The sequence below is a fragment of the Vigna unguiculata genome, unplaced genomic scaffold (assembly GCF_004118075.2).
Source record: "Vigna unguiculata cultivar IT97K-499-35 unplaced genomic scaffold, ASM411807v1 contig_5, whole genome shotgun sequence".
Lineage (NCBI taxonomy): Eukaryota > Viridiplantae > Streptophyta > Magnoliopsida > Fabales > Fabaceae > Vigna > Vigna unguiculata.
In genome coordinates, this window is record NW_021011213.1 from 1,988,626 (window position 1) to 2,060,714 (window position 72,089).

Consider the following 72,089-nt stretch of genomic DNA (forward strand, 5'->3'; position numbering starts at 1 on the left):
GTCCTTGCCGGGTGCGAATGGGCCTAGGATGTCCATTCCCCACTTAGCGAAAGGCCAGGGGGATAATATGTGGTGTAGCTGTTCTTGCTTTTGATGTATAAGGTTGCCATGTTTCTGGCATGGCTTGCACTTTTTGACGTAGTCGTTGCAGTCGGCCTCTATTGTAGGCCAGAAGTACCCGGCTCTGAGAATTCTTGTGGCCATGGTGCGCGTGCCTGAATGATACCCGCATATTCCTTCGTGTAGTTCCTTAATGATGTAATGGGCTTGTTCTGGCGTGACACATTTAAGCAAGGGCTGGCCGTATCCGCGTTTGTAGAGATCGTCGCCTACCATAGTGTACCTGGCGGCTTTGGCCATCCAAGACTTGTCCGCGTCGGCCGGGGGGTTGCCAGTTTTGAGGTACTGAATGTAGGGGGTGGTCCAGTTTGGGTTTTGGGTAGGGGTGATATTGTCTGATGGGGTGTGAGTTAACGTTTGGCAAGTGTGTGTGACGGAGGGTGCGGATAATGTTTGTTGTAGCAAGGACCGGTTGCGGTTTTTGAGTTTGGTACTGGCTAATTTGGAAAGGATGTCGGCTCTGACATTGTCGGTTCTGGGTATGTGTTCGACGCGGACTAGTTCGAAAGCAGATTGGATGATTGCGCGGACCAAGTGATAGTATTGTTGGAGGACGGGTCTTTGATTTGGAATTCGTCATTCAGATGGCCTACTGTGAGTTTGGAGTCGGTTTTACATGTTAGCTTTTTGACGCCTACTTCACGGGCTAGGGAGAGACCGGCCAGGATAGCTTCGTACTCAGCTTGATTGTTCGATGTTTTGAAAGCAAAATGAAGAGATTTTTCAATGAGGATGTCGTTGGGGCCTTCCAGTACAATGCCGGCACCTGCACCCCTTGGGTTCGAGGAGCCGTCTACATGAAGCGTCCATTGGTCCTCGATAGGTGTTGTTGTAGGTCGTTGACGAAGTCCAAGAGACATTGGGCTTTGATGGGGCCGTGTGGTTCATAGCGAATGTTAAATTCGGAGAGCTCCACGGCCCATGACGACATGCGCCCGGCTAAGTCTGGTTTTTGCAATATTTTCTGGATTGGGTAATCGTCTTGACGGTTATGGTGTGGTTTTGGAAATATGGACGTAAGCGGCGTGCAGCGTGGACCAAGGACAGGGCTAGTTTCTCTACCATTTGGTATCTGGTTTCAGGGTCTTGGAGTGTTCTGCTTACGAAGTAGACGGGGTGTTGGGTGCCTTCTGCCTCTTGGACAAGGGCAGCGCTGACGGTGTGATTGGTGGCCGTGATGTATACCAGCAGGGGTTGGCTGGCGTCGGGTTTGCGAAGGATGGGGGGTGAGGTTAGGGATGTTTTGAGTTTGAGGAATATTTGCTCACAGTCATCAGTCCACGTGAACCGGGCGGATTTCTTTAGGAGCTGAATTATGGGTTGAGTTTGTTCTGCTAGTTTAGGTAGGAAGCGGGATATGGCCGTGAGGCGGCCAATTAGTCGTTGTACTTCCTTGGTGGTGGTGGGGCTGCGCATCTCGATGATGGCTTTGCATTTTTCGGGGTTAACCTCTATGCCGCGCTGTGTCAACATGAAACCGAGGAATTTACCCCGGTCCACGCCGAATACGCACTTTTCTGGGTTCAAGCGGAGGTTGTACTGGCGTAATGCGGAGAAGACTGCCTCTAAATCTATAGCGTGTTGATAGTGGCTTGGGGATTTGACGACCATGTCATCGACGTAGACTTCGACACAGTGTCCTGTGAGGTGGCTGAATACTTTGTCCATTAGACGCTGGTAGGTTGCCCCAGCGTTCTTGAGGCCGAAGGGCATGACTCTATAGAAGTAGTTGGCATCGTCTGTGATGAAGGCGGTTTTGTGCATGTCTGCTGTGGCCATGGGTATTTGGTTATATCCGGAGTATGCGTCCAAAAAGCTGAGTACCTTATTTCCTGCCGCGCCGTCTACAAGGCGGTCAATGTTGGGTAGGGGGTAGGCGTCGCGAGGGCATGCCTTGTTTAGATCTGTGTAATCGACGCACATCCGCCATTTACCATTGGCTTTCTTCACCAAGACAACGTTAGAAAGCCAGGTTGTGTAATGCGCTTCGTCTATGAATCCTGCGCTCAGCAACTTGTCGGCCTCTATTTTGGCTGCTTGTCTGCGTTCTTCGCCGAGTTTGCGTTTTTTCTGAGACACGTAGCGGGCTTCTTTGTATACCGAAAGCTTGTGGGATGCGACGTTAGGGTCTACCCCTGGGAGGTCTGCGGCTGACCAAGCGAAGAGATCCGTGTTGTTTGTGAGGATGGGTGTAATTGTGGCACGCTCGTCAGGACTTAAACCAGTGCCTAAGTTGATGGAATGGCCATTGGGGAGTTCCATGGGGGTTTTTCCTCGACTGGTTCGAGGCGGGCATCTCGGCCTATTCTGGGGTCAAGGTCTTCGCCGGATAAGGCTATGCGGGAATTAGGTGGTCGCGCGATGTGGTTTGTCTGTTGGATTGGGAGTTGGGGTCTTAAACTCGCCATGTAGCATTCGCGTGCCAAGCGTTGGTCACAGTGGATGGTTAAAATGTCACCGGATGGTGCCGGGAACTTCATGGCCAAATGCGGGGTGGAGACGACTGCTCCGAGGGTGTTGAGGGAAGGACGGCCCAAGAGTATGTTGTAGGATGTGGGTGCGTCGACTATTAGGAAGCGGATTGGGATTGTTTTTGTTTGGGTTCCCTCCCGAAAGACGGTATGGAGGTCTATGTAGCCACGGGTAGATACCTGCTCGCCGGAGAAGCCGTATATGGGCTCGTCATAGGGGATCATAGCGGTATCAGGTAGTTGTAATTTTTGGTAGGTGGCCCAGTAGAGGATGTCGACGGAGCTGCCTTGATCAACTAATACCTTCTTAACGGCATAGTTTTCTATTTCAACTGTGATGACCATGGGGTCGTCTTGTTGGTGGTCGAGGCCGTGAAAATCATCATCAGTGAACACGATAGGGGGCATACGTCGTCTGTGATGGGATTGGGTGATGTGGTTGATAGATTGTATGTGGCGGAGGTGTCTCTTTCTGGCGGATGAGGTGGAGCCGCCGCTTGCGAAGCCACCAGAGATGGTGTTAATAGTACCTCGCAAGGGGGGGTCAGCAGGGGTGATGTTGGTGTGGGCGGGTTGTGAGTGTTGATCATTGGGTTGGGTGGGTTGGTTATTGTGGTTGGCGGTGGTTGGTTGTCGTCTGTGGTCGTGGCGTGGGGGGTGGTGGGTGCGGGAGGAGGTGTGGTCATCTCTGCGGATGAAGCGGCGAAAGTGGCCGGCGCGTACCAGTTCTTCAATCTTATCCTGTAGCGCTCTGCACTCTTCTGTAGTATGACCGTGATTGCGGTGGTATCGACAATATTTGGTCATATCAGCGTTAGGAGGGGTGGTTGTTTTGCGTGGTGGGGGGAGGAGGTCAGCCTGGAGGGCTTCGTCAAGGATGCGGGAGCGGGCTACTGTGAGTGGGGCGTATCTGGTGAAACGTGGTTGGCGGGGTTCACGTGGACGGGTATCGGGGCGTGGGTGAGGCTGTGGGGTGGGATTGGGTACGGGGTTGGGATTGGGGTTGGAGGTGTTGGCGGCATAATCGTTGCAGAATTTGGTGTGAAGGGTTTGCATTTCTTCCATGCGCACATAGTCAGCGGCACGCAGCTTGAGTTCGTGCATGGAGGTGGGCGGGTGAAGGTAGACGTTGTTAGCGAAGGGTCCAGGTTGCAGGGTGAGGGTCATGCATTGGAGTATCATTTCCTGGTTAAGGTGTGGTGTGCGGAGGGCTGCTTTACTGAAGCGGTCGATGAATGTTCTGAGTGGTTCGTTGGGCTCTTGTCTGATGCCCAGTAGGGACATGGTGGTGGTTTGGTGAGGGCGGCTGCCGGCGAAATGTGTGGAGAACATGTGGGAAAGGGTGTCGAAGTTATCAATGGAGTAGGGTGGGAGGGTGGTGAACCACTCTAGGGCGGGGCCTTTGAGTGTTGTGGGGAAAGCTTTGCAGAAGACTGCGTCCTGGGACGTGTATAGGGCGACGTGTGTGATGTAAACTTTGAGGTGTTCATCGGGGTCAGTTTCGCCAGTGTAGCGATCGAGGTTGAATGGTTCCCACTGGGTTGGGAGAGGGGTGTTGGAGATAAAGTCTGTGAACGGGTGGCGGCGTCTGGGCTGGTGGGGATGGGGAATGTGGGGTGGGGGTGGGTGGTTGATCATGGTAGGGAAGGTGGAGGTGATGTTATGAGGAGGGATGTGGGTTGTGGGGAGATATGGGGGGTTGTAGGGTGGGACGTATGTGGTGTGGAGAGTGGTGGGTAGGTTGTGGGGAATGTGGGTTGTTGAGGGTGCTGTAAGCCCTGGGTGACCGGGTGGGAGGTGTTGGGGGTGTGTGGTCGTGAGAGGGGTTTGTTGGGTAGAGGTGAAGGTGTGAGGGGTGGGGTTGTATTCACTCTCTTCTTCTGTAGGTTGGAAAGCCGGAGACTTCACGGCTTCAGAGGTCTCTTTGGCTTTTCCCTTCAGGTCGGCATCTGCCTCGATTCTCCTCCTGAGGCGGGAGTTCTCTTGTTTGAGCGCTTCCATCTCTTCAGCGTTGCGCTTCTTCAGGTCTGTGAGTTCCTGTTGCATCTTCATCTGGCCGTCTAGGATGGCGGCCAAGTCAGGGGTGACGCCAGGAGGTCCAGAGGGACCAGCGTCAACTTGCTTGCTAGCTCCAGCTTTGCTGCGGGTAGAAACCATCTTCAGAGAAAAGCGGGTACTAAGGATGTTTGTCTCGTGCCCCACGGTGGGCGCCAATTGTTCCTGCAGAGAACAAAAAGAGTCAGGCACAAGAGTCACCTTACCATGTAGTCCGCTATCTCCTCAGTTGGCCTCTTCCCATTCGATACATGTCGGCTTGAACCCAGGAGGGGTTACCTGCAGAAGAATCTCCGAAGCTCAAGTAAGTCAAAGCTCTCAAGAGTCAAATCAGCATTAATGAATGCGTACCTTTAAATGATGGGGTCCACGTGTATTTATAGACATTAATGACGTTTGACCATCTCATGGGCTGGGCCTTGACTTGGGCTCTGGCTTGGGCCCCAGCTTGGGCCATGAGTGGGCCTGGTCCTAAATCAGGTTCCATGGGTGTATTGAAGCGAGTTAGCCTTCTAGGCAAGTAGTCGGTTTTGGCCGGCTACCTGCCTAGATGGCTAGTGCTGGTGGTGTCCGGGTACTAGATGGTATGTGGTTTTGACGTGTGTACTATTCACTTGGTTGAGTTTGGCTAGGTACAGTACAACTTGAATTCATCCTATCCCTCTCCCTCCAATGAACGATGAGGGAGAGAGAGGGGAAGCAAGAGGAAAATTCCTCTATTTTTCTATCATGTCTGTTATGCAATGGTTTGAGTGATATCAAGATTACAATTATGTCCACAATTTATTTTTTAGCATAATTAAGAAAACGATGTAAAAATAACAAAAATTTGAAAATTGTTATAAAACAACGATATAAAATTTTTTGTTACATTATCTTTTAAATATTTTTTTATTAAAATATGTTACTTTCATTTATACATTTTCATATTTTTTTCTACGATAAATCAAACTTATATAATAATATTTTTTAATTATTTTTAAAATAAAGTACAATTTAGTAATCTTGTTTTTGTTATGATTTAAATATAATTTTTAATCTATCACATCCATCAAATCACTCACAAACTTTAACAAACTTTACTATTAATCCACCCACTTTCATCTTTAATACACTTAAAGTGAACAACACAAACTTCACACTGTAATCTATTTAATGTTATCCTGTCCCTCTCCATCCAATCAACCTTGAGGGAGAGAGAGTGGAAGGAAGAGGAAATTCTTCTATTTTTAAATAATCTCTGTTATGTCATGGTTTGAGGGTGATATCAAGATTACAATTATGTCCGCAATTTATTTCTCAGCTTAATTATGAAAATGATGTAAAAATATGGCTTTTGAAATCATTTTTACAAATATAATTAATAACGAAAATTTGAAAATTGTTCTAAAATAAGGTTTAAAAAGTAATTATTAATTATAAAATCTTTTATTACATTATTTTATAAATATTTTTTTAATAAAATATTTTATTTTCATTTATACAAATTAATATTTTTTCTACACAAATCAAACTTATAGAATGATAATTTTTAATCATTTTTAAAATAAAGTACAATTTGGTAATCTTGTTTTTCCTTGATTTAAATATAATGTTTAATCTATCACATCCATCAAATTACTCACAAACTTTAACAAACTTTACTCTAAATCCATCCACTTTCACCTTTAATCCACTTAAAGTGAGCAACACAAACTTAACACCTTAATCCACTTGAATTCATCATGTCCCTCTCCATCCAATCAATTTTGGCGGAGAGAGAGGGGAAAAAAGATGGATATTTCTCTATTTTTCAATTATCTCTGTTATGCAATGGTTTGAGGGTGATATCAAGATTACAATTATGTCCGCAATTTATTTTTCGGCTTAATTATGAAAATGATGTAAAAATATGGCTTTTCCATTTCTGTTTTCTCTGTCCTCTCTCTAAACAAGTGAATTAATCCATTCTCCAATTCTGCAGCAGTAAACAAACCTGAAACAAGGGCAGAAGCTTCTCCCATAATTGAATCTCCTCCTTGATCCATGTAAGTTAACTCCAGTTTCCCGAATTCCCTTCAATTTCGAATTCTGGAACCCTATCCATGCTAAGTCAAACTAGGATTATATTCTCACCTTCTAAACCTGTATTTCAGCTCCCTAGGTGTTGAAATGATGTTTGAATTGCATGAATCGGTGAGTGTTAATTTGTGTGTGAAGAATCTAGGCTTCTGCATGTGGGAACAGGTTCGTAATCTGGTATTTTCGCCTAGGCGAGTGACTCTCGCTTGAGCAAAAATACTAGAAAACCCACCCATGTTCCTACGCGAAGCCTCGCCTAGGCGAGCTGAGGTCGCTTGAGCGAGAGACACTCTCGTCTAAGCGAACCAGCTTAGCCTGAGCGAGAGTTCGCTCAAGCGAGACTGACTCGCCTAAGCGAGATGGCCTCTCGCCTGGGCTAGATTGTCTAGCTTGAGTGGGAATCACTAAAGTGGGAGGTTTGTTGTTCTATTGTAAAGAATGAAGTTATATGTCTAAATGAAACTTTGCACCATTAGTCTCTTATATGCTTGAAATGTTATGTTAATATTTTGTGTGGTGAAATTTGATGAACATGAATTAAGAGGGGCTGTGGTTGAATGGAATTTCAAGGGAAATTCAGATGAGTATGTTAGTGTGTGTAAGGATGTGAGGAATCCATATTGGTTGGTATCTTGAAACTCCAATAATCATTCACTCTCAGATAGAGCATAATGGATTATGTCATGAGGAGTAGCAGGAGGTCCTAATCTTTGAACTTGATCAAGTCTTAGACGCGAAGCAGACTTACCTTGGGAGTGGTTGGGTGATAACCCCTTGTGCCCAAACTCTGTAGAGTTTAGAAACCTTCACAGGTGCAAGCCACCAAGAGCTCCAATGTCGCTTATACAATCCGGATATCGAGTCTAAAATTATATATAATTGAGCTATGTTTTATGAATGATATGTATGATGTGGACTGTATGATTTCTCTGAATTCAATTAGCTTACGCTTCTTGTTTATGTTGTTTTCCTTGTGTGTTGTCCTTTGCAATGATCACCTATGGTTGGTGTGAGCAAAACTGAATCCAGATGAAGACACCCCTCCCTTGGACAAGAGTTGATCTTGGGCTTGGAAGTTCAGTAGTGACTCTTTGAGTTAGGTTCCTTGGAGTATAAGTTGTATGAATTGACATTTCCTTGTATAGATCATCTCCCCCTCCTTCCAATCAACCTTGACGGAGAGAGAGGGAAAGGAAGATGAGAATTCCTCTATTTTTCAATCATCTTTGTTATGCAATGATTTGAGGGTGATATAAAGATTACTATTATGTCCGCAATTTATTTTCAGCTTAATTATGAAAATGATGTAAAATTATGCCTTTTGAAATTATTTAAAAAAAATAATTAATAACGAAAATTTTAAAATTGTAATAAAATAAGGTTTAAAAAGTATTTAGTAATTATAAAATTTTTTATTACATTATTTTATAAATATTTTTTAATGAAATATGTTATTTTCATTTACACATATTTATATTTTTTCTACAACAAATCAAACTTATATAATGATAATTTTTAATCATATTTAAAATAAAGGACAATTTGGCAATCTTGTTTTTTCTTTATTTAATTATATTTTTAATCTATCACATCCATCAAATCATTCACAAACTTCAACTAAATCCTCTCACTTTCACCTTTAATCCCCTTAAAGTGAACAAGATAAGCTTCATACTCTAATCCACTTGAATTCATCATCTCCCTCTCCCTCCAATCAACCTTGACGGAGAGAGGTGAAGAAAGATGAAAATTCCTCTATTTTTCAACCATAACTGTTATGCAATGGTTTGAGGGTGATTTGAAGATTACAGTTATGTCCATAATTTATTTTTCAATTTAATTATGAAAATGATGTAAAAATATGGCTTTTGAAATTATTTTTACAAAAATAATTAATAACAAAAAATTTAAAATTGTTATAAAATAAGGTTTAAAAGTAATTATTAATTATAAATTTTTTATTACATTATTTTATAAATATTATTTTAATAAACTATTTTATTTTCATTTATACATATTAATATTTTTTCTACCACAAATCACACTTATAAAATGATAATTTTAAATAATTTTTAAAATAAAGCAAATTTGGGTAATCTTGTTTTTCCTTGATTTAAATATAATTTTTAATCTATCACCATTAAATGACTCACAAACTTTAACAAACTTTACTCTAAAACCACCCTCTTTCACCTTTAATTTATTGAAAGTGAGTAACACAAACTTCACACTCTAATCCACTTGAATTGATCATCTCCCCCTCCTTCCAATCAACCTTGAAGGAGAGAGGGGAAGGAAGATGAGAATTCCTCTATTTTTCAATCATCTTTGTTATGCAATGATTTGAGGGTGATATAAAGATTACTATTATGTCCGCAATTTATTTTTCAGCTTAATTATGAAAATGATGTAAAATATGCCTTTAGAAATTATTTAAAAAAAATAATTAATAACGAAAAGTTTACTGTAAGGCCCCCTTTCTTTTCTGCCTAGAGTTGGTGGGCTGCCCTTGTAAGTGGGCCTAAGGGTTGGCCCAATGTATATAAACCCTTCTTTGTTGCCCTAATCCCATCTCACACTCACTCTTTCAGAAACCAGCCGCCATCCCTTACTACCTCTCACGAAAAGCTCTGTTAGGGTTTACCCTAAGGTCCTCCTTCATCCAAGCTCAAACTCAGTTCTACTCACGTAAGTCGCCCTTGGCTCATGCTTTTTTTTTCATGGTCTAGGTTTGCTGTTACTGTTAGGGTTAGTAATAAACCGCCTACTTCTTCTGTTTTACCGTTCGTTCCAGCTGCTGACCATCCTAAGGACAGTTTGGTTTCCTGTGTGCGTGTCGGAGCATCCCGCTAACTTGAATTCCAGGTAAGGGAAGCTAGAACCCTCATGTTTGCTTGGTCTGAGTTGTTGTTCTATGTGGTTGGTGATTTCTTTGTGGTTGCTTGTTAATATGGACGTATAATACGATGGGGTTGTTGCTTGTGGTATGTTTTCGCATCTGTTGCAGGGAAAAACAGTGGCGGGCTCTGATAAACTCGCCCAAGCGAGCTAGTCTCGCCTAGGCGAGATTAACAGAGGCTCGCCTAAGCCTCTTCTCCACGAATGGTCGCCCAGGCAACCCACTGTGGTTTTGGGCGAGCGAGCATCTCGCCTAGGCTAGAGGGGTCTCGCCTAAGCGAGATCCCGCATATGCTCCTGCTTCCTTTTTGAGCCCTCGCCTAGGCGAGGGGGAGGCTCGTCTGAGCGAGACTGCCTCGCCTAAGCGAGACCCTTCAGCCTAAGCGAGGTGCTGGGCGAAGCAGTGTAATGTGGGATGTTTTCTTGGTTTTGTATGGATGATGTTGGCTTGGTTTTGAGTATCTGTGCTAAAGGCTTGGTATGTGTGAGTGTGATAGAGTAATGCAAGTTGTGGATTATGTATAAAGGGTGACATGAGTTTTGCATGAGATTGTATTGAAAGGGTTGGTATGAAAGAGGCATGATAACGATATGAATTGGAAGTCCTTGGTACATGAATGGTTCATGATGAGATGAAATGTGTTGAGCCTGGAACATGAAAGGCGTTGACTTAAAGGTCGGTACCATTAACATATAAATGCGTGGTGAACATCATTTTGGTTATGCGGTAGTGTCCTGTATGTGTCAGTGCATAAGTCCTTGGGGTCTCTAGGTGAGACTTTTGGGGTTGGGCTTCAGTGGTCGGGACGTAATCCCATGGCCCTGTTAGTGGGTGTCCATGGTGGTGCCCCATCTGTATAACTAAGTAAGGATTCAAGGTAAGGACTGTATCCTGACACTCTAAGGGGCCAGTTAGTCTCACTTAGAGCGGACTGACTCCTGTGGTGAGACTAGCAGGAGGCCTGAAATTCATTAAGGGCTAACCTTGTGGTGAGGGAGAATTGATTCATCGTAACATTTGTAACACATAGCTCGGGGGTGAGCAGCTCAGGTTCGAGCAGAGGTATCCACCACAAGTGCAAGCATCCGCTGAATCCGACTAAGTTATACGTATCCGGATGAGTTGAGTCGAGTCGTAGTGTATTGGATGAAGAGTCATAACATGTTTGGTTGCTGTGTGGATATGAGATGAGGAAAATATATTTGACTACATGATGAATATGTTGTTGGCTCTAGCTTACCCGTTTTGTTGCATGGTTGTGATGTATGTGGCTGTTCTTTCTCGCTATGATCATCGACTTGGTTGATGGGAGCAGACGGGCGAGGTTCTCATGGTCAACGAGCGAATGGTGATTCCGCTGCTTAGCCATCTGGGCTGGAGTTTTCTTTGTGTTTTATTTAGGGCTATGGCCCATGTATCTCTTTCTGTATTTCTGCGCTACACTCTATGTTGTATTCGTATTCAGCTTTCCTTATTCGCTACCGTACTTATATTGTGTGACATTTTCCTTTAATTTCGCTTAATAATTAAATGGGACGTTACATTTATGGTATCAGAGCGGTCATTCCTTAGGTCTGTGGACTTGGTTGTCCGCTTAGCTTTCTCTGTGTGTCTCTGAGTGTTTAGTTAAAATTCTTGCCTTTATCGAGCCTAACCAAGTGATTTTCTGTGTGCCAGTGGACTATGGCACCTCCTCGTAGGACTTCCCAATCATCCCAGGGGACGCACCGGATATCGCCAGAGCCATAGAGGCGATGGTAGCAGCTATGGCGCAGCAGAGTGCTGCGATGATGCAGCAACATGAGGCATCCATGCAGCGACAGGCGGCGTCGTTTGAGCAGCAGCAGGCTGTGATGTAGCAGATGGAGGCTGCGAGAGTAGCTGTTGAGGATGCTCATCGGTAGCACATGGAGGCCCTCCGTCAGTTGGAGGAGAACAGGGCGGCTGCCCCTGTGTTTGGTCCTGAACCACGACCTACAGTCAGGGAGTGGAGCCTGGAGGACTTTCTGAAGCACCACCCGGCGAAGTTTGACGGGAAGACTAGTCCTGACGCCGCAGACCAATGGCTGAAGGACCTGGAGCGCATCTACGACGCCAAGATGTGCCCTGCGGAGAACAGGTTGGCGTTCTCAGTTTATATGCTCACGGGAGAGGCGGAGCATTGGTGGAGCAGCACCAGATCCATCCTGGAGGAGAGGGATGAGCCAGTGATGTGGGAGGCTTTCAGGGAGAGATTCCTCTCCGAGTACTTTCCCGACAGCATCCGGTACGCCAAGGAGGTGGAGTTCCTCCAGTTGACCCAGGGAGGGAAGACTGTTACAGAGTATGCTGAGAGGTTCAAACACCTCAGCCGTTTCTACACCCTGCCACTCGATGAGGAGTGGCGATGCAGGAAGTTTGAGAACGGGCTCCGCGGTGACATCCGCTTGATGGTGGCTCCTTTGTCCATCAAGGACTTTGCCGCTCTGGTAGAGAAGGCCAGGGTGATGGAGAAGATGAAGCGCGAGGTGGAAGGCCAGCGCCCGCAGCAGCCACAGCCGCCTCAGAGGATCGGTGGACCATCTGGGTCCAGGCCCAGACACGAGGAGCGGAGGAGACCGTACGATAGGCCTCACCATCAGTCTCAGGGGTCTAGGGGTCTTCCTCCTCAGCAGGGTCGAGTGCAGTGTTACACATGTGGAGGACCCCACCCGAGGTATGCTTGTCCACGTAGGGAGGGTTACCACAGGTGCAACAACTGTGGCAAGGAAGGCCACTTTGGGAGAGATTGCCCCAACCTTTCTAAGGCAGCGACACGCCCTCCAGTTCAGGCACCCCAGCAGCATCAGGGGAGGGACAGAGGCAACAGGTCTTAGGCGACAGGCAGAGTGTACGCGATGTCAGGGGCTGAGGCATCAGGCTCAGGTAACTTGGTTATGGGTTGTTGCATGATAGCTGGTTCTTCTTGCTGTGTGTTATATGATTCTGGAGCGACACACTCTTTTGTGTCAAATGCATGTGTGGAACGGTTAGGTTTGCCGGTGCGCGAGCTGCAGTGCGAGCTTGCGGTGTCTACCCCGGCGTCGGGTTTGGTCAGGACGTCGTCCTTGTGTGCTAGGCTTCCAGTGGAGGTAGAGGGGCACAGGTACAGGGTGAACTTAATCTGCCTACCTCTACAGGAGTTGGAGGTGATCTTAGGGATGGATTGGCTCTCTGATAATCGCATTCTGATAGATTGTCGAGGGAAGAAGCTGTTGTTTCCCGACTCAGAGGAGCCTGAGTTGATGTCTTCCCAGGGTGTCATGAGGGAACTACAAGACGGTGCGTAGTGTTACATGATCTTCACACATATGGAGGTGGAGAGAGGAGAGACAACGTCAGTGATACCGGTTGTTCAGGATTTTGTGGATGTGTTTCCGGAGGAGGTACCGGATTGCCTCCCAGTAGAGAAGTGGAGTTCTCCATCGATCTAGTCCCAGGCACAGGTCCGGTATCGATGGCTCCATATCGTATGGCTCTAGCGGAGTTGGTAGAGCTCAAGAAATAGATAGAAGACCTGATGGAGAAACAGTTCATACGACCCAACACTTCGCCTTGGGGAGCACCAGTATGGTTGGTGAAGAAGAAGGACGGGAGTTCACGTCTGTGTGTGGATTACAGGCAACTGAACAAGATGACTATCAAGAACAAGTATCCGCTCCCGAGGATTGACGACTTGATGGATCAGTTACATGGGTCATCAGTGTTCTCGAAGATAGATCTGCGATCAGGTTACCACCAGATTTTGGTAAAGGTTGATGATGTACAGAAGACAGCCTTCAGATCCAGGTATGGCCACTACGAGTATGTGGTTATGCCTTTTGGCGTGACCAACGCCCCAGCGGTGTTCATGGACTACATGAACAAGATCTTCCGACCCTTCCTAGATAAATTTGTCGTGGTCTTCACAGACGACATCCTTATCTACTCCCGGACGCAGGAGGAACATGCAGAACACCTTAGGTTGGTGCTTGGTGTTTTGAGGGAGAAACAGCTGTATGCCAAGCTGTCCAAGTGCGAGTTCTGGATGGATGAGGTTCAGTTTTTGGGGCATGTGATATCCGCCCAGGGGATTGCAGTGGATCCGGCAAAGGTTGAAGCAGTGGTAAAGTGGGAAAGTCCTAAATCGGCCACGAAGATCAGGAGCTTTGTGGGACTAGCAGGCTACTACCGGAGGTTCATAGAGGGATTCTCCAACATAGTGGCACCTTTGACCTTGCTTACTCGGAAGGACCAACCTTTCACTTGGACGGATAAGTGTGAGGAAAGTTTCCAGGAGCTGAAGAGAAGATTGACTAGCGCTCCGATACTAGTGATCCCAGATGTCGGGAAGCCGTTTGAAGTCTATTGTGACGCCTCTCACCTCGGACTTGGGTGTGTTTTGATGCAAGAGACGAAGGCAGTGGCATATGCTTCGAGGCAGCTTAAGATACATGAGCGTAACTATCCCACTCATGACTTGGAATTGGCGGCTATAGTTTTTGCCTTGAAGATCTGGAGGCACTATCTGTATGGTGCTCAGTTTCGGGTGTTCAGCGACCACAAAAGCTTAAAGTACTTGTTTGATCAGAAGGAGCTGAACATGAGGCAGAGGAGATGGATGGAATTCCTCAAGGATTATGACTTCGAGCTCCTATACAACCTGGGGAAGGCAAATGTAGTGGCAGATGCTCTGAGCAAGAAGACGGTACATACGGCACATCTCATAATAAAAGAGGTAGAGCTACTAGAGAAATTCAGAGACATGAGGATACATGTGGAGTTGGGGTCCGAGTCCATTAGGTGTAGTACCCTTGCTATATCTAGTGACTTCTTGGGCTCAATCAGAGAGAGGCAGTTATTGGATGCCAGTCTGAACAGGGTTAGAGAACAGTTTGGGTCAGATGAGGCTAGGGATTTTGTTGTGGGTGATGATGGCATACTGAGGTTTCGAGGCAGAGTATGTATACCAGATGACGCTGAGGTGAGAAAGTTGATCCTTGAGGAGGGACACAAGAGTCGTCTTAGCTTGCATCTTGGCATGACTAAGATGTACGAGGACCTCAAGGAAACTTTCTGGTGGCAGGGAATGAAGAAAGATGTAGCTCAGTTTGTATCAGCTTGTTTAACATGTCAGAAGGCAAAGGTGGAGCATTAGAGGCCCGGTGGCATTCTACAGTCGTTGGACGTACCGGTGTGGAAATGGGACAGTATCTCCATGGACTTCGTGACACATCTTCCACGGACTTTTAGAGGACATGACACTATCTGGGTGATAGTGGATCGGTTGACCAAGAGTGCTCACTTTTTGGCGATGAACTTGAGGATGTCTTTGGCCAAGCTAGCCCAGTTGTACATTAAGGAAATAGTAAGACTTTATGGAGTGCCCTCGAGCATAGTTTCCGACAGAGACCCGCGATTCACGTCCCGGTTTTGGCAGACGCTACAAGGTGCTATGGGTAGCAAGCTCACCATGAGTTCAGCTTATCACCCTCAGACCGATGGTCAGTCTGAGAGGACGATCTAGTCATTAGAGGATTTGTTGAGGACATGCATATTGGACCACCTGGGAGCTTGGGATGAGGTATTGCCTTTGATAGAGTTCACCCACAACAACAGTTTCCACGTGAGCATTGGCATGGCGCAATACGAGGCTCTTTATGGCAGGAGGTGTAGGACTCCTCTTTGCTGGTATCAGGATGGAGAAGCAATGTTGGTCGGACCAGAGTTGTTAGAGCAGACCACCGAGAAGGTGAGGTTGGTGAGAGATAGGATGCTGGCTTCTCAGAGTAGGCAGAAGGCCTATGCTGATCGCAGGAGGAGGCCTTTGGAGTTTGCAGCAGGAGATCATGTGTTCTTGAGGGTGACCCGAACCACGGGTGTGGGAAGGGCTCTCCGCTCAAGGAAGCTTTCACCCAAATTCCTTGGCCCGTATCAGATCACGAGGAGGATTGGGCCAGTGGCCTACGAGATAGCTTTACCTCCACAGTTGGCAAACCTTCATCCAGTGTTTCATGTCTCGCAGCTGAGGAAGTATGTATTCGATCCGGCCCACGTGTTGGAAGCTGAGGATATACAGATCAGGGAGGATCTCACAGTGGAAGTACCACTCATAGCTCTTGAGGATAGCAAGGTTGAGGAACGCCGTGGAAAGACCGTTAGTCTTGTTAAAGTCATCTGGGATCAGAGGACGGGTGACTCGACTTGGGAGTTAGAGGAGGACATGAGAAAATCACACCCACATCTGTTTACCTGGTGAGTCTTTATTTTCGAGGTCGAAAATTTTGTTGTTGGGGAGAATGTAAGGCCCCCTTTCTTTTCTGCCTAGAGTTGGTGGGCTGCCCTTGTAAGTGGGCCTAAGGGTTGGCCCAATGTATATAAACCCTGCTTTGTTGCCCTAATCCCATCTCACACTCACTCTTTCAGAAACCAGCCGCCATCCCTTACTACCTCTCACGAAAAGCTCTGTTAGGGTTTACCCTAAGGTCCTCCTTCATCCAAGCTCAAACTCAGTTCTACTCACGTAAGTCGCCCTTGGCTCATGCTTCTTTTTTTTTCATGGTCTAGGTTTGCTGTTATTGTTAGGGTTAGTAATAAACCGCCTCCTTCTTCTGTTTTACCGTTCGTTCCAGCTGCTGACCATCCTAAGGACAGTTTGGTTTCCTGTGTGCGTGTCGGAGCATCCCGCTAACTTGAATTCCAGGTAAGGGAAGCTAGAACCCTCCTGTTTGCTTGGTCTGAGTTGTTGTTCTATGTGGTTGGTGATTTCTTTGTGGTTGCTTGTTAATATGGACGTATGATACGATGGGGTTGTTGCTTGTGGTATGTTTTCGCATCTGTTGCAGGGAAAAACAGTGGCGGGCTCTGATAAACTCGCCCAAGCGAGCTAGTCTCGCCTAGGCGAGATTAACAGAGGCTCACCTAAGCCTCTTCTCCACGAATGGTCGCCCAGGCGTCCCACTGTGGTTTTGGGCGAGCGAGCATCCGCCCAGGCGAGAGGGGTCTCGCCTAAGCGAGATCCCGCATATGCTCCTGCTTCCTTTTTGAGCCCTCGCCTAGGCGAGGGGGAGGCTCGCCTGAGCGAGACTGCCTCGCCTAAGCGAGACCCTCCAGCCTAAGCGAGGTGCTGGGCGAAGCAATGTAATGTGGGATGTTTTCTTGGTTTTGTATGGATGATGTTGGCTTGGTTTTGAGTATCTGTGCTAAAGGCTTGGTATGTGTGAGTGTGATAGAGTAATGCAAGTTGTGGATTATGTATAAAGGGTGACATGAGTTTTGCATGAGATTGTATTGAAAGGGTTGGTATGAAAGAGGCATGATAACGATATGAATTGGAAGTCCTTGGTACATGAATGGTTCATGATGAGATGAAATGTGTTGAGCCTGGAACATGAAAGGCGTTGACTTAAAGGTCGGTACCATTAACATATAAATGCGTGGTGAATATCATTTTGGTTGTGCGGTAGTGTCCTGTATGTGTCAGTGCATAAGTCCTTGGGGTCTCTAGGTGAGACTTTCGGGGTTGCGCTTCAGTGGTCGGGACGTAATCCCATGGCCCTGTTAGTGGGTGTCCATGGTGGTGCCCCATCTGTATAACTAAGTAAGGATTCAAGGTAAGGACTGTATCCTGACACTCTAAGGGGCTAGTTAGTCTCACTTAGAGCGGACTGACTCCTGTGGTGAGACTAGCAGGAGGCCTAAAATTCATTAAGGGCTAACCTTGTGGTGAGGGAGAATTGATTCATCGTAACATTTGTTACACATAGCTCGGGGGTGAGCAGCTCAGGTTCGAGCAGAGGTATCCACCACAAGTGCAAGCATCCACTGAATCCGACTAAGTTATACGTATCCGGATGAGTCGAGTCGAGTCGTAGTGTATTGGATGAAGAGTCATAACATGTTTGGTTGCTATGTGGATATGAGATGAGGAAAATATATTTGACTACATGATGAATATGTTGTTGGCTCTAGCTTACCCGTTTTGTTGCATGGTTGTGATGTATGTGGCTGTTCTTTCTCGCTATAATCATCGACTTGGTTGATGGGAGCAGATGGGCGAGGTTATCATGGTCAACGAGCGAATGGTGATTCCGCTGCTTAGCCATCTGGGCTGGAGTTTTCTTTGTGTTTTATTTAGGGCTATGGCCCATGTATCTCTTTCTGTATTTCTGCGCTACACTCTATGTTGTATTCGTATTCAGCTTTCCTTAGGCATCGTGGTGTGCCCCGTGTTTTGTCGGGGTTGTGTTAAAGACCCCAGGACTTCGCTACCGTGCTTATATTGTGTGACGTTTTCCTTTAATTTCGCTTAATAATTAAATGGGACGTTACATTTACAATTGTAATAAAATAAGGTTTAAAAAGTAACTAGTAATTATAAATTTTTTTATTACATTATTTTATAAATATTTTTTTAATGAAATATGTTATTTTCAATTATACATATTAATATTTTTTTCTACAACAAATCAAACTTATATAATGATAATTTTTAATCATATTTGAAATAAAGGACAATTTGGTAATCTTGTTTTTTCTTGATTTAAATATAATTTTTAATCTATCACATTCATCAAATCACTCACAAACTTCAACAAAATTTACTGGAGGCGGATTATGATGAACTGAAGGAAAAATATGAAGGCGTAGAAGTGGAGCTTGATGACTTGAAAGGTTGTATTATCCAAGAGCACATCAATGGGTTCCAGAAAGGATTGAGGCAAACGACCTTTTCTTATCATGATATTGATGTAGCTGATACTAGATTTGATGTTAACAAGGATGTGGTGGATGGCCAACTTGTTAATGAGGCTGAGAGTAGTCCCGAGGAGGAGGTAGAGAAGGAAGGAGCGGGGAAGGAAAAGGATGCAAAAGCTGTCATGGAGGGTGATGATAACAAGGCGGTGTAGGACTTTTATTGTTTATGATTTGAAACTGGTCACGAGTTCTACGTTTGTAATAATCCGTACACTATTTTACTTTGCTTTTAATATGATTAATGCTTTGTGTATGCTATGTTATTTATTTGATGCCGATAACTTATGTGATAGTGGTGCGTTAGTGGTATTGTATAATTGTGAGTGGGTATTGTGATGCATGTGATGTTTTGCAAATTCGATTTTTTATTGAGTGTATTCAACCCCGACCATTTACTTGTGGTAAGTGTGGGAAACAAATTAACATCAAGTTTAGGGTGTTCAACCTAGGCCGCCTACTTGTGGTAAGGGTGGGCAACTTAAACGAATTAACATAAAATTAAGGGTGTTCGACCCAGGCCGCTTACTTGTGGTAAGGGTGGGGAGCTTAAACGAATTAAAATCAAGTTAAGGGTGTTCGACCCAGGCCGCTTACTTGTGGTAAGGGTAGGGAACTTAAACGAATTAACATAAAATTAAGGGTGTTCGACCCAGGTCGCTTACTTGTATAAGGGTGGGGAACTTAAACGAATTAACATAAAGTTAAGGGTGTTCGACCCAGGCCGCTTACTTGTGGTAAGGGTGGGGAACTTAAACGAATTATCATCAAGTTACAGGTGTTCGACCTAGGTCGTCAACTTGTGGTAAAGGTGGGGAACTTAAACGAATTAACATCAAGTTAAGGATGTTCGACCAAGGCTGCCTACTTGTGGTAAGGGTGGGGAATTTAAACGAATTAACATAAAATTAAGGGTGTTCGACCCAGGCGGCTTACTTGTGGTAAAGGTGGGGAACTTAAACGAATTAACATCAAGTTAAGGGTGTTCGACCCAGGCCGCCTACTTGTGGTAAGGGTGGGGAACTTAAACGAATTAACATCAAGTTAAGGGCATTCGACCCAGGCCGCCTACTTGTGGTAATGGTGGGGAACTTAAACGAATTAACATAAAATTAAGGGTGTTCGACGCATGCCGCTTACTTGTGGTAAGGGTGGGAACTTAAATGAATGCGAGAAGTGAAGTGAAGAATAGTCATGAAGTTGGGAACCCTTTGTTTATTCATGAAATCTGGGGTGCCTTGTTAAAACCTCCCCGGCCAAAACCCTCCTTAGGGAAAAAAGACTAGGTGAGGAAAAAGAGTACACCCAGGGTTAGAAGTGTTTGGTACAAAACATGTTCTTAACTAAAGTAAAACATAGATGGGATACATTCCATGTATTGCGTATTTCTTCCCCAGACAACTACTCTAGTCGATATGCTCCTCCCCCAGCGTCTTCACGTATTCGGTATGGGCCGTCCCAATTTGCGGAGAACTTGCCGTTCTTCTTTCTTGCATTGCTGGCCATTCTCCAAACTAAGTCTCCTTTTGCGAACGATCTTGGGCATAAGTTGGCATTATATTTCCTGGTGGCTCTTTGATTGAGGGGTACACTTGTAGGCCCACAACACTTCTACTAGTTCTTCTGGCCATCGGCCTTTGGCGTTGTTTAACCGCTTGCGTAGCTCCAATAGTATAACCTTATTTGCCGCCTCGGCCTATCCGTTGGTCTGTGGGTGTTCAACAGAGCTGGTTACGTGTTTGATGCCCAGATCGGTGTAGAACTTAACGAGTTCTTTATCTATAAACTGCCGGCCATTGTCGGTGATGATTGTATGTGGGACGCCATATCAGCATATGATATCCTTCCAAACGAATTGTTGTACTTGTTGGGCTGTAATGGTGGCAAGCGGTTTGGCTTCTATCCACTAGGTGAAGTAGTCGACGGCTACTATCAGGAATTTTACTTGGCCTTTGTCGGGGGAGAAGGGGCCGAGGATGTCCATTCCCCACTTTGTGAAGGGCCACAGGGATAGTATAGAATGAAGATGTTCTAGTTTCTGGTGAATGAGGTTGCCATGCTTTTGGCACGGTATGCATTTCCTAACGAAGTCTTAGCAGTCGGCCTCCATGGTTAGCTAGAAGTAACCAGCGAGAAGGATTCGGGTAGTCATGGTGTGCGCTTGAATGGTAGCCGCATATGCCCTCATGTAATTCTTTAATTATGTACTGAGCTTGTTCTGCCATGACGCATTTGAGAAGTGGCTGGCTGTATCCGCGTTTGTAAAGGTCGTTGTTTATCATCGTATACCTAGCGGCTTTAGTTATCCAAACTCTATCGGCGTTAGGTGGAGGGTTACCGGTTTTGAGGTACTGGATGTAAGGGGTTGTCCAATTGTCGGCTTGGTCTTGGGTTAGGTTATGGCAAGTACTTGTGATGGAAGGGGTGAGCAGTGTTTGCTATAATAGGGATCGGTGTCGGCTTTTTAACTTGGAGCTGACTAGTTTGGAAAATATGTCGGCTCTGACTTTTTCGGATCTGGGAATGTGTTGTATGCGGACTTGTTCGAAGGTGGACTGAACGACTTTCCGGACTAGATGGTAATATTGTAGAAGGGTAGAGTCTTTGATTTGGAACTCGTCATTTAGATGGCTTACAGTGAGCCTGGAGTCGGTTTTGCATGTTAGCGACTTGATACCAACCTCGCGGGCCAAGGATAAGCCGGCGAGGATGGCTTCGTATTCAGCTTGGTTGTTAGAGGTCTTGAAGGCGAAGTGTAGGGATTTTTTGATGAGGATGTCGTTGGGGCCTTCTAGTACGATGTCAGCACTTGTTCCCTTCGGGTTGGATGAACCATCAACATTAAGTGTCCATTGGTCCGCTTCAGGAGTTGGAGATTGTTGACAAAGTCGAGAAGGCATTGAGCTTTGATGGGGTTGTAAGGTTCGTAACGGATGTTAAATTCGGATAACTCAACGACCCAGGATGACATCCGCCCTGCAAGGTCTGGTTTCTGCAATATTTTCTAAATTGGGTAGTCGGTTTTGATGATTATGTTATAATTTTGGAAGTATGGGCGTAGGCGGCGGGTTGCATATACGAGGGATAGGACAAACTTTTCCACCATCTGGTATCTGGTTTCGGGGTCTTATAGGGTTCTACTAACGAAGTAAATAGGATGTTGGTTGCCGCCGACATCTTGGACCAGCGCGGCGCTAGCGGTGTGATCAGTGGCAATTATATAGACCAATAAGGGTTGATGAGTATCCGGTTTATGAAGGATAAGTGGTGAGGTGAGGGTGGTTTTAAGCTTTTGGAATATTTGTTCACAATCATCATTCTACGTGAACTTGGCGGATTTTTTGAGCAACTGTATGATGGGTTGGATTTGTTCGGCTAGTTTGGAAAGGAAGCAAGAAATGACTGTGAGGCTGCCTATGAGGCGTTGTACCTCTTTGACGCTGGTGGGGCTTCGCATTTCAATGATCACATTGCATTTTTCAGGGTTGGCCTCTATACCACATTGGGTTAGCATGAATCCAAGGAATTTACCGCGGTCGACACCGAATATGCACTTGTCGGGGTTGAGGTGAAGGTTGTACTATCGTAATGCGGAGAAGACTATTGATACTGTCGTCTATGATGAAAGCGGTTTTGCTCATGTCGGATGTGGCCATGGGGATTTGATTGTAACAAGAGTATGCATCAAGAAAGCTCAAGACCTTGTTACCGGCCACACCGTCAATAAGTCGGTCAATATTGGGTAAGGGATAGGCATCTCTGGGACAAGCTTTATTAAGATTCGTGTAATCAACACACATCCACCACTTGTCGTTGACTTTCTTAACCAGGACCACATTAGAGAGCCAAGTGGTATAGTGAGCTTCTTCGATGAACCCTGCGCTCAGTAATTTATCAGCCTCAGCCTTGGCCGCTAGGCATCGCTCCTCGCCGAGTTTGTAGATAGATAACTTGTGAGATGCTACATGAGGGTCAACTCCAAGCAAGTCGGCAGCTGACCAAGCAAAGAGGTCCGTGTTGCCGACTTAGATGGGTGTGATGATGTCACGCTCTTCAGATTCTAGACCGGTGCCAAGTTTGATGAAGTGGCCATTTGGGAGCTCTAGGGGCTGGTCTCTTCAACAGGTTCGAGACGAACATCCCAGCCCACTCTGGGGTCTAGATCGTCACCCGACAGATCGATCCCAGAGCCGGGTGGCCGCTTGATGTGATTGGTTTATTGGATGGGGAGTTGTGGGCGTAGGCTGGCCATGTAGCATTTGCGTGCAAGGCGTTGATCGCAATGAATGGTGAGGATGTCGCCAGATGGGGAGGGAAACTTCATGGCCAAATGAGGGGTGGAAACGACAGCGCCAAGGGTGTTGAGTGAGGGGCGGCCGAGGAGGACATTATAAGATGTAGGTGCGTCGACGATGACGAAGCGGATAGGAATGGTCTTGGTTTGGGCTCCGTCACGAAAGACTGTATGGAGGTCAATGTAGCCACAAGTGGAAACTTTTTCTCCAGAAAAGCCATAAATTGGTTCATTGTGTGGGACCATAGCGGTGTCTAGGAGTTGAAGTTTCTGGTATGTTGCCCAATAAAGGATGTCGACGAAACTGCCTTGCTCGACAATGACTTTTTTTGACTACGTAATTTTCTATTTCAACAGTGATGACCATAGGGTCGAATTGTTGGTGGTCGAGGCCATGGAAGTCGTCGTCCATTAAGGTTATGGGAAGCATGCGGTGTCTGTGATGGGAATGGGTAATGTGGTTGATTGATTGGATATGGCGGAGGGGTCTCTTTCTGGCAGAAGAGGTAGAGCCTCCTCTAGCGAAACTGTAACATCCCGTCTGGATATTACAGATTTAAATAATTAAAGTAATTAAAATGAATAACAAAAACATCGCATTTATGAATAAACCTCATTTCTGAAAAGCGCGGGACATTTAAAACTTTATTATCATATAATAAACACTGCTCCATAGTTTATAAAGCGAAAGAATATTCAAATATCTCTCAAAAGTTTACATATCATTTCCAAAACTAAAATCTATAAAACATAGTAATAAATCCCATGCTATCCCTCGCTCCACGTCTAAGCATCACCAGCACCACCTTCATCAACATCCTCTGCTCACGTGTACCGCGTACACGGTCATCGCCAAACACAAGAAGATAGGGTGAGCTTATGAAATCAACATACCTCATAGTAATATACATATAAACAACCATAAGGGGTGTAGGCATCGTGCTACGTGTAGTGGTGATGGGTGTGTAGTGGTCGTGGGCGTTGACGATGATGTTGTGGTTTTGGAAATAGGGGCGTAGGCGTCGTGCTGCGTGTACTAGGGATAGGGCTAATTTCTCCACCATCTGGTATACAAGGTGTTGGGTGGCATCGACATCCTGAACTAGCACGGCGCTTACGGTTTGATTTGTGGTGGTGATGTAGATAAGGAGGGATTGATGAGTGTCCGACTTATGGAGGATGGGTGGGGAAGTTAGAGTGTTTTTGTGTTTTTGAAAAACTTGTTCACATTCGTCGTTGCACGAGAACTTTTCGGTTGAATGATGGGTTGGGTTTGCTCGAACAATTTGGGAAGGAAGCGGGAAATGGCGGTTAGATGGCCAATGAGGCGTTGTAGTTCTTTGACACTGTTGGGGCTTCGCATCTCAATGATTGCATTGCATTTCTCGGGGTTAGCCTCTATGCCCATTATGTGGCTAAAGACCTTATCCATTAGCTGTTGATAAGTTGCTCTTGCGTTTTTGTGGCCGAATGGCATAACTTTGTAAAAGTAGTTGGCGTCGTCTGTAATGAAGGCGGTTTTGTTCATATCGGTTGTGGCCATGGGAATCTGGTTGTAACAAAAATATGCATCAAGGAAACCGAGGACTTTGTTACCTGTGCCACCGTCACCTAGCATGTCAATATTGGGTAAAAGGTAGGCGTCCCTAGGACAGGTTTTATTGAGATCCGTGTAATCGACGCACATTCGCCACTTGCTGTTAGCTTTTTTGACAAAGACTACATTGGAGAGTAAGGTGGTGTAGTAGGCTGCTTCGATGAACCCTGCGTTAAGTAACTTGTCGGCTTCGATCTTGGCCGCTAGTCGATGTTCTTCACCAAGCTTCTGTTTCTTCTGGGAGACATATTTGGCATCCTTGTAAATGGAGAGTTTGTGGGCTACGACTTGAGCGTCAACGTCGGGTAAGTCAGCGACGAACCAGGCAAAGAGGTAAGTGTTGCTGATGAGGGTAGATGTAAGGATCTCGCATTGTTTGTGTTGTAAGGTAGCGCCTAGTTTGATGGTGCGTTCATTAGGGAGTTCCAGTGGTATAGTTTCATCGATCGGCTCGAGGTGGGCATCACGGCCTACTCTGGGGACCAAATCGTCTCCAGATAAGGCTATGTCAAAGTCGGGTGGACGTTCAATATGGTTGGTTTGAAGGATGGGAAGTTGTGGGCGTAGGCTGGCCATGTAGCATTCTCGCGCGAGTCGTTGGTCGCCATGGATGTGAAGGATGTCTGATGAGTTTAAATTTTTGACCTCATTTAATGTTTAAATTTGGGGATTTAATTGAGTTTTCTGTGCTTAAGGATTGATTTAATTAAGATTTGTGATTATTGGATTTATTGAGTACGTAAGGTAAAAATGGCGTAAAAATTGATTTTAGTTGCATAAAATATTATTGGATATTCTAACGTTTGTTAATGCAGCTGATGTTTAATTTGGGTCATTAAAAGGGTGGATTTGAAACATTCAAAGTTACAAAATAAGTCCAAAATCAACAAATTCTGAAAAGAAATTGTTAGGAGCTAAATGCACCCCCTATTTTATTTACACACTCCTTCTAAAGTGGACCACCAAAAACCTGTTTTGCACCCTAGTTTCTACTAAGTTGCATGCCTCCTACCACTTAAACTCCACTCAACTAGATGCCGCCATGTGGCAATCCCCACCTTTCGAATCAGGCCAACCAAATGCTAACATGTGTCATTATCCTTGCAAACTTATCTGCACCAATTAAACACTGCCACGTCATCATCTCCTTCCATCTCCAAAACAGAAACCCTAATTTTCCTCAAACCCTAGCCACCACCTCCATGCCGTCCACCTTGCCAGAAAACGTAGCAGCACCTCGCCGTCAACCGCTCCACCAACACGTGACCGCTGGCAGCCACTATTTTCGCACCGCAAACCTCCACGCATTTGCGCGATTCACCATCTCTGCAGCAACCATTGATGCCTTCTCCGTCGCACACTGTGCATCAGTACAACAACTCTACCACTACACTGTAACACCTCTCTGTCTCCACACGAACCTATAACACACCTTCATCATTTCACTAACGCACACTACAACAGCGCACCATTTGCGCCTCCATCTTCTCCATTGCCGAAGCGAACCAGCATTTGCGCATCACCGTTCGTAGAAGTCACCGCGAGTTCTTCTTCCCGAGAACGCAGATTTGCAATTGCGAGCAACACCTCCATTGCAGCAACAACAACGTTCAACACACGTTCAACCAGCACGAGCAGCAACGTGAGTGCGAGAACCCGTTCTAGCAGCAACACGCATCAGATCCACAATGCATTCACACCTTGTCGGTAGCCACAAGCCTTCATGAAACCCTAACGCAGCGACCAAAGGAGGAAGGAGGAGAAAACCCTAATTCTAGAGAGATTCTCTGCACCACGTGTCAGCCTTTGATTGCATAGTCAAATTGGTCAAATCTGGTCAACTGGTCAAACTTTGGACAAATTCTAGTCAATATTGTAAAAATGGTCAAATAAGAGGGGCAGAATTGGAAATTGGACGAAAATTAAGTTGCCAATTAATTAAATAAAGATAAAATATTTTAGCAATCAACAGATAAAGTCCAGTCCAATTGTGTGAGTTGATTAAGAAAGCTAAGTGAAATCCCCACTGGACATTAAGATAGCAAGCTATCTAGATGTGAAGGTTCCTTTCACAAAGCTCAAGAGAAGAAGATGATGGATTGATTCAAAACAAAAAGGAAATGGAAAGCACATAAACCATAGAAAACCAAGAACAATTAAAGGAAGAAGAAAACATAAAATGGAAAGGAAAGAAATGGTAAAAATGTGAGAAGCACGCCACTACAAGGCTAGGCTAGAAGCCATGGCAACCTTGAAGATGAGTGGATGTGTGCCGCCACTTGCTATGCAAGATAAGGCTTAAAAGTATTCACTCCCAAGGGAGGAAACTCTCACAAATGGTTGAGACACAAGAGTGTTTTTACTTCAAAATGTTCAACCCTTTTACATGTCTAGGAGCACCCCTTATATAGAAGAGTTTAGGGGCCTCTAAGCAAATAAAAGATACCTAAGGATGTCTCTACAAAAACCTAACCCTAGCTTCTAGAAACTAGGTCAAATAAGGTTACAAAAATGAGAGACAAAAGAGCTAACTATGGTGTGTGCAAGGCTAATTTCGTTCTAGCACAAAAGGAGACAAAGAATGTGTCTCATATGTCTCCAAAAAGTGGCCAAAGTGTGCTAAAAACAAAGGAGACCAAAGGTACATAGGTACACTTGCTTCATGCCTTTTACTTTATGCTTTATGCCTTTGCTTTACTCTCTCCTCCACATCATTTATGCTCCCCAATCACCATGCGCCACCTAGCATTGCTTTCTTACTCCTAATTAACCTACAAAGCAAATAAACATAGATTAGCATGTTGGCTTAAGTCAAGTCAACTATAGTCAACAAGTCAAACCTAGTCAAAGGTCAACAAGTCAACTAAAGTTGATTCAACTAAGTCAACTTAGGGAATCAAAAATAACAAACACAAATGAAAGGGATGAAGGATTAGTGAACTTCCTTTCTAAACATGCTTAGTCTTCTTAAGCATGTGCCTCCATCCTTGGTTGGGGTCAATCCTTCATCATCCTCCTCTCCTTGGAGAGAATTTGACCACAAATTCTTTAAGCCTTTGTAGATGGAGCTTGACTTGATTTGGGGGAGGATTTGCGCCTCCCTTTTATGAGCTCTTGTTCCATCCTTTCTAAGGTATTACCCCTAGCTTTGGTTAGGCCATTTTATTTTCTAGACTACTCTTCCTCTCTTGCTTGTGCTTTGGGCCTTCCTTTTTGGCTTGGGAAGAGAAGGAAGGGTGATGCACATCTTGCTTTGGAAGAATTTTTTTGTAGGCAAGTAACACCTTAGTGAAAGCTTGCCCCTTTTTTTTTCTTCTTTATCTTTTCTTATTATATTTCTATCCTTATTAACTTCTTGAGGTGATAGAGGTAGTAAAGTTGTCTTTTTCCCATTTTTGAAGAAAATGTATTGGTTGGTATGGCCATCATGTAAAGTTTGTTTATCAAATTGCCATGGCCTACCTAGTAAGATATGTGTGACTTCCATGGGAACAACATCACATAGCACCTCATCTTTGTAGCTTCCTATAGAGAAGTTAATTAGGACTTGTTTATTGACATCTATTTCTCCCTCTTTACTTATCCAAGCAAGCTTGTAGGGCTTAGCATGAGGAATGGTCTCTAAGCTAAGCTTTTCCACCAACCTTGTGCTAGCTACATTGGTACTACTTCCTCCATCAATAATTAGAGAGCAAACCCATTTGTTAATTTTGCATCTAGATTGAAAAATGTTTTCTCTTTGAGTTGGCTCAAGCTCACTTTGATCTTGACCTATCATGCGCCTTAATAACATAGGGTCTTTCTCAAAAATTTTAGTTTTACTAGAGGAAGAAGATTCTTTTGAAAGAGAATGGGGAGATGAGTGTTCACTTTCAACATCATTACTCTTCTTTAAGATCATGGTCCTCTTGGTTGGGCAATTTAAAGCAATGTGATTATAACCCAAACATTTAAAACATTTAATGGAACTTGATCTTGAAGAAGTGGAATGGTGAATGTGATCACTTGGAGACTTACTTTTACTTGGTGGTTCTTGATGAGAGTTAGAAGGGAACTTATCATGTTTCTTTTTATCCTTTCCCTTCCATGAGTGACTAAAGTAGTGGTTGGGTGAGTAACTCTTCTTTGCCCTTCTTTTTCTTTTCAATTGAATTTCAATCCCAAGGGCAAGTGTGAAAACATTTTCAAGAGTGGAGTACTCATACAACTCTACTTGGTCTTTATGTCTCTCCTAAGACCACTCACAAATCTTTTTATTTTCTCTTTGTTAGTTTCTTTTATTTCAACCCTACGCATTTGAGACTCTAATTCTTTAAAGTATTCACTCACACTCATAGACCTTGGTGAAGCCTTTGGAGCTTCAAAATAAGTTCCTTCCTATAGGAGGGAGGAACAAATCTAGCGCGCATAAGAGTTTTAATGTCCATCCAAGAAGCCGCGGGTGGCCCTTGGTCATAATTCTTACAAACTTTATGCCACCAAGTATTGGCATACTCCAAAAATCCTAAAACTACTAGATCAACTTGTGTTTGATCCTTTACATGATTTTCATGAAAATTTGATCAACTTTAGCTTCCCAATCAAGGAAGATTTTGGGATCACTTCCACCATAGAACTTAGGAATCTTTGGAGTTTGCTTCTCTTGTGATGGGTTGCGCCTAGAATGCCCTCTTTTCCTAGGCTCTCTTTCTTTCTCCCTAGCTTCAAGCCTTTGAATGTGCTCTTGGATTCTTAGGTCACTTTGCTCCTTGTCTTTTCTCAATTGTTCAAAGGCCTCCTTCCTAGACAACTCCAAATCCCGAAGCAATCTCATCAATGTATTGTTTTTGTTTGGTGTAGGTGCATTTGATGAACTTGCCATGATTCCTACAACAAAAACACTCAAATCCGAGACAAAATAAATGGATTAGAGGTTAGACAACATGAAAACCGAGACCAAATCCAACCCAAAATGTAACCCAAGTGTTTAGATCACTCTCCCAAAGTAACAAGGCAAGGCTAGCACTCAAAATCCACCAAAGGAGTGAAGCAAACACTTTTAAAAACTTGTTCAAAACCTTTCAAATGCAATACAAGTGATTCGGCCACAACATCCCAAGAGTTTCAAGAAAAGAAAACTACTAAGACAAAACAAAGAACACCTAGTGACAAGCAAGAAAAGCACAAAAACAAGGAAAGCTAAACTCTAAAGAAGAAAAGTTTGAGACAAAACTTTTAACAAGACTAAAACAAGAAAAGCACATTTTAAAGACTCTATGGAAAGCACTTGACAAGCATCTTCAAGTCTTAAATCATGCATACACCAAGAAAGATCATAACCAAGTTAAAGCATGGAACTAATTAGCCAATATCACCCAATTCTCAAGTATGAAAAACTAGTAGCATAACACCTAGTGAAAAACACACTTTTAGTTCACCAAGGAGCAAGGTTGCTCTCGGTTTTTAGGCAAAAATTGGTGTAAATTTTCTTCTTTCACAACTAGTTTCATAAAATGGTGAGAAAGAGTTTTAGGTGGCTTGGACACTTAGTTCCTCAAGTTTTAGGCCAAAATCAATTTCATGGAGCATACATCAAGCAAGACATAAAGTGAATGCAATATTCAAATACTTGGAAAACAAGAATAAGAAAACTTCAAGTTAACATATGACATATGACTCAAGCAAAAGTTAGGCACATTTAAAGACTCAACATGACATACACAAAGACACAAACATGTAGCTATCATGCATTTAAACTCATGGATTTGAGGCTCAAAGAGTAAGCATCAAAAGACATGTTATCCAACCACATTTAGGAGTAAAAGAGTCACAAAGCCGAAGCCAAAATTGCCACAACATAACCTGAAAACGTTGTTTTTCGTATTCTCGGCAGCTCTGACCTTTGCTCACTCATTTGATCATAACTCTCTCCACAGAACTCCAAATGCGTTAATTCTTTTTTTGTTGGAAACTAGACTCACAGAGCTTTCTTTTGATATAAAAACGTTACTTTTGGACCACTGAGCTAGCTGCAGTATTTTTTTCAAAAACTCACACGTTGCTGCCAGCACTGTTTTTATTGGACCATTCAAAGATAGCTACACAAGACAAGGTTAGAACATGAAAACACCATATTCAAGGACAACCAAAGCTCTAGATACCAAATGATGAAGGATTATCTTGTTCTTTTTAAGATTATTGAATATGTGTGAGTTGATTAAGAAAGCTAAGTGAAATCCCCACTGGACATTAAGATAGCAAGCTATCTAGATGTGAAGGTTCCTTTCACAAAGCTCAAGAGAAGAAGATGATGGATTGATTCAAAACAAAAAGGAAATGGAAAGCACATAAACCATAGAAAACCAAGAACAATTAAAGGAAGAAGAAAACATAAAATGGAAAGGAAAGAAATGGTAAAAATGTGAGAAGCACGCCACTACAAGGCTAGGCTAGAAGCCATGGCAACCTTGAAGATGAGTGGATGTGTGCCGCCACTTGCTATGCAAGATAAGGCTTAAAAGTATTCACTCCCAAGGGAGGAAACTCTCACAAATGGTTGAGACACAAGAGTGTTTTTACTTCAAAATGTTCAACCCTTTTACATGTCTAGGAGCACCCCTTATATAGAAGAGTTTAGGGCCTCTAAGCAAATAAAAGATACCTAAGGATGTCTCTACAAAAACCTAACCCTAGCTTCTAGAAACTAGGTCAAATAAGGTTACAAAAATGAGAGACAAAAGAGCTAACTATGGTGTGTGCAAGGCTAATTTCGTTCTAGCACAAAAGGAGACAAAGAATGTGTCTCATATGTCTCCAAAAAGTGGCCAAAGTGTGCTAAAAACAAAGGAGACCAAAGGTACATAGGTACACTTGCTTCATGCCTTTTACTTTATGCTTTATGCCTTTGCTTTACTCTCTCCTCCACATCATTTATGCTCCCCAATCACCATGCGCCACCTAGCATTGCTTTCTTACTCCTAATTAACCTACAAAGCAAATAAACATAGATTAGCATGTTGGCTTAAGTCAAGTCAACTATAGTCAACAAGTCAAACCTAGTCAAAGGTCAACAAGTCAACTAAAGTTGATTCAACTAAGTCAACTTAGGGAATCAAAAATAACAAACACAAATGAAAGGGATGAAGGATTAGTGAACTTCCTTTCTAAACATGCTTAGTCTTCGTAAGGATGTGCCTCTATCCTTGGTTGGGGTCAATCCTTCATCAGACAACTTAGCAACTCTCTAGTTTTGGCAAACACCGTCATCCACCACATCTCTCATTGTTCCTTTCTTTTATTTTCTTTCCTTCATCATATTATCATGTATTTCATCAAAGCCATGGACGGCTAAGCTTTAAGGGTTGATTCCACTGTAATTTCTTAACTGGATTTTGAGGTTAGATGAATTAATTTTTTTGTTCTTTTGAATATTATTGTGGTTTTTGTTTATCTATGTCCTTTGCTTTTTAATTGAATAGAAAATAATGATTTTAACACTAGTGCAGAAAAAGCCTATTACATCGGTTATTGTGGACTTATTACATCGGTCATACCACCGATGTAATATTTCCCGATGTAATAAGTGTTTGACATATTACATCAGTTGCTCGACCCGCTGTAATAGCTATAACATATTACCTCGGTGCAACTTTAACCACTGTAGGTGGGGTGTATTACATCGGTTATGGTCACAACCGATGTAATAGAGAGATGTTTTTTTTTCAAAAGTCAGCTTGTTTTGGGAACTATCCAATAACCTGTAAAAGTCACAAAAAGCCAGATTCCAAACAATTCAAATTTTTGTTTCCTAAGATACAATCATTTACTAAATCCTATAAAAACTATTATGCTAAATGTTAAGGCTACAAAATACCTTACATATCCAAAATAAAACATTTCTAATGGCTATCAAAACTAGTGTTTTAGCCTCAAAAAATATCTTGCCCATTCCTTGCGAATATCTTCAATTTTATCTTTACCCAATGGCTCGACTCCATCAAAAACCTGAAATATAGAATATATTAATTATGGTGTATCATAGGATGCAAAGTTAGTCATCAGTAATTGAATCAACTCTTACATCGGCCAATGAATCAACAATGGTAGCACGAGCTATAGTCCACATCCAATGCATAACATAGTATCAACACTCAAAGCTTCCACGTTGCCTATTGCACTAATATATGAAATTTATGCAATTAATATATGAAGAACTAAGACATTTTAGTTGATAATATGTAGATTCAATGCAAAATATACCTTAGGATAAATCCAATCCAGATGAGATGAAGATGCAGTGGATTTACCATCCAAGACACCACTTACATTAATAGCACTAAAATAAAAGTCATTAGTAATTTACAATATAATCATGATAAAACACATTACATTTTTAATGAACACATACCAATGTTACATGTCTTCCTGCCATGTTTTAGTTGATGATAACTTGTGTTTTCTTCACATATCGGACAAGCATAATGTCCCTTTACACTATAACCGCTCAAGTTTCCATATGCCGGAAAGTCATTGATTGTGCAAAATAACAAAGCTCGCAGATTGAAATTCTCATTTCCATGTGCATCAAACACCTCCACTCCTTCATCCCACAACAATCTCAAATCTTCTATTAATGGAGTAAGGTAAACATCAATATCATTACCTAGTTGCTTTGGTCCTGATATCATCATGGATAACATCATGTATTTTCTCTTCATAGACAACCAATAAGGCAAGTTGTAAATGATCAACAAAACACGCCACGAACTATGCTTGCTACTTAAATTACCGTAAGGATTCATCCCATATGTTGCAAGACCAAGCCTCAAATTTCTTGGATCACTCCCAAACTGTGGATAGAGAGTATCAATTTTCTTCCATTGAGGTGAGTCAGCTACGTGCCGTAACAATCCATCACTCTTTCTTCCATTTGCATGCCAAACAAAGTTTTTTGCATCATTAACATTGTCAAATAAACGTTTAAATCGTGGTATGATTGGAAGATACCATAACACTTTTGCAGGAGGACCCTTCTTCATGTTATCTTCATCCACGTCATCATCCTTCACTTTGAATCGTGAAACCCCGCATCTTGGACACTTAGTCAATGTTTCAAACTCCTTTTTATATAATATACAATCATTTGGACAGGCATGTATTTTCTGGTACTCCATACCCATCGGACATAGTATCTTCTTTGCCTCATAGTGTCGGGTCGGTAACATATTCCCCTCTGGGAGCATTTCATGCAATTATTCAAGCAATTCAATGAAACTTATATCGATCCACCCATTTCTTGCCTTGATGTTAAATAATTTTAATATTGCTGACAAACGCGTGAATCTTGTACAACTGGGATATAAAGATTTTTCTGAATCATCTTTCAACGAATCATACACTTGTGTGTTTTTAAAATTGTCTTCTCCAATATCATCAATCTTATCCTCCATACGATCTTCATGATATACATTTAACTCTTCAGATTGAGGTATGCTTGAGAGATTTACAACTTCACCATGCCAGGTCCACGTTCTATAACTCTTTAAGAAACCGTCACAAAGGAGATGTTCTCGTATCAACTCAATTGATTGTCGTCTAACATTCAAACAATTAACACAAGGGCAGTAATATTTTCCATTCACGAGTGTTGCATTTCGCTGAGCAAATTGAAGAAACTCTTCAACGCCATTCTCATACACATCAGGGATTCGACTAGCATGCACCCAACTTTGATCCATTACTACACAACATAAAAAGCTTGTTTATACTGGCATTCAATATTCCCCAACTGTCCAAATGAACAGTTAAAGTTTATAAAAATGATTTTCTTGATGATTGAAAAACATCTTTAAATCATTGATTGAAAAATACTTCAACTAATTACTGAAAACATTGCCGAGGGTCGGACACCTTCGGACTCAACCAACACGTTCAATAATAACCATAAGCACACATCAACAAATATAATCTTAATTAGATATTCAATTAAGAATTAAATTTAATACCAATAAATATAAGAATTAAAATTATATAAAATTGGAAAAAACTAATCGTTATAACAGATGAAAATTTTTTCCTAATGTGAGAGTGTTTGAACCTTCAGACCACCAAATGCAAGTAAAACAACACTTACACAGCCCTGAACAACCAACAGAGTGTGGCAGCAACAAATGGCAGCCGCGGCGGCAACGACAAGGTGGAGGGAGAGCTACAGCGCGAGGGCCAGCAGTGGCGGCAACGGGTGCGGGAGAGCTGCAGTGCGAGGGCCACGGGAGGTGACTAACGGCGGACGGAGCTCCAGCGGTGTGGAGAGGGTGGCAGCAACAAGTGGCAGTCGCGGCAGCGGCGTTTTTCACGAATGACGTCGGAGACCCCTCGACGACGCGGTGCTGCGATGGCGGGAGAGCTGTAGCGCGTGGCCAGCAACAGCGGCAACGACCGTGACGCTCTGACCAAACCGCAACCTCAGAGAAGCGACGAATGGAGGCGCGATTGGTCTGCCTACGAAGGCGACTAACGGTGGACGGAGCTCCAGCGGCGTGGGCGTGTGGTGGAAGCAGAGTTCCAAACACTAGTGTAAAATAGGGTTTTTATACCGGTTAGAAAAGACTTTTTATACCGGTTCTAGCATCGATATAAATGTAGGAGGTATAGAAGATTTTATCTTTTTATATCGGTTATATAACAGGTATAAAAAAATTTATTTTTATACAATTTCTAAAACCGGTATAGAAAGTCCTCTTGGAAAAAGAAAGTTATGTAAGAAGAAACGACTTACTATACTGATTATAGTTCCAACCGGTATAAAAAATTACACATTTTACACCAAGTATGACCTCAACCAGTATAAAAAGTGATTTTTTTATTTTTTTATGAAAAATTCGTTTATGCTTCCTACCTTATACCAAACCTATATATAATTACCCAGAACATTCAGAAAACAAATCTCATTCAATCTAATATTTAGATGAAATAGAATTTAATGTTTATATGAAATAAAATACTACTTTAAAACGAATTACTATATAAGTCGTAAAACACCTAACATCATCTTATATAAATACTTAAAAGAAACGAAGCCCACTGCTCACGAACTTCCTTAAAGACTCCTTGATCCATTGGAGATGTGTCATTGAAAATCTACATGATGAATAGTTGAGTCAACAATCTTTTAGTGATAGAATGATTTATGTTATTGCAATTACCTCCTTTCCTTTTAGCCTATGAGCTCCAAAGTATAAAGAATGATTTATGTTAGCAATATGTTGAATTAAATAGTTAAACCCACATATAATATGAATTTACCTGAAAGACAGGATTTAATCGCCTCTCCTTAAAAGCCTGCCATGTGCCTTCATCAAGGAATTGATACTTCTCACAAGGTTTTCTATCACTTAAGGGACCATAGATATAATGACTTGTAAGGTCCGTCTTAAAACCCTTCCATCATTCTCTAGCAAATGAAATCCATTTTGTCCTTAACAAATTACTGTTTGGGACATCATATGTGACCTGTACAATAAGAATGAATTACATATAATAAGTATCAGTTATATATTTACGTTATAAATTATATAGGTTAAGATTTAATACCAGGACACTTTGCCAAATCTAGTTATTTATTGTCTCTGGAACATGGTCCCAATCATCTATAAGAATGGATGACTTGCTCCTACCAAGCAAAGCCACATAGCTCGTGAATTTGGTGCTATTATCTCCCAAAGCTTTACTAGTTTGCATATCAAACTGGATAGGCAATCTCTTATCTGCGTTGTGACTAACTGTTAACTCTCTCAATCTAGTCCCATGCCTACCCTTTTTTTTGGTAGACGTCTGAATCTTGTTCTCGTCTTATGAAGGTGGGAGGTCACCAAATGATGTGTCACCAGACATATCCCTGTTCAAATAAATAATTGTTAGTGAGAATTAATAAATATCAGGTACCCTTTCATAGTTGAAAACATTACACATGATAAACAATTTTACTATTGTCACTGGTTAGATACATGCAGATTCAACAGAGATACAAGAAAGCTATTGGTTATATGCCTTTTATTTTTTAGGTTTCATCACTAATTGCTGGAAAATTTGGGTACCTGAAAAAGAACAATGCTACTGCAAAATAATGCATGTAGTTATTTTCTTAGAATGAAAAATAATCCTATTAAATTTGGTACTAATCATATCACAAAGTAACAACTTAGATAATATTAATTAAAAATATCAATAAGCCAAATAGGTCTAACCTTCTTTCACATGATAAATATAAATGAGATATTTGTAAAGGTATTGTGACAATCAAGTTAATCATGTTGATTTAAAGGTCGGATTTCGTTAAAGGTTTTAGTACTGTTTATTATTATTTTTTTCATAACTATTAATTTAGAAATTTGATTAGAGAATCAATTTTACCTTATTTTTGAATCTTTTCCACCATAAAACTTAAGGTTTTAAAGTTAGGACCAATATATATTTATAACTTGAATAACCAACCGTGATGACATGAAAGAATAATAAATATTGTAACTTCAATCCCTCTCTAATTCCTCTAATTTAGTTATGTGTAATATTGGACTTCAATGATACACTATTAAACCATTAATACCTGTTTAACTAAGTAGAGACATATATATATAAAAAGAGATAAATCAATAGTTTAGACACTATATCATAAATGGTACATCTTACGTAGGTGGCACTCGAAACATTTATAATAAATGCTATTTAGAATAAAAAATAATCAAGGGAAACATAAAGGTTCATAAAAGTAAATAAAAAGTAAAACAATAATTGCAAGCATCAATGGAGACAAGAAGAAGCCATCATGTGGTATCAGAGCCAGGTTTTAGTGAGTTAAGTGCTTCTTCTCCATTTTTTTTTCAATTCCGTGTTGTTCATCACTTCTCCTACTTGTCTTGCTGTTTTTGTTCATTTTATTTTGAGTATTAATGTCTTTTTACTTTGGTTCATCTTCATTTGCTTCATCTTGAACCATCCTTGTGTGCTTTAGGTGTTCTATTTGGTTTCTACCATTTACTTTTCATTTTAATTGAGTATTTGTTTTTTTTGTTCAGTTCATTCTCTTGATTCTTGAGTTTATTTTGATTTTAAGATCCATATGTTTTGTCTAGAGTCATGTTTAGTCCATATATGTCATTAATTCCTTGTTTAGCTTTTAATTTTCTTTGAATTTGTTGGTGATGTGTTGCTGAATTTTTTTCAGATTTGAGTGCAGTTTTTAATCCTTAAAAATTAACACTCTCTTCTCTCTTTGAGCCTTGGAAATGAACCTTCACATCTAGATAACCTTAGTTATCTTAATGTCCAGTGGGAATTTTCCTTGTGCTTGCTTAAAATCACCATAAACCACACTAAATTTCCTTTCAATTAATTGTGCTTTGGTGCTTTTTCATTTCTGTTTTTGAGTTCAGATTGCTATTTAGATCTTAGCAATGTCTTAGAGTCAATTTCCATTGTGTTTCATTGTGTTTCATGATCTTCTTTTGATTCCTTTAAGTTTCCTTCTCCTTTGTGCTTTTTGTTTCCATTAAAATGCAAATGATCAAGCATAGTGTGGTGGTGATTCTGTTTTGTGGTGGAAACTAGCTGCTGTAAGAGCTATAAAAAGAAAGAAAAAGAGCACAAAAAGAATACAAGCAAGTGCCAAAAAGAATCAAAAGAAAAGATCAAAAGAAAGTGGCAAAAGAAGTACACTAGAATCACTACCATCACTTGAGTTTGAGAGCATTATTTTGTTGCATTTTACTGTTGTTCCAGTTTCTGTCTGACTGCACACTGTTTGTATTTGATTTATCATAAAAATTGGCCGGTGCAAATCCAAATCTAATTTTTGCCTCTTTAGCTAAGACATAGACGAAAAATGAAAAAAAGAATCATTGAAAAATGTTGAAAATGAAAAAATGAAAAATATCTGAAGCAGAGGCCTGAATTCACGTTTTTGGACTGGCAGTGAGTGAAAAATCAAATTTCAGTGCAGTTTTCTAGCTTATTTTGGTTGTTTTTCATCCATTCTAGTGCCATTCATTAGGTAATTCATTTGAGTGCTTATCTTGTTTCTTTACCTTATTTCTAGTTTGTCATTTCTTTGTATCCTTTGAGTTTGTCATGGCATTATTCACTTTTGGTTTAGCAATTATAATTTTGTGCTTTTCTTGCTTTATTTCTTGACCTCTTTTGGTTTGGTTTCTATATTTGGTGCATACTTCTTTTTGGAGGTGATCTAATTTTCCTAAGGTAGCATCCTAGGAGGTGGAGTACCTAGTCCCGAAAGAGAATCCTCTTTGGTGAGATCAAGAGGAAGTGCAAGAGTGAAACACTTGTGAGGACCAAGCCAAGAAGACCTTTTACATTTTGTGCACTTTGATTGTATTCAAATTGAGTTGTAAAATTGTAATGCTTTCCTTCTTGTGTTCATGGCCTAGTTAGGTGTCTTGGGGGAGTCTTAGGTACTCAATCCCATCTCCTAACTAGAACCTCTTCTATACATTAGTGAAGCGCTTTTAGTGGTGAAGTTTGAAGGTTCCAAGTGCCTTCTACTTCTACCAAAACTTAGGCCGCATATAGCTTATAATCTTTCTTGTTTTTAATTTTCTTGTTTGATAGTTTAGTGTGTGTCAACTTAGTCTTTGAATTAATTTCATTTAAGAAGTTTTGTACAAAAGTTTCAAGTTCCCTTGGCTAGGAAAGACTTGGTATGTAAGCAATCCAAGTGATTCACCTCTCTTTCCTGGAGGAGAACTAAAAGCTTTTGCTATCTACTTCTTCTTTGAAATTTTCTTTTAAAGACCAAAATTAAAAAAAAAAATGTCTCAACCTCCTTCTCAATGTATGAGTGCTTCAAATGAAGAAGAAATAAGTTTGAAACAAATTGCCTTTGATTTGAGAGCACTACTACGTTGGAAGGAAGATGAAATAATTGCAAGGGAAAGGGAAAAACAAGAAAGAGATAGGTTTCATCAACTTTTAGATGAAGAGAGGAGGGGAACAAGAAATATGGAAAGGTTGCATGAGAGGATGAGTAATAGGAGTCAACATTTGTACTCCCACACTCCAACACTAGTCACACACTATGAAGAAGATAGTAGACTAGTTGACAACTTCTATCAACCTCCTCCTCCTCTAAGAAGAGAAAGAAGAGAGCCTAGGGAACCAAGAGCCATTAGAATAGACCTCCCTCACTTTTATGGGAAAGATGATGTTGAAGCTTATCTTGATTGGGAAATGAAGGTTGAGCAACTCTTTGCTTGCCATCAAATAAGTGAGGAGAGGAAAGTACCCTTAGCTACCCTTAGCTTCCAGGGCAATGCTATGTATTGGTGGACTGCCCTCGAAAGAGATAGGAGAATCAATCAAAGTCCCGAGGTCAAATATTGGAATGACCTCAAAGGAGCCCTTAGGAGAAGACATATTCCCTCCTATTATCATAGAGAGCTAATGGATAAGCTCCAAAGACTCCATCAAAATAAAATGAAAGTGGAAGAATATAGACAAAAGATGGAGTTATATATGATGAGGGCTGGGATTAGGGAGTCCGAGGATACCACCATTGCAAGGTTTCTTAGTGGCTTAAGTCTTGAGATAAGAGATAGAGTAGAATTGTTGCCCTACCAAGACTTAAATGACTTGGTTCAACTTTGCATAAAGGTAGAGCAACAAATTCTAAGGAAAAATTTTCGAAATGACTACTCTAACTCTTATACCAAGAAAGAATTCAAGAGGGAGGGTAAACAAGTCAAAGAGGAACCCTAAAAGTTTCAAGGAAAAGGAGAAACCAAGGGAAGGCACATCTTCACACACTCGCACTAGTGAAATCAAATGTTTCAAGTGTCTTGGTAGAGGTCATGTTGCATCTCAATGCCCCACCAAAAAGACCATGATCTTAAGGGGTGTTGACCACTATAGTAGCCAAGATGAGCAAGAAAGTGAGAGTGAGACTTCTAGTGAGGAGTCTAATGATGAGGCTAAGGAAATTGCCTATCCTTGTGAAGGAGACCTTCTAATGATTAGAAGACTTCTTAGCAACCAACCCATTCCAAAAGAGCCAACACAAAGAGAGAACATCTTTCATACAAGATGTAAAGTTTTAGAAAACACTTGTTCTCTCATTGTTGATAGTGGCTCATGTTGCAATTGTTGTAGCTCAAGGTTGGTTGATAAGTTGGCTTTGACTATCATTCCCCATCCAAAACCTTACAAATTGTATTGGCTTAATGAAAGTGGAGATTTGACAGTCCAACATTGATGAAGGATTAACTTGTTCCTTTTTAACATTATTGAATATAGTGTGAGTTGATTAAGAAAGCTAAGCGAAATCCCCACTGGACATTAAGATAGCAAGCTATCTAGATGTGAAGGTTCCTTTCACAAAGCTCAAGAGAAGAAGATGATGGATTGATTCAAAATGAAAAGGAAATGGAAAGAACATAAACCATATAAAACCAAGAACAATTAAAGGAAGAAGAAAACATAAAATGGAAAGGAAAGAAATGGTAAAAATGTGAGAAGAACGCCACTACAAGGCTAGGCTAGAAGCCATGGCAACCTTGAAGATGAGTGGATGTGTGCCGCCACTTGCTATGCAAGATAAGGCTTACAAGTTTCACTCCCAAGGGAGGAAACTCTCACAAATGGTTGAGACACAAGAGTGTTTTTACTTCAAAATGTTCAACCCTTTTACATGTCTAGGAGCACCCCTTATATAGAAGAGTTTAGAGGCCTCTCAGCAAATAAAAGATACCTAAGGATGTCTCTACAAAAACCTAACCCTAGCTTCTAGAAACTAGGTCAAATAAGGTTACAAAATTGAACCGTGTGGATCCACATCATTTGGTATTCAGAGTCTGGCTATCTAGATTTGGAATAGGAAAGGAAGTTTATTATACAAGTTGTTTAACCGAAGGCCATCCATGTTTAGTTGCATTCGATTACGGAAGCGAAAACAATGTTGTGAGCCAAACATTGGTGGAGAAACTCCAGTTACCAGCAACCTTTCATCTGGATCAAACATGGATCAAATTCAGTACATGGCAATGTGTGAAAGAAGTATTATGTGATATTGCTCCCATGGACTCTTGCCATCTTCATTTGGGATGGGCATGGCTTCGTTTTAAAACACTCCATCATGATGCATGTTCCCTTTATTTGAGGCATGAGGGACATCAAAAGAAGTAGAAATTTATGACACCAAGACAAGTCAGTAAGGATCAACGTAGGCTGAAGGAGAAAATAGAAAAAGAAGGAATAGAAAAAGAAGTAATATAAACTGCAGATGGAAGGGAAAATAAAAAAAAATTGAACTAGAGAAAGTTTATTCGTCAATGTTTTTTCTTCTACAGTTTGTGATGTCATTTTACAGGAACAAAAGGATAAGCATGTGAATGAAACACACCAACTTCCACCCTTAAAAAGGAAGCTTGTTCATAGTTCTTTATTATGCATTTGGTCCGTCGATAAGATGCAAATTCGTCAAACACATTGCATGGAATTATTTATTGTTACATATCAAGGTGGGGTACTGTTGCCAAGAAATGTTATTGACGGATTGCAACCATTGGAAAGTAACAAATATCAAGTTGAATTTGATCTTGGAAGAAGAGAATTAGTTTCAACTTGTGAAAAAATAAAAGTCCATCAAAAGATCATAATAAACTTACATTAAAACTAGTGTCTTAAGATTCGGGACAAATCTTCTCGAAGAAGGAGGGTATGATGTGAATTGCATATAGGTCAAATGGAGGATGACTAATGCGCCGTCTTGATACAGTTTCTTTTACTTACATAAGGGCCCAATGCTTTGTAAAACTGGCTGACCAAATTGTGTTTGTGCTTAATCAATTAATGGGCTTTAGTTTTGTTTTGTCTTCAAGTTGAAATAAGGGTCCATATGCCAACTTAAGAACCAACCTTTGGAAGATCAAGAGGACCTTTGCTCAAAGTTTGTGGATGAGTTTTGGTAGCCTTAAATTCAGTTACAATCAACCATTAAGAAGCGGATCGTTATTTGCTTGAGTGGATCATTAATTAATAGCTTTAAGCGGGTTGATATTAAAATTTATGTGTCTTTTGTAATTCTGATGGTTAAAGCTCCTATATAAGTTGAACCATTTTCATCAATGAAGGCAAGCTGAGTTTTATTCAGAAAACAAACGAGTTTTATCTCATCTATCTTAGTGAGAGTGATTCTCCTAAGTTCTTGAGTGATTTAAGAATCCATGAGATTAATCAAAGGTCCTTTATCCCTTTGTGTGTCTCAACTCTTAGGCTTATCTTCCATTCTTGGAAGTTTGATGTCTATCAATTTCCGTTCCATCTTCTTTTATGTTTCCATTTTCTCGTTTCAAATAATATCTCAAATTTCTCGCTTGTTAGCATTCTAACAATGATAGATCAGTCAAACGAATCGAACCGTGTCGATCCACATCATTTGGTATTCAGAGTCTGGCTATCTAGATTTGGAATAGGAAAGGAAGTTTATTATACAAATTGTTTAACCGAAGGCCATCCATGTTTAGTTGCATTCGAATACGGAAGCGAAAACAATGTTGCAGCCAAACATTGGTGGAGAAACTCCGGTTACCAGCAACCTTTCATCTGGATCAAACATGGATCAAATTCAGTACATGGCAATGTGTGAAAGAAGTATTATGTGATATTGCTCCCATGGACTCTTGTCATCTTCATTTGGGATGGGCATGGCTACGTTTTAAAACACTCCATCATGATGAACGTTCCCTTTATTTGAGGCATGAGGGACATCAAAAGAAGTAGAAATTTATGACACCAAGACAAGTCAGTAAGGATCAACGTAGGCCGAAGGAGAAAATAGAAAACGAAAGAATAGAAAAAGAAGTAATATAAACTGTAGATGGAAGGGAAAATAAAAAAAAAATTGAACTAGAGAAAGTTTATTCGTCAATGTTTTTTCTTCTACAGTTTGTGATGTCATTTTACAGGAACAAAAGGATAAGCATGTGAATGAAACACACAACCTTCCATGCTTAAAAAGGAAGCTTGTTCATAGTGCTTTATTATGCATTTGGTCCGTCGATAAGATGCAAATTCGCCAAACACATTGCATGGAATTATTTATTGTTACATATCACGGTGGGGTACTGTTGCCAAGAAATGTTATCGACGGATTGCAACCATCGGAAAGTAACGAATATCAAGTTGAATTTGATCCTGGAAGAAGAGAATTAGTTTCAATTTGTGCAAAAATAAAAGTCCTTCACAAGATCATAATAGACATACATAAAACTAGTGTCTTAAGATTCGGGACAAATCTTCTCGAAGAAGGAAGGTATGATGTGAACTACATATGGGTCAAATGGAGGATGACTAATGCGCTGTGTTGATGCAGTTTCTTTTATTTAAATAAGGGCCCAATGCTTTGTAAAATTGGCTGACCAAATTGTGTTTGTGCTTAACCAATTAATGGGCTTTAGTTTTGCTTTATCTTCAAGTTGAAATAAGGGTCCATATGCCAACTTAAGAACCAACCTTTGGAAGATCAATAGGACCTTTGCTCAAAGTTTGTGGATGATTTTGGTAGCCTGAAATTAGTTACAATCAACCATTAAGTAGCGGATCGTTATTAGCTTGAGTGGATCATTAATTAATAGCTTTAAGCGGGATAATATTGAAATTTATGTGTCTTTTGTAATTCTGATGGTTAAAGCTCCTATATAACATCAATGAAGGCAAGCTAAGTTTTATTCAGAAAATAAACGAGTTTTATCTCATCTATCTTAGTGAGAGTGATTCTCCTAAGTTCTTGAGTGATTCAAGAATCCATGAGTTTAATCAAAGGTCCTTTATCCCTTTGTGTGTTTCAACTCTTAGGCTTTTCTTCCATTCTAGGAAGTGTGATGTCTATCAATTTCCATTCAATTTTCTCGTTTTAAATAATTTCTCAAATTTCTTGCTTGTTAGCATTCCAACAATGATAGATTAGTCAAACGAATCGAACCCTGCGGATTCACATCGTTTGGTATTCAGAGCCTGGCTATCTAGATCTGGAATAGCAAAGGAAGTTTATTATACAAAGTGTTTAACCGAAGGCCATCCATGTCTAGTTGCATTTGATTACGAAAGCGAAAATAATGTTGTGAGCCAAAGATTGGTGGAGAAACTCCAGGTACCAGCAACCTTTCATCTGGATCAAGCATTGATCAAATTCAGTACATGGCAATGTGTGAAAGAAGTATTATGTGATATTGCTCCCATGGACTCTTGTCATCTTCTTTTGGGATGGGCAAGGCTTCGTTTTAAAACACTCCATCTTGATGAACGTTCCCTTTATTTGAGGCATGAGGGACATCAAAAGGAGTAGAAATTTATGACACCAAGACAAGTCAGTAAGGATCATTGTAGGCTGAAGGAGAAAACAGAAAAAGAAAGAATAGAAAAAGAAGTAATATAAACTGCAGAAGGAAGGGAAAATAAAAAAAAGGAAATGGAACTAGAGAAAGTTTATTCGTCAGTGTTTTTTCTTCTACAGTTTGTGATGTCATTTTACAGGAACAAAAGGATAAGCATGTGAATGAAACACACCAACTTCCATGTTTAAAAAGGATGCTTGTTCATAGTGCTTTACTATGCATTTGGTCCGTCGATAAGAAGCAAATTCGTCAAACACAATGCATGGAATTATTTATTGTTACATATCAAGATGGGGTACGGTTGCCAAGAAATGTTATCGAGGGGTTGCAACCATTGGAAAGTAACAAATATCAAGTTGAATTTGATCCTGGAAGAAGAGAATTAGTTTCAACTTGTGGAGAAATAAAAGTCCTTCACAAGATCATAATAAACTTACATTAAAAGTAGTGTCTTAAGATTCAGGACAAATCTTCTCGAAGAAGGAGGGTATGATGTGAATTGCATATGGGTTAAATGGAGGATGACTAATGCGCCGTGTTGATGCAGTTTCTTTTATTTGAATATGGGCCCAATGCTTTGTAAAATTGGCTGACCAAATTGTTTTGTGCTTAACCAATTAATGGGCTTTAGTTTGGCTTTATCTTTAAGTTGAAATAAGGGTCCATATGCCAACTTAAGAACCAACCTTTGGAAGATCAAGAGGACCTTTGCTCAAAGTTTGTGGATGACTTTTGGTAGCCTTAAATTCAGTTACAATCATGCAGTAAGTAGTGAATCATTATTAGCCTGAGTGGATCATTAATTAATAGCTTTAAGCGGGTTGATATTGAAATTAATGTGTCTTTTGTAATTCTTATGGTTAAAGCTCCTATATAAGTTGAACGTTTTCATCAATGAAGGCAAGCTGAGTTTTATTCAGAAAATAAACGAGTTTTATCTCATCTATCTTAGTGAGAGTGATTCTCCTAAGTTCTTGAGTGATTCAAGAATCCATGAGTTTAATCAAAGGTCCTTTATCCCTTTGTGTGTTTTAACTCTTAGGCTTATCTTCCATTCTGGAAGTGTGATGTCTATCAATTTCCATTCCATTTTCTCGTTTTAAATAATTTCTTAAATTTCTTGCTTTTTAGCATTCAAACATTGATAGATCAGTCAAACGAATCGAACCCTGTGGATTCACATCGTTTGGTATTCAGAGCCTGGCTATCTAGATTTGGAATAGGAAAGGAAGTTTATTATACAAAGTGTTTAACCAAAGGCCATCCATGTTTAGTTGCATTCGATTACGGAAGCGAAAACAATGTTGTGAGCAAAAGATTCGTAGAGAAACTCCAGTTACGAGCAACCTTTGATCTGGATCAAGCATGAATCAAATTCAGTACATGGCAATGTGTGAAAGAAGTATTATGTGATATTGCTCCCATGGACACTTGTCATCTTCGTTTGGGATGGTCATGACTTCGTTTTAAAACACTCCATCTTGATGAGCGTTCCCTTTATTTGAGGCATGAGGGACATCAAAAGAAGTAGAAATTTATGGCACCAAGACAAGTCAGTAAGGATCAACGTAGGCTGAAGGAGAAAACAGAAAAAGAAAGAATAGAAAAGGAAGTAATATAAACGGCAGAAGGAAGGGAAAATAAAGAAAAAGAAATGGAACTAGAGAAAGTTTATTCGTCAATGTTTTTTCTTCTATAGTTTGTGATGTCATTTTAGAGGAACAAAAGGATAAGCATGTGAATGAAACACACTAACTTCCATTTTTAAAAAGGAAGCTTCTTCATAGTGCTTTATTATATGCATTTGGTCCATCGATAAGAAGGAAATTCGTCAAACATAATGCATGGAATTATTTATTGTTACATATCAAGGTGGGGTATTGTTGCCAATAAATGTTATCAATAGATTGCAACCATTGGAAAGTAACAAATATCAAGTTGAATTTGATCCTGGAAGAAGAGAATTAGTTTCAACTTGTGAAAAAGTAAAAGTCATTTACAAGATCATAATAAACTTACATTAAAACTAGTGTATTAAGATTCGGGACAAATCTTGTCGAAGAAGGAGGGTATGATGTGAATTGCATATGGGTCAAATGGAGGATGACTAATGCGCCGTGTTGATGCAGTTTATTTTATTTAAATAAGGGCCCAATGCTTTGAAAAATTGGTTGACCAAATTGTGTTTGTGCTTAACCAATTAATGGGCTTTAGTTTTGCTTTATCTTCAAGTTGAAATAAGGGTCCATAAGCCAACTTAAGAACCAACCTTTGGAAGATCAAAAGGACCTTTGCTCAAAGTTTGTGGATGACTGATGAAGGATTATCTTGTTCCTTTTTAAGATTATTGAATATGGTGTGAGTTGATTAAGAAAGCTAAGTGAAATCCCCACTGGACATTAAGATAGCAAGCTATCTAGATGTGAATATGTGATGGATTGATTCAAAACAAAAAGGAAATGGAAAGCACATAAACCATAGAAAACCAAGAACAATTAAAGGAAGAAGAAAACATAAAATGGAAAGGAAAGAAATGGTAAAAATGTGAGAAGCACGCCACTACAAGGCTAGGCTAGAAGCCATGGCAACCTTGAAGATGAGTGGATGTGTGCCGCCACTTGCTATGCAAGCTAAGGCTTAAAAGTATTCACTCCCTAGGGAGGAAACTCTCACAAATGGTTGAGACACAAGAGTGTTTTTACTTTAAAATCTTCAACCCTTTTACATGTCTAGGAGCACCCCTTATATAGAAGAGTTTAGGGACCTCTAAGCAAATAAAAGATACCTAAGGATGTCTCTACAAAAACCTAACCCTAGCTTCTAGAAACTAGGTCAAATAAGGTTACAAAATTGAGAGACAAAAGAGGTAACTATGGTGTGTGCAAGGCTAATTTCGTTATAGCACAAAAGAGACAAAGAATGTGTCTCATATGTCTCCAAAAAGTGGCCAAAGTGTGCTAAAAACAAAGGAGACCAAAGGTACATAGGTACACTTGCTTCATGCCTTTTACTTTATGCTTTTGCCTTTTCTTTACTCTCTCCTCCACATCATTTATGCTCCCCAATCATCATGCGCCACCTAGCATTGCTTTCTTACTCCTAATTAACCTACAAAGCAAATAAACATAGATTAGCATGTTGGCTTAAGTCAAGTCAACTATAGTCAACAAGTCAAACCTAGTCAAAGGTCAACAAGTCAAGTAAAGTTGATTCAACTAAGTCAACTTAGGGAATCAAAAATAACGAACACAAATGAAAGGGATGAAGGATTAGTGAACTTCCTTTCCAAACATGCTTAGTCTTCTTAAGCATGTGCCTTCATCCTTGGTTGGGGTCAATCCTTCATCAATGACTTTTGGTAGCCTTAAATTCAGTTACAATCAACCATTAAGAAGCGGATCGTTAATTGCTTGAGTGGATCATTAATTAATAGCTTTAAGCAGGTTGATATTGAAATTTATGTGTCTTAAGTAATTCTGATGGTTAAAGCTCCTATATAAGTTGAACCATTTTCATCAATGAAGGCAAGCTGAGTTTTATTCAGAAAACAAACGAGTTTTATCTCATCCATCTTAGTGAGAGTGATTCTCCTAAGTTCTTGAGTGATTTAAGAATCCATGAGATTAATCAAAGGTTCTTTATCCCTTTGTGTGTCTCAACTCTTAGGCTTATCTTCCATTCTTGGAAGTTTGATGTCTATCAATTTCCATTCCATCTTCTTTTATGTTTCCATTTTCTCGTTTCAAATAATATCTCAAATTTCTCGCTTGTTAGCATTCTAACAATGATAGATCAGTCAAACGAATTGAACCGTGTGGATCCACATCATTTGGTATTCAGAGTCTGGCTATCTAGATTTGGAATAGGAAAGGAAGTTTATTATACAAGTTGTTTAACCGAAGGCCATCCATGTTTAGTTGCATTCGATTACGGAAGCGAAAACAATGTTGTGAGCCAAACATTGGTGGAGAAACTCCAGTTACCAGCAACCTTTCATCTGGATCAAACATGGATCAAATTCAGTACATGGCAATGTGTGAAAGAAGTATTATGTGATATTGCTCCCATGGACTCTTGTCATCTTCATTTGGGATGGGCATGGCTTCGTTTTAAAACACTCCATCATGATGAACGTTCCCTTTATTTGAGGCATGAGGGACATCAAAAGAAGTAGAAATTTATGACACCAAGACAAGTCAGTAAGGATCAACGTAGGCTGAAGGAGAAAATAGAAAAAGAAAGAATAGAAAAAGAAGTAATATAAACTGCAGATGGAAGGGAAAATAAAAAAAAAATTGAACTAGAGAAAGTTTATTCGTCAATGTTTTTTCTTCTACAGTTTGTGATGTCATTTTACAGGAACAAAAGGATAAGCATGTGAATGAAACACACCAACTTCCACCCTTAAAAAGGAAGCTTGTTCATAGTGCTTTATTATGCATTTGGTCCGTCGATAAGATGCAAATTCGTCAAACACATTGCATGGAATTATTTATTGTTACATATCAAGGTGGGGTACTGTTGCCAAGAAATGTTATTGACGGATTGCAACCATTGGAAAGTAACAAATATCAAGTTGAATTTGATCTTGGAAGAAGAGAATTAGTTTCAACTTGTGAAAAAATAAAAGTCCATCAAAAGATCATAATAAACTTACATTAAAACTAGTGTCTTAAGATTCGGGACAAATCTTCTCGAAGAAGGAGGGTATGATGTGAATTGCATATAGGTCAAATGGAGGATGACTAATGCGCCGCCTTGATGCAGTTTCTTTTACTTACATAAGGGCCCAATGCTTTGTAAAACTGGCTGACCAAATTGTGTTTGTGCTTAACCAATTAATGGGCTTTAGTTTTGTTTTGTCTTCAAGTTGAAATAAGGGTCCATATGCCAACTTAAGAACCAACCTTTGGAAGATCAAGAGGACCTTTGCTCAAAGTTTGTGGATGAGTTTTGGTAGCCTTAAATTCAGTTACAATCAACCATTAAGAAGCGGATCGTTATTTGCTTGAGTGGATCATTAATTAATAGCTTTAAGCGGGTTGATATTAAAATTTATGTGTCTTTTGTAATTCTGATGGTTAAAGCTCCTATATAAGTTGAACCATTTTCATCAATGAAGGCAAGCTGAGTTTTATTCAGAAAACAAACGAGTTTTATCTCATCTATCTTAGTGAGAGTGATTCTCCTAAGTTCTTGAGTGATTTAAGAATCCATGAGATTAATCAAAGGTCCTTTATCCCTTTGTGTGTCTCAACTCTTAGGCTTATCTTCCATTCTTGGATGTTTGATGTCTATAAATTTTCGTTCCATCTTCTTTTATGTTTCCATTTTCTCGTTTCAAATAATATCTCAAATTTCTCGCTTTTAGCATTCTAACAATGATAGATCAGTCAAACGAATCGAACCGTGTGGATCCACATCATTTGGTATTCAGAGTCTGGCTATCTAGATTTGGAATAGGAAAGGAAGTTTATTATACAAATGTTTAACCGAAGGCCATCCATGTTTAGTTGCATTCGATTACGGAAGCGAAAACAATGTTGTGAGCCAAACATTGGAGGAGAAACTCCAGTTACCAGCAACCTTTCATCTGGATCAAGCATGGATCAAATTCAGAACATGGCAATGTGTGAAAGAAATATTATATGATATTGCTGCCATGGACTCTTGTCATCTTCTTTTGGGATGGGCATGGCTTCGTTTTAAAACACTCCATCATGATGAACGTTCCCTTTATATGAGGCATGAGGGACATCAAAAGAAGTAGAAATTTATGACACCAAGACAAGTCAGTAAGGATCAACGTAGGCTAAAGGAGAAAATAGAAAAAGAAAGAATAGAAAAAGAAGTAATATAAACTGCAGATGGAAGGGAAAATAAAAAAAAATTGAACTAGAGAAAGTTTATTCGTCAATGTTTTTTCTTCTACAGTTTGTGATGTCATTTTACAGGAACAAAAGGATAAGCATGTGAATGAAACACACCAACTCCATGTTTAAAAAGGAAGCTTGTTCATAGTGCTTTATTATGCATTTCGTCCGTCGATAAGAAGAAATTCATCAAACACAATGCATGGAATTATTTATTGTTACATATCAAGGTGGGGTACTGTTGCCAAGAAATGTTATCGACGAATTGCAACCATTGGAAAATAACAAATATCAAGTTGAGGTTGATCCTGGAAAACAAAATTAGTTTCAACTTGTGAAAAAATAAAAGTCCTTCAAAAGATCATAATAAACTTACATTAAAACTAGTGCTTAAGATTCGGGACAAATCTTCTCGAAGAAGGAGGGTATGATGTGAATTGTATATGGGTCAAATGGAGGATGACTAATGCGCCGTGTTGATGCAGTTTCTTTTACTTAAATAAGTGCCCAATGCTTTGTAAAACTGGCGGACCAAATTGTGTTTGTGCTTAATCAATTAATGGGCTTTAGTTTTGATTTATCTTCAAGTTGAAATAAGGGTCCGTATGCCAACTTAAGAACCAACCTTTGGAAGATCAAGAGGACCTTTGCTCAAAGTTTGTGGATGAGTTTTGGTAGCCTTAAATTTAGTTACAATCAACTATTAAGAAGTGGATCGTTATTTGCTTGAGTGGATCATTAATTAATAGCTTTAAGCGGGTTGATATTGAAATTTATGTGTCTTTTGTAATTCTGATGGTTAAAGCTCCTATATAAGTTGAACCATTTTCATCAATGAAGGCAAGCTGAGTTTTATTCAGAAAACAAACGAGTTTTATCTCATCTATCTTAGTGAGAGTGATTCTCCTAAGTTCTTGAGTGATTTAAGAATCCATGAGATTAATCAAAGGTCCTTTATCCCTTTGTGTGTCTCAACTCTTAGGCTTATCTTCCATTCTTGGAAGTTTGATGTCTATCAATTTCCGTTCCATCTTCTTTTATGTTTCCATTTTCTCGTTTCAAATAATATCTCAAATTTCTCGCTTGTTAGCATTCTAACAATGATAGATCAGTCAAACGAATCGAACCGTGTCGATCCACATCATTTGGTATTCAGAGTCTGGCTATCTAGATTTGGAATAGGAAAGGAAGTTTATTATACAAATTGTTTAACCGAAGGCCATCCATGTTTAGTTGCATTCGAATACGGAAGCGAAAACAATGTTGCAGCCAAACATTAGTGGAGAAACTACGGTTACCAGCAACCTTTCATCTGGATCAAACATGGATCAAATTCAGTACATGGCAATGTGTGAAAGAAGTATTATGTGATATTGCTCCCATGGACTCTTGTCATCTTCATTTGGGATGGGCATGGCTTCGTTTTAAAACACTCCATCATGATGAACGTTCCCTTTATTTGAGGCATGAGGGACATCAAAAGAAGTAGAAATTTATGACACCAAGACAAGTCAGTTAGGATCAACGTAGGCTGAAGGAGAAAATAGAAAACGAAAGAATAGAAAAAGAAGTAATATAAACTGCAGATGGAAGGGAAAATAAAAAAAAATTGAACTAGAGAAAGTTTATTCGTCAATGTTTTTTCTTCTACAGTTTGTGATGTCATTTTACAGGAACAAAAGGATAAGCATGTGAATGAAACACACAACTTCCATGCTTAAAAAGGAAGCTTGTTCATAGTGCTTTATTATGCATTTGGTCCGTCGATAAGATGCAAATTCGCCAAACACATTGCATGGAATTATTTATTATTACATATCACGGTGGGGTACTGTTGCCAAGAAATGTTATCGACGGATTGCAACCATCGGAAAGTAACGAATATCAAGTTGAATTTGATCCTCGAAGAAGAGAATTAGTTTCAATTTGTGCAAAAATAAAAGTCCTTCACAAGATCATAATAGACATACATAAAAACTAGTGTCTTAAGATTCGGGACAAATCTTCTCGAAGAAGGAGGTATGATGTGAACTGCATATGGGTCAAATGGAGGATGACTAATGCGCTGTGTTAATGCAGTTTTTTTATTTAAATAAGGGCCCAATGCTTTGTAAAATTGGCTGGCCAAATTGTGTTTGTGCTTAACCAATTAATGGGCTTTAGTTTTGCTTTATCTTCAAGTTGAAATAAGGGTCCATATGCCAACTTAAGAACCAACCTTTGGAAGATCAATAGGACCTTTGCTCAAAGTTTGTGGATGACTTTTGGTAGCCTGAAATTAGGTTACAATCAACCATTAAGTAGCGGATCGTTATTAGCTTGAGTGCATCATTAATTAATAGCTTTAAGCGGGATAATATTGAAATTTATGTGTCTTTTGTAATTCTGATGGTTAAAGCTCCTATATAACATCAATGAAGGCAAGCTAAGTTTTATTCAGAAAATAAACGAGTTTTATCTCATCTATCTTAGTGAGAGTGATTCTCCTAATTTCTTGAGTGATTCAAGAATCCATGAGTTTAATCAAAGGTCCTTTACCCTTTGTGTGTTTTAACTCTTAGGCTTATATTCCATTCTTGGAAGTTTGATGTCTATGAATTTCCATTCCATCTTCTGTTATATTTCCTTTTCTCATTTTAAATAATTTCTCAAATTTCTTACTTGTTAGCATTATAACAATGATAGATCAGTTAGACAAATCAAACCCTGTGGATTCACATCACTTGGTATTCAGAGCCTGACTATCTAGATTTGGAATAGCAAAGGAAGTTTATTATACAAAGTGTTTAACCGAAGGCCATCCATGTTTAGTTGCATTCGATTACGGAAGCGAAAACAATGTTGTGAGCCAAAGATTGGTGGAGAAACTCCAGTTACCAGCAACCTTTCATTGGATCAAGCATGGATCAAATTCAGTACATGGCAATGTGTGAAAGAATTATTATGTGATATTGCTCCCATGGACTCTTGTCATCTTCTTTTGGGATGGACATGACTACGTTTTAAACACTCCATCTTGATGAACGTTCCCTTTATTTGGGGCATGAGGGACATCAAAAGAAGTAGAAATTTATGACACCAAGACAAGTCAGTAAGGATCAACGTAGGCTGAAGGAGAAAACAGAAAAAGAAAGAATAGAAAATGAAGTAATATAAACTGCAGAAGGAAGGAAAATAAAGAAAAAGAAATGGAACTACAGAGAATGTATTCGTCAATGTTTTTTCTTCTACAGTTTGTGATGTCATTTTACAGGAACAAAAGGATAAGCATGTGAATGGAACACACCAACTCCATGTTTAAAAAGGAAGCTTGTTCATAGTGCTTTATTATGCATTTCGTCCGTCGATAAGAAGAAATTCATCAAACACAATGCATGGAATTATTTATTGTTACATATCAAGGTGGGGTACTGTTGCCAAGAAATATTATCGACGAATTGCAACCATTGGAAAATAACAAATATCAAGTTGAGGTTGATCCTCGGAAAACAAAATTAGTTTCAACTTGTGAAAAAATAAAAGTCCTTCAAAAGATCATAATAAACTTACATTAAAACTAGTGCCTTAAGATTCGGGACAAATCTTGTCGAAGACAGAGGGTATGATGTGAATTGCATATGGGTAAAATGGAGGATGACTAATGCGCCGTGTTGATGCAGTTTCTTTTATTTAAATAAGTGCCCAATGCTTTGTAAAATTGGCTGACCAAATTGTGTTTGTGCTTAACCAATTAATGGGCTTAAGTTTTGCTTGATCTTCAAGTTGAAATAAGGGTCCATATGCCAACTTAAGAACCACCCTTTGAAATATCAAAGGACCTTTGCTCAATGTTTGTGGAGGACATTTGGTAGCCTTAAATTCAGTTACAATCAACCATTAAGTAGCGGATCGTTATTAGCTTGAATGAATCATTAATTAATAGCTTTAAGCGGGTTGATATTGAAATTTATGTGTCTTTTGTAATTCTGATGGTTAAAGCTCGTATATAAGTTAAACCATTTTCATCAACGAAGGCATGCTAAATTTTGATTCAGAAAATAAACGAGTTTTATCTCATCTATGTTAGTGAGAGTGATTCTCCTAAGTTCTTGAGTGATTCAAGAATTCATGAGTTTCATCAAAGGTCCTTTATCCCTTTGTGTGTTTCAACTCTTAGGCTTATCTTCCATTCTTGGAAGTGTGATGTCTATCAATTTCCGTTCCATCCTCTTTTATGTTTCCATTTTCTCGTTTTAAATAATTTCTCAAATTTCTTGCTTGTTAGCATTCCAACAATGATAGATCAGTCAAACGAATCGAACCCTGTGGATTCACATCATTTGGTATTCAGTGCCTGACTATCTAGATTTGGAATAGGAAAGGAAATTTATTATACAAAGTGTTTAACCGAAGGCCATCCATGTTTAGTTGATTCGATTACGGAAGCGGAAACAATGTTGTGAGCCAAAGACTGGTGGAGAAACTCCAGTTACCAGCAACCTTTCATCTGGATCAAGCATGGATCAAATTCAGTACATGGCAATGTGTGAAAGAAGTATTGTGTGATATTGCTCCCATGGACTCTTGTCATCTTCTTTTGGGATGGGCATGACTACGTTTTAAGACACTCCATCTTGATGAACGTTCCCTTTATTTGAGGCATGAGGGACATCAAAAGAAGTAGAAATTTCTGACACCAAGACAAGTCAGTAAGGATCAATGTAGGCTGAAGGAGAAAACAGAAAAAGATGGAATAGAAAAAGAAGTAATATAAACTGAAAGGGAAAATAAAGAAAAACAAATGGAACTAGAGAGAGTTTATTCGTTAATATTTTTTCTTCTACAGTTTGTGATGTCATTTTACAGGAACAAAACGATAAGCATGTGAATGAAACACACCAACTTACATGTTTAAAAAGGAAGCTTGTTCATAGTGCTTTATTATGCATTTGGTCCGTCGATAAGAAGCAAATTCATCAAACACAATGCATGGAATTATTTATTGTTACATATCAAGGTGGGGTACTGCTGCCAAGAAATGTTATCGACGGATTGCAACCATTGGAAAGTAACAAATATCAAGTTGAGTTTGATCGTCGAAGAACAGAATTAGTTTCAACTTGTGAAAAAATAAAAGTCCTTCAAAAGATCTGATATGACTCTCATTGCACAAGGGCTGACTTAGGGATTTTTTTTTCTTTTAGGGTTAGAACCAGTTATGACCACGAGTTGTTTTGTGGGTAGAATGAGATATTCTTTTGAAAATTGGGTGAAGAAGAAAGTAATAAGGGGTGAATCTAAAAGTGGAAGGAAGGAATCGCTCTTTCCAAAGGAGGCAACACACAAAGGATGGAAAAATCCTTTGATACAGCCAAGGGTTCTTGAATCACTCAAGAACCAGGAGAATCACTCTCACTATTAGATAGAAAATTGAATTTCTGAACAAAACTTAACTTGATTTCATTGATAAGAAATGGTTCAGCTTATATAGAGGCTTTAACCATTAGGGTTACAAAAAGACCATTAATTGTCATTATATCGCACTAGTGCTAATAATAAACCAATCAAGCTAATAATTGTCCACTACCTAATGGCTAATTATAACTGAAATTGGGGCAGCCAAAAAGTCATCCAAAATTATTCATTAAGGTTACTTTCCAATGGTTGTAATAGGTCCTCCAAGTTCTTCAAGTGGATCCTTGTCTTTGCTCATTGTCACACCTCCATCATTCTCTCCCTCTTGAGAAGGATTTGTCCTCAAATCAGATTCTCCCTCTACATCAAAAAGGGATAAGTTAGACACATTGGATGTGGAACTAACATTATACTCACCAGGCAGATCAATTTTGTAAGCATTGTCATTTATTCTTTCAAGCACTTGGAATGGACCATTTCCCCTTGGTTGAAGCTTTGATTTTCTTTGTTCTGGAAACCTTTCCTTTCTCATGTGCACCCAAACCCAATCTCCAGGTTGGAAGACAACCTTCTTTCTACCTTTGTTAGCTTGCCTTGCATAGCTTTTGTTTTTCTTTTCAATATGACCCTTACTTGCTCATGTAACTTCTTCACATAGTCAGCTTTAGCCTGTGCTTCTTTATGCTTAAACATGGAAATGTTAGGCATAGGTAGCAAATCAAGAGGAGTTAAAGGGTTAAATCCATATACAATCTCAAAAGGTGAATAATTAGTTGTGCTATGGACAACCCTATTATAAGCAAACTCAACATGAGGCAAACATGCTTCCCAAGACTTAAGATTTTTCTTTATAACAGTCCTAAGTAATGTGCCTAAAGTTCTATTGACTACCTCAATTTATGGGTGACAAGTAGTAGAAAATAACAATTTAGTACCAATCTTACCCCACAAGGTCCTCCAAAAGTGACTAAGGAATTTCGTATCCCTATCACTCACAATGCTCCTTGGTAGTCCATGAAGTCTTACTATTTCCTTGAAAAACAAGTCAGCCACATGACAAGCATCATCCACCTTCTTGCAAGGTATGAAGTGTGCCATTTTAGAAAATCTGTCAAGAACAACAAAGACAGAATCCTTTCCATTCTTTGTTTTAGGCAGCCCCATAACAAAGTCCATTGAAATATCAGTCCAAGGATATTCAGGAACAGGTAAAGGAGTATATAATCCATGAGGCTTCACCTTAGATTTAGCTTTTTTACACACAATGCAGTGATCACAAAACTTATGTACATCACGTTTCATATGAGGCCAAAAGAAGTGCTCTTGCAAAATTTCCAAAGTCTTTTGAACCCCAAAATGACCCATCAAACCTCTTTCATGTGATTCAGTCACAAGCAACTCTCTAATGGAACACTTAGGCACACACAATTTATTTGATTTAAACAAGAATCCATTATGCCTATAGTAACCATTTTCATAAAACTTTTCACATGCAGCATATATTTTAGCAAAATTTGCACCATCCTTGTACATGTCTTTCAAAGATTCAGGACCAAACAGTTTAGTTTCAAGCATAGAAAGCAATGCATGCCTCCTAGAAAGTGCATCAGCCACTATATTTCCTTTCCCCTTTTTATACTTGATTACATAAAGAAATTGCTCCAAAAACTCTACCCATTTAGGATGCCTCTTATTAAGCTTACCTTGTCCTTTCAAGTATTTCAAGGACTCATGATCACTGTGAATGACAAATTCTTTGGGTAACAAATAGTGTTGCCAAGTCTTTAAAGCTCTAACCAAAGCATACAATTCCTTATCATAAGTAGAATAGTTAAGGGCAGCCCCACTTAACTTTTCACTAAAATAAGCAATGGGATGTCCATCTTGCAGCAAAACAGCCCCAATACCCACATTTGATGCATCACACTCAATTTCAAAAGATTTTGCAAAATTAGGCATGGCAAGAATAAGTGCATTAGTTAGCTTATGCTTGAGGGAAGCAAAGGCCTCCTCTTGTTTCTCTCCCCATTTAAAACCCACATTCTTTTTAACAATTTCATTTAGAGGTGCAGCCAGGGTACTAAAATCCTTAACAAATCTCTTATAAAAACTTGCTAAACCATGAAAACCCCTCACCTCACTGACAGTCTTAGGTGTAGGCCATTCTTGGATGGCCTTGACCTTTTCCGCATCAACTTGTACACCTTTAGCACTCACAACAAAACCCAAAAACACCACATGATCAGAATAAAAGATGCATTTTTCCAAATTGGCATACAATTTTTCTTTTCTAAGAACAACCAAAACAGATTACAAATGCTCAACATGCAACTCAAGACTGGTGCTATAGATCAGAATATCATCAAAGTACACCACAACAAATTTACCAATAAACTCTCTTAAGACATGGTTCATTAACCGCATAAAAGTACTAGGTGCATTTGTCAAACCAAAGGGCATAACCAACCACTCATACAATCCATATTTAGTTTTAAAAGCAGTTTTCCATTCATCACCTTCTCTAATCCTAATCTGATTATAGCCACTTTTAAGATCAATTTTAGAAAACACACATGCACCATAAAGTTCATCAAGAAGATCATCTAACCTTGGAATTGGATGCCTATACTTGATGGTGATGTTGTTTATTGCTCTACAATCAGAACACATCCTCCATGAGCCATCCTTTTTGGGCACCAAAATCACAGGTACAGCACATGGACTCATGTATCCCTCACCCAACCTTTACTCATGAGTTCAGTAACTTGTTTTTCAATCTCTTTGGTCTCTTGTGGGTTGCTCCTATAAGCTGGCCTATTGGGCAAAGCAGCTCCCGGAATGAGATCAATGTGATGCTCAATTCTCTCAAAGGTGGCAAACCATCAGGGACACTTACTGGAAACACATCTTTATAATCCTGCAAAAGGGACTCAATACTAGAGGGCAATTCAAATTTGCCAAATTGGTCAGAATTGGAAATTTGATTTTGACAAAACAATAAGTAGAGGGGTTGTCTTGCGCAAAGCACCCTCCTTACCTCTCTTTCTCTTGCTAAATAAACTTGCTTACCCTCAAATGTTTCATTTTCTCTCATTTTCCTGTCAAGTGTTTCACTCTTTTTTTTTTCCTTTCAAGTGTTTCACTCTTTCTCTCATTTGCTAACTTTTCTCTCATTTTTATTTGATCCTCACACACCTCTTTAGGAGACAAGGGTTTGAGGACCACTTTTTTATCTTGATACATGAAAGAGATTTTGTTAGTGAAACCATCATGAATGGCTTTAATGTCATACTGCCACGGTCTTCCCAAAAGAATATGGCTAGCCTCCATGGGAACCACATCACATAAGATCTATCTTCATATTTCCCAATGGAGAAAGAGACTTCAGCTTGCTGTTTCACTTGGACTTCTTCTCCTTCACTAAGCCATTGAAGTTTGTATGGCCTAGGATGTCGTTTAGTGTCCATGTTCATTTTTGACACTAATCTTGAACTCACCACATTGGTACAACTTCCTCCATCAATGATTACCAAACATACATTACCATTAACTGAACATCTTGTATGAAAAATATTCTCCCTTTGAGATGCATCCTCGGCCTTGACTTGACTTCCCAACATCCTTCTAATCATGTATAACTCTCCTACATTAGGTTTCAATTCGCCATCACTCTCTTCTACCTCTCCATCATCATCATCAGAATCGCTTGTGTACTCCCCATTATCCTTAAGAAGAACAGTCTTCTTTGTAGGACACTCATAGCATAATGTCCCATGCCCAAACATTTAAAACATTTCACTTCTCTAGTCCTCTTTGGTGGATGTTCAGGTTTCTTTTGAACAATTTTTCCTTCATTAGAAAGCACTAATTGCTAGAGGAGGCAACACCTTCTTTCTTTACTATATCTTTCCAGTTTGAAGAATTGAAATTGGTAGAACTCTTTCTTGTTGTACTCTTTCTTTTAATTTGTTGTTCTACCTGTATGGCTTTATGCAATAGATCCTCCATCTCCACAAACTCCTGTAACTCAACAACATCTCTAATATCATGATTTAATCCATTAAGGAAACGTGCCATAGTTACCTCAGGATCTTCTTCAATTTTGGCTTGGATGATAAGAATCTCCATCTCCTTATAATACTCATCTACTCCCTTACTTCCTTGAGAAAGTCTTTGTAGTTTCAATTTTAAGTCCCTATGGAAGCTAGAAGGTACATACCGCTTCCTCATGACCCTTTTCATCTCACCCCAAGTGTCCACCAAAGGCTCCTCATCTCTAATCCTCTGTCTTTGCAACTTGTTCCACCAAATTAAAGCATAATCAGAAAATTCAGTTGCTGCAAGCCTTACCTTTTGCTCCTCACTATAATTATTGCAAGAAAATACATGCTCAATTTTGAGCTCCCACTCCAAGTAAGCTTCAGGATCACTCCTCCCCTTGAAAGGTGGCACATTCAACCTTACTCCTTCTATTCTCCCTTCATTCCTTTGTGGCCCTCCTCCTCCTCCTCTTGGTGGGGTTCTATTCTCTAGTTGGTCCAACCTATCATGAAACTCATCTTGTTGTTGCTTCATCAACCTCTCCAAATGTTGAGATAATGCAGCAATTTGCATCTGAATATCATTCCTTTCTGCCATGATTAACAAACAGATCAAGGTAACAAGAACAAAATATATATATGGTGTTTGAAAATTTTCTCACCCACTCAAGTGTTTGCACTCACAGATTGGCTTTTACTAAAAATAAAACACTCTTGCCTTTTACCACTCAAATTCTCCTTGGTTTCTTAGGCAATTCAAGAGATTATGCCCATAACAAAGAACAATTCTCCAATATGTGCAACGAAACGCTTGTAAGTAGACAAAGAAAGGTTAACAAAGAAAAAGAAGAAAAAAAAGGCCAAGAAAAGTAGGTAAAAAGAAGGAAATCAACAACAATCCTTCAATAACACCAATATATTACCTTATAAAAATTGTTACGAGGCATGAATTGTAAGCCTTTTTTTTCAGTAATATAAAGTTTGGGCCTGGCCTTTTCGGAGGCCCAAGGCCCTGCCCTACAGAAGGGCACCCTACCCTACCACAAGCCCTCCATTCTCCTCATTCCTCAACTTTTCTTTTCTCAGAAAACAGTTCTCTCTGCTCTCTTGTCCTCTGCTAGGGCACACCAGCCACACGCCTCCGAGCTACCAAGACTCTTTCTTTTCCAAGTAAGTAAGCTTCGGGACTTTTGGTCCGTTCTTTTCCTTTTCCTCTCCGTTTAAAACGCGTGGGTCAAGTTGGGGTTTAGTTCTTGACTTCGTTTTGTTCCTTTTTCCATGTTTCAGCCCACTGTCTTAGTTCTTGGAGCTGCTGTGCTATCTGGTTGTTTTTGGTACTCCAAAACAGAGGTAAGGGGAGCTATGTGTTTAAGTTTAAAGTTACCGTGGCATGTTTATGTTCTGTCCCATGTTGGGGGTGCTTGAATGGTGTTGAATCGTGAAAATAAATGGTTGGCCATGTTCTAGATGTCGCTCTGTGTCTTTTTCCTGCCTTGCATGTGTGTTTGGGAGTGGATCTGGGCGGTTTCCGCCGTTGCATGTGGGTGGACAGTGGTGAACTCTGTCATTTTCGCCCAAGCGAGCTCGTCTCGCCTAGGCGAGAGTACCAGAGTGCTCACTGCCACGAGAACTCGCCTAGGCGACCCTTTTTCGTTTTGAGCGACGCATAGTCTCGCTCAGGCGAGAAGGCCTCGCCTGAGCGAGATCCCGTGAAGCCTCCGCTGTCGCGCGTCTCGCCTGGGCGAGAATTCGCTGTTTCAGGAAGGACAGCATCTCGCCTAAGCGAGAGTTCGTGGAAAAACCTGTTGCTTATCTCGCCTGGGCGAGAATTCGCTGCCTCTGTGAAGGCAGCATCTCGCCTGAGCGAGTTCGCCAAGGCGTGCCCTGGGTTCCTTGCTGTTTGGATGGTTTGCTGCATGTCTTGATTAGGGTATCCTTCCTAAATATGATATAAGTGCATATGCTTGGGTGTTTGGTTTTTTTTTTATGAACGAATTTGGCATGTTTGGTACGAGATTGATCACGAGTTTGTGACTTCGTGATGTTTTAACATGAAAATTGGATGTTTCAAGATAAAGGTGGTGGGTATGGTGTGAAACATGATTTTGGTGTGATAGGCGTAATTCCATGAGTCCCATGGGGAGACTCTATGGTGGCGTGTAGTGTATATATTAAGATAAGGATTCAAGTAAGGATTGCATCCCGAAACTCTAAAGGGTCAGTGAGTCTCAAGTAGAGTAAACTGACCCAAGTGGTGAGAGTAGCGGGAGGCCCTAGTCTTTGGCAGGATAATGGCCTTAGACGCTTAAAGGCTAACCTCGTGAGTGGTAGGGTGAAACCCATTGGCAATGGTTCTGCAGAGCAGTAGAGGCCACCACGAGTGCAGGCATCCAGTGAATCCGATCTTAATGTATGTATCCGGATAATAGAGTCATAGTGTCTTGCTTGTTTGTCATAACATGATCTATGTGCCTCTATGTTGTACGTCTGGAAATGTTTATACATTTATTCCTTTTATACCATGATAAGTATTATATTACACTAGCTTACCCTTGCATGTTTGTGTTTGCTTTCTACTATGTTTTCTCTCTTGCGATGATCACCTTCTGGTGGGAGCAGATGAGAGGGAGGCTCGAGATGGATCCGGGAGACGCAGCAGTGCGGCCTAGATTCCCTGTATGGAAGTTTCAAGAGTAGTTCCATGGCCATGAGGCCTTTTGTATCAGTTGCCTTGGTGGCAACCCTTTTGCAAGACTGTTAAACTTTTAGATTGTGTTTTCTTATGGCATGGTTGTATGCCTATGAACCCCTTTTGGTACTTCCGGATGACTGTAATAGTTATCTTTCCTGCGTTTTATATTTCTCTGAATGCTTCTCGTTATCATGATCTTGTGACGTTTTATTTAGTAGTTTAATCTTATTAAATGGGATGTCACATGAATCATTCGACCCAATTTTTTTTTTCATAGTTTAAATACAATTACGAATTGTTGTAACTATTTTCTTTTTTTTAACTTTTAGAAGGGCCTAACTTTTGCAATGATTCAGCACACACATAAATAATACAAGTAATAAGGTAATGAATTGGTAAAATAAGAAAGAAGGAAGGATGTTACCAATTTGACGTTCAAACCCTTAAACCGAAGCTCTGAATACCAAATGATATGAATCTCATTGCACAAGGGCTGACTTAGGATTTTCTTTTTCTTTTAGGGTAAGAACCAGTTATGACCACGAGATTTTTTGTGGGCAGAATGAGATATTCTTTTGAAAATTGGGTGAAGAAGAAAGTAATAAGGGGTGAATCTAAAAGTGGAAGGAAAGAATCACTCTTTCCAAAGGAGGCAACACACAAAGGATGGAAAAATCCTTTGATACAGCCAAGGGTTCTTGAATTACTCAAGAACTAGGAGAATCACTCTCACTATTAGATAGAAAATTGAATTTCTGAACAAAACTTAACTTGATTTCATTGATAAGAAATGGTTCAGCTTATATAGAGGCTATAACCATTAGGGTTACAAAAAGACCATTAATTGTCATTATATCGCACTAATGCTAATAATAAACCAATCAAGCTAATAATTGTCCACTACCTAATGGCTAATTATAACTGAAATTGGGGCAGCCAAAAAGTCATCCAAAATTATTCAGCAAGGTCTTCTTAGTCTTCCAAGGCTGGTTCTTAAGATGTCAAATGGCCTTTTATTTAAATAAAAGAAACTGCATTAATCTGGCGCGTTAGTCCTCTTCCATTTGGGTCGCGATGCAATTTACAACTTTTGTCTTTTCTCCTTCAAACTTGGGCTTGTACTCAAATAATATTGACAACACTTGTTGTAGAGCTTCTTTTGCTTTCTTTGCTCTAGACCTTGTCATAGGTCCTCCAAGTTCTTCAAGTGGATCCTTGTCTTTGCCCATTGTCACACCTCCATCATTCTCTCCCTCTTGAGAAGGATTTGTCCTCAAATCAGATTCTCCCTCTACATCAAAAAGGGATAAGTCAGACACATTGAATGTGGAACTAACATTATACTCACCAGGCAGATCAATTTTGTAAGCATTGTCATTTATTCTTTCAAGCACTTGGAATGGACCATTTCCCCTTGGTTGAAGCTTTGATTTTCTTTGTTCTGGAAACCTTTCCTTTCTCATGTGCACCCAAACCCAATCTCCAGGTTGGAAGACAACCTTCTTTCTACCTTTGTTAGCTTGCCTTGCATAGCTTTTGATGAAGGATTGACCCCAACCAAGGATGAAGGCACATGCTTAAGAAGACTAAGCATGTTTAGAAAGGAAGTTCACTAATCCTTCATCCCTTTCATTTGTGTTTTTATTTTTGATTCCCAAGTTGACTTAGTTGAATCAACTTTAGTTGACTTGTTGACCTTTGACTAGGTTTGACTTGTTGACTATAGTTGACTTGACTTAAGCCAACATGCTAATCTATGTTTATTTGCTTTGTAGGTTAATTAGGAGTAAGAAAGCAATGCTAGGTGGCGCATGGTGATTGGGGAGCATAAATGATGTGGAGAGAGAGTAAAGCAAAGGCATAAAGCATAAAGTAAAAGGCATGAAGCAAGTGTACCTATGTACCTTTGGTCTCCTTTGTTTTTAGCACACTTTGGCCACTTTTTGGAGACATATGAGACACATTCTTTGTCTCCTTTTGTGCTAGAACGAAATTAGCCTTGCACACACCATAGTTAGCTCTTTTGTCTCTCATTTTTGTAACCTTATTTGACCTAGTTTCTAGAAGCTAGGGTTAGGTTTTTGTAGAGACATCCTTAGGTATCTTTTATTTGCTTAGAGGCCCCTAAACTCTTCTATATAAGGGGTGCTCCTAGACATGTAAAAGGGTTGAACATTTTGAAGTAAAAACACTCTTGTGTCTCAACCATTTGTGAGAGTTTCCTCCCTTGGGAGTGAATACTTTTAAGCCTTATCTTGCATAGCAAGTGGCGGCACACATCCACTCATCTTCAAGGTTGCCATGGCTTCTAGCCTAGCCTTGTAGTGGCGTGCTTCTCACATTTTTACCATTTCTTTCCTTTCCATTTTATGTTTTCTTCTTCCTTTAATTGTTCTTGGTTTTCTATGGTTTATGTGCTTTCCATTTCCTTTTTTTTTGAATCAATCCATCATCTTCTTCTCTTGAGCTTTGTGAAAGGAACCTTCACATCTAGATAGCTTGCTATCTTAATGTCCAGTGGGGATTTCACTTAGCTTTCTTAATCAACTCACACCATATTCAATAATCTTAAAAAGAACAAGATAATCCTTCATCATTTGGTATCTAGAGCCTAGGTTATCTTGAATATGGTGTTTTTCATGTGCTAACCTTGTCTTGTTGTAGCTATCTTTGTATGGTTCAAATCCACTTCCATTGCACACAAAAACAATGCTGGCAGAAACTGTTCACGATTTTAAAAGATTAAACTGCACCTGCTCAGTGATCCAAAAATTACGTTCTTGATGTCAAAAGAAAGCTCTCTTAGTCTAGTTTCTAACAAAAAAAGAACCAATGCATTTGGAGTTCTGTGGAGAGAGTTATGATCAAATGAGTGAGCAAAGGTCAGAGCTGCCGAGAATACGAAAAACAACGTTTTCAGGTTATGTTGTGGCAATTTTGGCTTCGGTTTTGTGATTCTTTTACTCCTAAATGTGGTTGGATAACATGTCTTTGGATGCTTAGTCTTTGAGCCTCAAATCCATGAGTTTAAATGCATGATAGCTACATGTTTGTGTCTTTGTGTATGTCATGTTGAGTCTTTAAATGTGTCTAACTTTTGCTTGAGTCATATGTCATATGCTTCTTTGAGTTTTCTTATTCTTGTTTCTAAGTATTTGAGCTATTGCATGAGATCTATGCCTTTTGTTGTAGCATGCTCCTTGAAATTGATTTTGACCTAATTTTTAAGGAACTAAGTGTTCAAGACACCCTAAAATATCCTTCTCATCATCTTAAGTACCTAGTTTTGAAAAGAAAAATTATTTTCATGACCAAAAACAGTTTGGCCAGAGCTAATGTGTTGCTTGGTGAATCCATTTGGCCATTTTTACTAGGTGTTATGCTACCAAATTTTATACTTGGATTTTGGGTGATATTGGCAAATTAGTTCCATGCTTTAACTTGGTTATGATCTTTCTTGGTGTATGCATAATTTGAGGTATAATCTTGGCTTGTTCAAATGCTTTCCATAGAGTCTTTAAAAGTGTTTTTCATTGCTTTAGTCTTGTTCAAGTTTTGTCTTTAAAAAAAATTTCCTTAGAAGTTAAACTTTCTTGTTTTTGTGCTTTTCTTGCTTGTCACTAGGTGTTCTTTGTTTTGTCTTAGTAGTTTTCTTTTCTTGAAACTCTTGGGATGTTGTGGCCGAATCACTTGTCTTGCATTTGAAAGGTTTTGAACAAGTTTTTAAAAGTGTTTGCTTCACTCCTTTGGTGGATTTTGAGTGCTAGCCTTGCCTTGTTACTTTGGGAGAGTGATCTAAACACTTGGGTTACATTTTGGGTTGGATTTGGTCTCGGTTTTCATGTTTCTAACCTCTAATCCATTTATTTTGTCTCGGATTTGAGTGTTTTTGTTGTAGGAATCATGGCAAGTTCATCAAATGCACCTACACCAAACAAAAACAATACATTGATGAGATTGCTTCGGGATTTGGAGTTGTCTAGGAAGGAGGCCTTTGAACAATTGAGAAAAGACAAGGAGCAAAGTGACCTAAGAATCCAAGAGCACATTCAAAGGCTTGAAGCTAGGGAGAAAGAAAGGAGCTAGGAAAAGAGGGCATTCTAGGCGCAACCCATCACAAGAGAAGCAAACTCCAAAGATTCCTAAGTTCTATGGTGGAAGTGATCCCAAAATCTTCCTTGATTGGGAAGCTAAAGTTGATCAAATTTTCAATGAAAATCATGTAAAGGATCAAACACAAGTTGATCTAGTAGTTTTAGGATTTTTGGAGTATGCCAATACTTGGTGGCATAAAGTTTGTAAGAATTATGACCAAGGGCCACCCGCGGCTTCTTGGATGGACATTAAAACTCTTATGCGCGCTAGATTTGTTCCTCCCTCCTATAGGAAGGAACTTCTTTTGAAGCTCCAAAGGCTTCACCAAGGTTCTATGAGTGTGAGTGAGTACTTTAAAGAATTAGAGTCTCAAATGCGTAGGGTTGAAATAAAAGAAACTAACAAAGAGAAAATAAAAAGATTTGTGAGTGGTCTTAGGAGAGACATACAAGACCAAGTAGAGTTGTATGAGTACTCCACTCTTGAAAATGTTTTCACACTTGCCCTTGGGATTGAAATTCAATTGAAAAGAAAAAGAAGGGCAAGGAAGAGTTACTCACCCAACCACTACTTTAGTCACTCATGGAAGGGAAAGGATAAAAAGAAACATGATAAGTTCCCTTCTAACTCTCATCAAGAACCACCAAGTAAAAGTAAGTCACCAAGTGATCACATTCACCATTCCACTTCTCAAAGATCAAGTTCCATTAAATGTTTTAAATGTTTGGGTTATAATCACATTGCTTTAAATTGCCCAACCAAAAGGACCATGATCTTAAAGAAGAGTAATGATGTTGAAAGTGAACACTCATCTCCCCATTCTCTTTCAAAAGAATCTTCTTCCTCTAGTAAAACTAAAATTTTTGAGAAAGACCCTATGTTATTAAGGCGCATGATAGGTCAAGATCAAAGTGAGCTTGAGCCAACTCAAAGAGAAAACATTTTTCAATCTAGATGCAAAATTAACAAATGGGTTTGCTCTCTAATTATTGATGGAGGAAGTAGTACCAATGTAGCTAGCACAAGGTTGGTGGAAAAGCTTAGCTTAGAGACCATTCCTCATGCTAAGCCCTACAAGCTTGCTTGGATAAGTAAAGAGGGAGAAATAGATGTCAATAAACAAGTCCTAATTAACTTCTCTATAGGAAGCTACAAAGATGAGGTGCTATGTGATGTTGTTCCCATGGAAGTCACACATATCTTACTAGGTAGGCCATGGCAATTTGATAAACAAACTTTACATGATGGCTATACCAACCAATACATTTTCTTCAAAAATGGGAAAAAGACAACTTTACTACCTCTATCACCTCAAGAAGTTAATAAGGATAGAAATATAATAAGAAAAGATAAAGAAGAAAAAGAAAAGGGCAAGCTTTCACCAAGGTTTACTTGCCTACAAAAAAATTCTTCCAAAGCAAGATGTGCATCACTCTTCCTTCTCTTCCCAAGCCAAAAAGGAAGGCCCAAAGCATAAGCAAGAGAGGAAGAGTAGTCTAGAAAATAAAGATGGCCTAACCAAAGCTAGGGGTAATACCCTTAGAAAGGATGGAACAAAAGCTCATAAAAGGGAGGCGCAAATCCTCCCCCAAATCAAGTCAAGTTCCATCCACAAAGGCTTAAGAATTTGTGGTCAAATTCTCTCCAAGAAGGGAGGATGATGAAGGATTGACCCCAACCAAGGATGAAGGCACATGCTTAAGAAGACTAAGCATGTTTAGAAAGGAAGTTCACTAATCCTTCATCCCTTTCATTTGTGTTTATTATTTTTGATTCCCAAAGTTGACTTAGTTGAATCAACTTTAGTTGACTTGTTGACCTTTGACTAGGTTTGACTTGTTGACTATAGTTGACTTGACTTAAGCCAACATGCTAATCTATGTTTATTTGCTTTGTAGGTTAATTAGGAGTAAGAAAGCAATGCTAGGTGGCGCATGGTGATTGGGGAGCATAAATGATGTGGAGAGAGAGTAAAGCAAAGGCATAAAGCATAAAGTAAAAGGCATGAAGCAAGTGTACCTATGTACCTTTGGTCTCCTTTGTTTTTAGCACACTTTGGCCACTTTTTGGAGACATATGAGACACATTCTTTGTCTCCTTTTGTGCTAGAACGAAATTAGCCTTGCACACACCATAGTTAGCTCTTTTGTCTCTCATTTTTGTAACCTTATTTGACCTAGTTTCTAGAAGCTAGGGTTAGGTTTTTGTAGAGACATCCTTAGGTATCTTTTATTTGCTTAGAGGCCCCTAAACTCTTCTATATAAGGGGTGCTCCTAGACATGTAAAAGGGTTGAACATTTTGAAGTAAAAACACTCTTGTGTCTCAACCATTTGTGAGAGTTTCCTCCCTTGGGAGTGAATACTTTTAAGCCTTATCTTGCATGGGGATTTCACTTAATGTCCAGTGGGGATTTCACTTAGCTTTCTTAATCAACTCACACCATATTCAATAATCTTAAAAAGAAGACAACATAATCCTTCATCAGCTTTCGTTTTTCTTTTCAATTTGACCCCTTACTTGCTCATGTAACTTCTTCACATAGTCAGCTTTAGCTTGTGCTTCTTTATGCTTAAACATGGAAATGTTAGGCATAGGTAGCAAATCAAGAGGAGTTAAAGGGTTAAATCCATATACAATCTCAAAAGGTGAATAATTAGTTGTGTTATGGACAACCCTATTATAAGCAAACTCAACATGAGGCAAACATGCTTCCCAAGACTTAAGATTTTTCTTTATAACAGTCCTAAGTAATGTGCCTAAAGTTCTATTGACTATCAATTTTCGTTCCATCTTCTTTTATGTTCCCATTTTATCGTTTTAAATACTTTCTCAAATTTCTTGCTTGTTAGCATTCCAACAATGATAGATCAGTCAAACGAATCGAACCCTGTGGATTCACATCATTTGGTATTCAGAGCCTGGTTATCTAGATTTGGAATAGGAAAGGAAGTTTATTATACAAAGTGTTTAACCGAAGGTCATCCATATTTAGTTGCATTCGATTACGGAAGCGAAAACAATGTTGTGAGCCAAAGATTGTGGAGAAACTCCACTTACCAGCAACCTTTCATCTGGATCAAGCATGGATCAAATTCAGTACATGGCAATGTGTGAAAGAAGTATTATGTGATATTGCTCCCATGGACTCTTGTCATCTTCTTTTGGGTGGGCATGGCTTCGTTTTAAAACACTCCATCTTGATGAACGTTCCCTTTATTTGAGGCATGAGGACATCAAAAGAAGTAGAAATTTATGACACCAAGACAAGTCAGTAAGGATCAACGTAGGCTGAAGAGAAAATAGAAAAGAAAGAATAGAAAAAGAAGTAATATAAACTGCAGAAGGAAGGGAAAATAAAGAAAAAGAAATGGAACTAGAGAAAGTTTATTCGTCAATGTTTTTTCTTCTACAGTTTGTGATGTCATTTTACAGGAACAAAAGGATAAGCATGTGAATGAAACACACCAACTTCCATGTTTAAAAAGGAAGCTTGTTCATAGTGCTTTATTATGCATTTGGTCCGTCGATAAGAAGCAAATTCGTCAAACACAATGCATGGAATTATTTATTGTTACATATCAAGGTGGGGTACTGTTGCCAAGAAATGTTATCGACGGATTGCAACCATTGGAAAGTAACAAATATCAAGTTGAATTTGATCCTGGAAGAAGAGAATTAGTTTCAACTTGTGAAAAAATAAAAGTCCTTCACAAGATCATAATAAACTTACATTAAAACTAGTGTCTTAAGATTCGGGACAAATCTTCTCGAAGAAGGAGGGTATGATGTGAATTGCATATGGGTCAAATGGAGGATGACTAATGCGCCGTGTTGATGCAGTTTCTTTTATTTAAATAAGGGCCCAATGCTTTGTAAAATTGGCTGACCAAATTGTGTTTGTGCTTAACCAATTAATGGGCTTTAGTTTTGCTTTATCTTCAAGTTGAAATAAGGGTCCATATGCCAACTTAAGAACCAACCTTTGGAAGATCAAGAGGACCTTTGCTCAAAGTTTGTGGATGACTTTTGGTAGCCTTAAATTCAGTTACAATCAACCATTAAGTAGCGGATCGTTATTAGCTTGAGTGGATCATTAATTAATAGCTTTAAGCGGGATGATATTGAAATTTATGTGTCTTTTGTAATTCTGATGGTTAAAGCTCCTATATAAGTTGAACCATTTTCATCAATGAAGGCAAGCTGAGTTTTATTCAGAAAATAAACGAGTTTTATCTCATCTATCTTAGTGAGAGTGATTCTCCTAAGTTCTTGAGTGATTCAAGAATCCATGAGTTTAATCAAAGGTCCTTTATCCCTTTGTGTGTTTCAACTCTTAGGCTTATCTTCCATTCTTGGAAGTGTGATGTCTATCAATTTCCGTTCCATCTTCTTTTATGTTTCCATTTTCTCGTTTTAAATAATTTCTCAAATTTCTTGCTTGTTAGCATTCCAACAATGATAGATCAGTCAAACGAATCGAACCCTGTGGATTCACATCATTTGGTATTCAGAGCCTGGCTATCTAGATTTGGAATAGGAAAGGAAGTTTATTATACAAAGTGTTTAACCGAAGGCCATCCATGTTTAGTTGCATTCGATTACGGAAGCGAAAACAATGTTGTGAGCCAAAGATTGGTGGAGAAACTCCAGTTACCAGCAACCTTTCATCTGGATCAAGCATGGATCAAATTCAGTACATGGCAATGTGTGAAAGAAGTATTATGTGATATTGCTCCCATGGACTCTTGTCATCTTCTTTTGGGATGGGCATGGCTTCGTTTTAAAACACTCCATCTTGATGAACGTTCCCTTTATTTGAGGCATGAGGGACATCAAAAGAAGTAGAAATTTATGACACCAAGACAAGTCAGTAAGGATCAACGTAGGCTGAAGGAGAAAACAGAAAAAGAAAGAATAGAAAAAGAAGTAATATAAACTGCAGAAGGAAGGGAAAATAAAGAAAAAGAAATGGAACTAGAGAAAGTTTATTCGTCAATGTTTTTTCTTCTACAGTTTGTGATGTCATTTTACAGGAACAAAAGGATAAGCATGTGAATGAAACACACCAACTTCCATGTTTAAAAAGGAAGCTTGTTCATAGTGCTTTATTATGCATTTGGTCCGTCGATAAGAAGCAAATTCGTCAAACACAATGCATGGAATTATTTATTGTTACATATCAAGGTGGGGTACTGTTGCCAAGAAATGTTATCGACGGATTGCAACCATTGGAAAGTAACAAATATCAAGTTGAATTTGATCCTGGAAGAAGAGAATTAGTTTCAACTTGTGAAAAAATAAAAGTCCTTCACAAGATCATAATAAACTTACATTAAAACTAGTGTCTTAAGATTCGGGACAAATCTT

General features: G+C 39.8%; 2 protein-coding genes and 1 pseudogene across 2 annotated transcripts; all 3 read right to left on the reverse strand.

Annotated features, from left to right (window-relative positions):
- Positions 1-21,884: 21,884 nt before the first annotated feature.
- On the reverse strand, positions 21,885-22,897 carry LOC114172236. Its single transcript, XM_028056832.1, has 2 exons — positions 22,621-22,897; positions 21,885-22,351 (listed from the first exon to the last, which is right to left on the reverse strand). Exons 1-2 carry the CDS (start codon positions 22,895-22,897, stop codon positions 21,885-21,887), a joined length of 744 nt encoding a protein of 247 aa, XP_027912633.1.
- Positions 22,898-23,068: 171 nt separating this feature from the next.
- Positions 23,069-24,824, reverse strand: LOC114172237. Its single transcript, XM_028056834.1, has 2 exons — positions 23,872-24,824; positions 23,069-23,192 (listed from the first exon to the last, which is right to left on the reverse strand). Exons 1-2 carry the CDS (start codon positions 24,822-24,824, stop codon positions 23,069-23,071), a joined length of 1,077 nt encoding a protein of 358 aa, XP_027912635.1.
- Positions 24,825-33,478: 8,654 nt separating this feature from the next.
- On the reverse strand, positions 33,479-60,150 carry LOC114172238 (annotated as a pseudogene).
- Positions 60,151-72,089: the final 11,939 nt, after the last annotated feature.

Bases quoted from the DNA above. Each gene is read 5' to 3' on its own strand.
- LOC114172236 (XM_028056832.1), bottom strand. From the start codon at position 22,897: ATGGTCCCACACAATGAACCAATTTATGGCTTTTCTGGAGAAAAAGTT. The intron at 22,352-22,620 runs GCAAATGCTACA...TTGCTTGGTCAG, and splicing joins TTGCGATCAACGCCTTGCAC to CTGCCGACTTGCTTGGAGTT.
- LOC114172237 (XM_028056834.1), bottom strand. From the start codon at position 24,824: ATGGCCAGCCTACGCCCACAACTTCCCATCCTTCAAACCAACCATATT. The intron at 23,193-23,871 runs GTTTTTCAAAAA...TGTAATATCCAG, and splicing joins GCAACGACGAATGTGAACAA to ACGGGATGTTACAGTTTCGC.